Below are 70,397 nucleotides of genomic sequence, written 5' to 3' on the forward strand. Positions count from 1 at the left end.
GTACATATCCCCATTAATGAAAGTAGCAGGGCCGTAATTAGGTGTGTGTGGTGTGTGTGCTCCGCACATAGCGATGCAGGGTAGAGGGCGCTGTTGGCAGCACTTGTCATTTACTTTCACTGGCAGCTTCCCCCCTTTTTGAAGCCCAGCATCTTCTATCCAGCATTCATGGACTTGACATGAGAGCTCTGTTTTTCAGTTGCACTGTGCTTTAACTACATTTTGGGCTGCTGATGTGCCCAGGATTTAAACCCATTGCCTATGACACTGCAGTCGGACACTCTATTCTTTGTGCTTGCATAGAATGCTAGAGAATTCCAAGCTGGAGAGTTGTAACTATTTGAAGCTTACCTTGTACTGTGTAAAGGGGTGATCAGCGTTGTGGTGGAGCAGATCTATGTAGTGTGTGGCGGCAAGGGATTGGATGTGTGGCTGCACACTACATAGATCTGCTCAATTATGGTGCTGGTTATTTTTTTTTACCGGGTACAGAGAGCTTCATATAATTAAAAATCTCACATTTTTTTGTGGGATCAAGTGGCTCTGTATTTGGTCTGTTTGGCTGGGATGCAGCAGGTTGTGGGTTTGAGTCCTGGGTATGGCAGTATATTGAAATGTGTTATTTAATGGCTGAATGGAGTACATGAATGTGGTATAAAGGGGATTTGTGTCCAAATCCATTTTCTTGCAACGTTCTATATGTGTGTGTGTGTGTGTGTGTGTGTGTGTGTGTGTGAGAGAAGGGGCATCATAGCATAGGCTTTCTCTGGGATTCACATTATACAGGAAGATAGGGAATTGGATTTAGATGGGTGCACTCCGTCCCTCTAATTTGTTACTGTTTAAAATACAATTTTAATGTTTTATTAAAAAATCAGGTATCAATATTCCACCCCATTTTGAGCACTGTAGGGCTTTTAATTATTTATTAATGACTGATTAGCCTACTAGTAGGCTAAATAAAGCGAAGTGTAAAAGAAAAATAGAAAACAAAAAAGTGATAGAAAAAATGTATATACTGTATTTGTGAATAAAGTATTAAAATTATTCTGTGTCTCCTCCTTTCTTTCAGTCATTAATAAATAATTAAAAGCCCTACATGGTTGCTGACGAAACATGGAGATGTCTTAAATGTGGGTATGTTTTGGGTATTTTGTTCCATAATATATGGGAGTGTGGGAAAATTCGCAAATTCTGGTACAAGGTTTTACCCTTTATCAACACCATTTTTTCCTTTACTGCTTCACCCTGACCCATTAGCTTTATTACGTGGTAATTTTGATCATTGGGACTTGGCACTTGGGCACGGAGAAAAGTACTATCATTCCATTATTAACCACAATTATCACTGTGGCACAAAAAGGTCATGATGCGGAATTGGTCTTTTAAAACCCCTCCATTCCTATCAGCAGTAAAACAGTCTTTGTTCCAATTATTGTACTTTGATAGACGATCCTCACTCCTGGATATTGAACAGGGTGTCATCAAATTTTATAAAAAATGGAACCCGTTTATTGAATCCTTGGAGCTACCCCAACGAAATCATGTATTTAGGGTTTTTGAATCGACAAAGTGGGCTCTGTATCGTAGGTTGGAGTTAGGTACTGCATAGTCCTGCTGAAATCTCTGAGTGGGAATTCTATAGTACTGCTGGACACCATATATGTGTGATGCCTTCATATGTCTTATAATACTGATGCCGTTAAGTTATGCTATGCCATGTCTATGTTTACAGACAGCCGCAGGGGAAACGAGTGGACACAAGTCAATTGTTTTGAAAGTTACAGTGATTAAGATACAAAGTACATACATGTAAAAAGTAAAAATAGCTGTGCACAGCAGTGACTCACGGAACTTTGTTTTAAAAAAAGTCTCTGCAGCAAGGACTGAGTTACATTGTATCGGATCTGACAAACAGGATGCAATAGGACTCTATATGCAAAAAGTACATGGTTCTAAGCTTTAGGATTATTAACTAGGGGTTTTAATGGTGCATATGTGACAATCTAGTCTTCTTTCCGGCAGAGAGTCAAGAGGTTCTCCCCAAACATGTTAATTGAAACAATATAAATTAAAATGTCTTTATTTAACAGGAACTCTGGACATTTGGTAATTCCTCTTTTACCCTTACCTAAATATATTTTGAATAGCGCTTTAAATATCACAACAAAATATTGCAACAGATATCTGGGAATAGGCGCTCCAAACTATATCACAACTATACTTTTGTTTCATTTTCCAGAGGAATGCAGCTGCACTTCAGCTCTTGTTACAAGCAAGGAATCCTTGTGATATACAGTATATTTACGTTTCTGGATAGGTTAGCAGATAAATGCATTACATAGCTCCATTTAGATAAATGCCTGGTTTAATATCAGAGGTAAAAAGCTATCATGCTGTTTCTTTCATTTTAGGACAATTCCTCCAACTATCCACTGCGGTAACATGTGTAATAGGAAACTACCAATGTGCTAGTAGGTTTCCCTTGTAATTATACCTGGCAAAGTCCTTGTATTTCCTTATCTGGCTTAAAGTACAGTATAAGCAGTCTCTCCTTGCTCTCACTAGTTCTCAGTGTACAGTAGGTAAGAAGTCACTAGTCTCTATTTAGAACTTGGCATACTCAGGGTGCAATGTATTATGACAGTTCTCACCCTCAGCTGGATATCCTGCTAATCCCTGCTTTGCTGTTGCGCTGTTATGTGTAAGTGCAAACTGAAGGGTAATACTCTGCTGGGGAAATAGGGATTGCTAGGTGACACAGGGAGCAGGCTTTCTACTGTGCTCACTGTAGACACCCACTCTGCTTCCAGCACTGCAGCAGTCACAAATTAGAAGTAGCACTTTATAGATTTTTACTGAGCGGCTCTCACACACAGCCACTGCCTCTCAGCTGCTCTCAGTGGCACCTCCATTTTCTGACAGGAATTCTCCACTGCCAGAGATGTCCTCCTCTCTCACAGCTACCTCAGACCGTGTCCTGACCAACTATCATCCCTCCAACTGCCACTGGTCATGTGACCTGCCCCTGACCTCCAGAGCTGCTGCCGAGGCTGCTGATAATTATCTGCCTGTATAATCAAATGTACATACTCTGTAGCGTGCCGCACGTAATACCTCATATTGCAGTGTATTACATATAGAGTGCAAGTATATTTATGAAAAGCACAGATGTATTTTTAGATTTAAGACTAATTATGTCCTTTTAAGTTTAAATTGTGTATGAAGTATAGGTTATGTATGCATTTTTTCATGTTTCTTATGTTTTTATGAGAAAATAAATTTCATCCTTTTAAATTAAATCATATGACTGTCTAAGAGTACTAAACCCGTTTATATATATAGAGATATATGTACATCTACATCTTTTGCTTTTAATATTAAGCAAAATTAAATATTTGCTAGTGGTGTAGTGCATCCCCATCACAAAAATTTATTTCTTCTGTTTTTAAATAAACCATTAAAATTGTATTTTAAACAGTAACAAAATAAAGGAAGGGAGTGCACCCATCTAAACCCAATTCCTTATCTTCTCGTATAATGTCAATCTATTTGATAACTGGAGGGTAGCACCCAACATTGGTGCCATAACAAATCTAGAGTCATAATTGTACTGATAGAGAGACCACTATTCCCTGAGATAATACAGTATGTGTACTATACGGGGAGGGAAAAAAACTATTTTTCTCTCCTATTTCTCTGGGATTCATTTTGTCAGGACCCTTCCCTGCAAGGCATGCACCTTATGTCTCTGTTGGAAAAATGGGGGGGGGGGGGGGGATTATTTTTTTGGCACAGGGCACCAAAAAGTCTAGTTACAGCTCTGGTAAGTATCACGTTTATCCTACATGTTTCAGCTGAAGACGTGTTTGAGATACCAATAACCCTCTGTTTTTCCTAAGCGTTTTCAGGGAGGGTGTGTGAGGCCAGAAGTAAAGATGAAGGTACAGCGCTTGTGGTCAAACAAGAGTGAAGCTCAACGCGTTTCACTGGTCCAATAACTGCCACCTTCTGATGAAACCGTGGTTTGATTTTCACAGAGAAACATGTTAAGGACATCTCACGCTGCTGTTTTTCCCTGAGATCTACACAAGCACAGCACCACAGTCCGGACTCCAGCACACAGCAAACCGCCTGAATTCTGCAGCTACGAACGGCGCCCTCCCTCCCCGGTGAACTGAATAGAACACCGCCGCTCCCACCAACCACAACGGATTCCGCATGCTGACAGCCAGCCTCACATGAGACTCTAAGGAATAAGTGGTGAGCACAAAATTATTTGGCGGTCGGGGGAGGTAGTAGCATAGCGCCCATCGTTTATTCAGCTGAACATTCACCATCTAGTGAACACCATTCACATTCCCTAAAACAAATTGGGACTTTATCATTTGCTTTGGAGCGAACCAGCCACACTAGTCTTTTAGATGTGGACTTCTGTGCAATATACAATTGGGATACAGTATATGGCAGCGTGTAAATAATATCAGCAGTGGGAATAATTCTTTTATGAAAATATGCATCGCATTTTTTATGCTTTTATTTTATGTGATTGAATAAAATGTGTATATAGTAATGATCGGTATCTAGTACTCTCTTGTGATATTGCCTGTTTCACAATTATTTAGCTTCCTCAGGACCCTTCATCTTTACTTCTGGCATCAGTTTGGACTCTTTGCATCAACCGGACATTAATAGCACAAGCACATGAGGACTAGGACCCATCCCCATTTGCAATTTGGATCTCCACTTGAACTGAGATACCTAGGGGATCACATCTGAACGGTCTGGTAATACTCTACATTCCAATGAACTGCTGAGTTATTGTGGAGCTGAGCCCTTGCCAGATATTGTGGTTAAAATAACCACTGAAGGGAATATAAGTGGTCTACTCATATATTTTCTTACATGTTTTTATGATTTACCCTCTTTTTATTGTTTGAGGCGATTGAGATCTAATTTTATGAATGTGAAATAAATTGTATTTTATTACATTGTGATAGTGGTACATCCGTCCATTGATTATTTGGAAAAACAGCCGGCGACAGTATTTCTTTTTTCTTATTGTATCCACATATTCAGGGGTTTTGACCACCCCCATACAGGCTGCCGTTGACAGTGCACTCTTTAACGGATTTTCACTATGTCTGGACGGCGACTATCTGATCGCAAACCTCTGCAAATTCCCAGACGAGCGATCAAGTCTGAATTAGGCCCCAAATCACTAGTTTCATTATATATTTTCTTTGTGAGGTTAGTGATTAATTGTGAAACTAGTTGAAACTACAAGATTCTGACAATGCAACTGTGACAATTTACAGAAGGTGAATGACAACTTTTATGATCCAAGTTATGTATCACAAGGTCATCTATGTCTTTATAACATCACATAGGAAGTTATAACTAAATGACAAAAACAAACCCAAGATGGACAGTTAAAGATTCCCAAATCCACCAGTCTGCACCCATACAGCTCAGATACGTTTCAGCGAGTTGCAGATCATTTCAGCAAATACAGATCTGACAATCTTGAAAGACTCATCAGTTTAGTAGAATGGTCTGCAGATCTGCTGATTGTTACCATACACTGACAATCCACATGTTGGACAACCTGATTTACCAATCCCAATCGATGTTTGGTCTGAATCCATGATCTGTGAAGCCCATACATTGCAGATTTATAAGCACAATCGTCTACAAAACAGCAAATTGCCCCAATTAATTGCTGATGTGTGTGTGTGCATTTTTATCTTTTATTGGTTATTTTGCATAAAATGCCTCATCCATAAAACAGAATGACACAGAGTGTCACCAACCCTTCACCCCTCACCCCCCTCTCTGAAATTTTATTTCCTCTGTATTCTCCCTCCATCAGAGTCTACTGAATGTGAGCAGGACTGAATCAGGGAGTAAGAAGGAGCTGATTAGGTAACCCCAATAAGACTCCGTCAGCACAAACTACGGCTGTAAACACATACCTTATAACTGAACTGAAAATTAACTAGACTTTTTCTGTCATCTCTTTCTAAACGGGGGTTTAGTAATTGTGAGCCCACAGACAAGGGTGTGTATGGCTTGCTAACAGACAATGACAATTGCAACAAATTAGGTAAAGCTGTAAGTTAAGACTAAAAACTAAAAGAAATGTGAGCAGTCTCCACCAGTTATCAGCAACCAACGTCTTGGATTGTGATTTTATGTGAAAATGGGGGAAAAATGGTGGTGGGGGGTTTCCCCTTTATTCCTATGGCCAGCACCGAGCTGAAGCAGCCAGAGGGTTGGCACTATAGCAGGGGGACACATAGGGGTAAATTTACTAAGGTGGGAGATTTTTTAGAACTGGTGATGTTGCCCATAGCAACCAATCAGATTATATCTATTATCTGCTAGAAGCAGCTAGATAAATGGTAAGTAGAATCTGATTGGTTGCCATGGGCAACATCACTAGTTCTAAAAATCTCCCACCTTAGTAAATTTACCCCATAGTATGGGGTCCCCTTGCAATATCAGGAAACAGCTCCAAACTGATGAGCTCAGGGATAGAATTCCTCCGAAAGTCAGGACCCACCCAAAAAAGTGTGTTCTCCGTCCTGAGGATAAACCAGTCTTGGGCGCGGGCAGTACAGAATGTGTAATGGTTAGCATTACTGCCTCACAGCACTGAGGTCTTGGGTTCCTTTCCCACCACAGCCCTAACTGAGTGCAATTTCTATATACCAGTTATCTTGTTTGGGTTTCCTCTGGGTGCTCAGGCTTCCTCCCACAGACCACAAATATATTGGTGCTGTAGGTTAATTGGCTTATGAAAAACTGAACTCTAGTGTGTGTGTGTGTGTGTGTGTGTGTGTGTGTGTGTGTGTGTGTGTGTGTGTGTGTGTGTGTGTGTGTACATGTTGTAGGAAGTACACAGGAAAGTGTTGATGCTTTTAGTGCTTTAACTGTCAGGAAAACACATTATAACAATGATAGCAGTTTATTGATTTGCATTCTCTCTGGAGACTACAATCACGTTACAGCAAGTAGCAAAAGATAGATAAGCTGTGCACTGCAATTGAAATAGGTAATTATGTATAGTGTTAAAACACACACTGAGCCAAATGTAACAGCGATCCTGGTGAGAGAGTCATTAGATGTAACAGTCTGGTTTTGCCTTCAAACTAATTGTCGCTTGCAATCTAATGACGTTCTTCTCGCCTGACTTGTGCCGTCTGCTGCAAATTGTGTTCCTATTACATTTATTGGATCAACTGCAACATAAGTGTTTCAAGAGAATGCATCGCAGCAGAAGACGCTGTGGAACCGTCATGAGACTCTTAAGGCGGTATTCAATTCTATTCACCCCCTTCCACACCCATCCTGTTTTTGATGATGGGTGTGGTATAATCATTTCAGCTCGTTATCCCTGGGATAACGAGGGTGCCCAACCCTTTACGCAGTAAAACCTGATTACTAGGGGTGCGATATGCACAATAACGGGGATCACTTTAGATAGCAGATTGGGCGTGATATATCATTTACAATGTTAGAAATACTTCTTTTTTCCTGAAGATTGTTTTTTCCAACAAATGAATAGACAAGTGAATCTATTCTTACCCACATGGTCATAGGGGATGCATTCAATATCCCGGTTGTCGGGATCCCAGTGTTCAGCATACCGGCGCCGGGATCCTGACCACTGGGATACCGACACCTATTCTCCCTCTTGGGGTGTCCATGACACATCTGGAGGGAGAATAAATAGCGTGGCGCATGTAGCGAGCCCACATGGGGCTCTTTCGCGCTCGCCCCGCTGCCGGCATTCCACTGTCGGGATTCTGACCACTGGGATGACGGGCGCCGGTATATAGATACCAACCCGGTCATAGGGTTTCAGGATCTACCAGATGGCATGATTATTTTATTATGTTGGATCACAAGAGGGTATTCATCTTTCCACAAACCCCTACTACTCCCATCTCCACCTCCTCCAGAGCCCGGACATTGCAGCCACTGCACAGCTAATGGCGATAATTGGGTTGGATACTATAGGCTGGATTTACCAAGCAGCGGGTTTTGTAAGCGGCCAATTCAAAGCAGTTATAGCCCCAAAATGTAAAATGCCCCAAAATGTAAAACGCCCATAACAGTCATTGCAGAGCCAATGTGTTTTGCATTTAATGTTTTTTGCTATTTTAAATTACAGGGTCAAACTTGCTGCGAACCCAAAGCTGCCGCTTAGTAAATCTAGCCTTAGGACTCCATAAATGCATTCTCAATTTTATATGGAGCGTTTACTGCACAGCACATTATAGGGTAGGGGTGTGCAAAATGTGTCTGCCAGGCAATTGTGTACGGCCCGTGCTTTGTAGCTGGCACCTGCCACAGTGCACTGAAGTGGCGACTATGATGCCCATTTGCAGACATGAAGAAAAGATTCTTTTGCGCCGGATGCCCTCAGCTGATGGCATGATTTTCAGCATCCTATCAGAGAGCTGGAACTCACATATTACCCCCATAAGGGGCTGTGGCTCAGCCAAACCACATTTTTTAATTTGGTTGCACTGGTATGTAGTAAGAGGCTGAGACTGCCTCCTATTTCGGCTATGGTGGCAGTGAGCATTTCAGAGTTAGAGACTTATTGGGTCTCATTCAACATGTGTCCTTCATAAAGCTCATTCCCTCGCCCTATAAGTGGGTAACCGATCACCATCCCTGCTTCAGTTGCCTGCTGTACTTGTTGCACTTTGACCTTTTCTCAGTTGCACCAGCGTTTGTGGTCAGTCCTCTGGGGGTGTCACACTGGCTCTGAAGAGCTCTTTCTAAAATGGGCCATTATACAGGGTGAGGCAAAACTGGCAGTTGCCTGTGGAAGTTGCAGAGGTGGGGCCGCTTTGCAGTCCAAAATTCAAATAGGGGATACACACCAACTGCCAGTGAATCCCGGCTGGCGATGTTTGCCAGTGTTTGTGGTGGCAGTTGGTGCGGCTCCCATATTTGAATTTTAGATTTCTCTGCAGCCCCCACCTCTGCAACTGCCATGGGCAAGGAATTCCAGGAACAGAGCATTTTGTCCCTCCTGGAATGGGTCATGTTGGGAGGTACGCTGTTGGACTTCTGGTAGCCCTCCATTGCCCTTTCCTTTAGAGCTATCAGTCGGCTCTTAGAATCCTTTCTGCTGTACCCGGTGTTCCTTGAAAATGCCCTCTGCCTTATTTCACCGTCATTTTGCCCCCTGTAAACCACCTCTGATTTTGCCACAACTATATTTTCTATAGTCTACTTTTCACTGCAATAGTTACTGTGTGCACTTTTTAACCTGCCGTCCACCAATTATCTTGCTGTAGTGTGGTACAGTATGATGGAGAGAAAGGGGGGTTTTGCCCCAAGACTGGACTCAATGCTTTAATTATTCTCTCTCTCTCTCTCTCTCTCTCTCTCTCTCTCCCTATTATCAGTAGGTCACTATATAAACATGTTGTTTTGCTCTGAGACCTTTTAAGATCCATTTTCCCTCTCTGCTAATCCATCTATTGTAATATTTGTCACTGACTTCTCATTGTATTTGCAAGTGTGTGTGGTGAGAAGACTCATGTATACCACATTCACTGAAGTCTGTTGTTGAACAAGACGCCTATTATCAGTGAGTCTTACAGTACAATTATTTATTTCATTTATTTATTCATTCTATAATACAATGTATATTAAATGTGTTCTAACATCCATGGTAGATGAGTTGTAATAACAATGTTTATGTGATTGTAATTGTATTGTATTTATGTACTGAATAAGTTTGTGATGGTTCCATAGCTGCCTGGTTGTGAAGGACAGTGGTAATACTTATATAAATGGGAGCAGTATCACACTGCCTTTAAGGGAATAAACAGACTCATGTCAACATGAGGATATCATTTACCTAGGCCCCACACGCCAGGAGAGAAGTAGCAGCTGGTGTGAGCGAGCCTATATATAGTGGAGAGACAGAACTGTGTTTTCTCTACCTGGAGAGCTGAGTGTCAGAGAGGTGCTGTCCAAGTGTGTCTAAGATGTGATGTGAGCGAAGTAGTCAATTGTCCGGCTGGGATACTAGTGAAGGGGGAGAGAACTGACAGAGCTCAGTTTGCTCCTCTCTGCAGGGAGAGATTCTTCTATAAGTGTCCACTTTTGATTGACAGACACTGGCGGCTGGAGCAGAAAGCGGTACACATCACCATATCACCCGGTCTGAGACCCTGAAAACGGGACCCTGCAAGAGGGACAGATCCACAATGCCACTTAGAGAAGCAGGTTGGTAAACCACGTATCACAGCGCACCCATTCATAACTCGTCAGGACTGGGATACCTTTGCTGTACACATTATGCCTAAATTGGCAGAAGCCATTTGCCGTGAAATACAATACAGGCTAACTTCATAAATATAGATATGAGCCATGTATTGGCTATGACTTTTACAGTATTCGGTTATGTGTAGCTGATAAATCGGACTCAGGCTATTATAGACTACCTACGGGTAGTTGTTCTACATTTTATTCAGAGAGAGAAAGAGAAAGCTAGCTGGGTTACTTGATAAACAAGCAGGGCCGGATTAAGCCTTGGGAGTGCCCGGGGCACTTAAGACGGGGGGCCCTGATGGAAGGTGGAGGATGTATATTAAATTGTGCATACCCCCCAACATGTCCCATTCCAGGAGGGACAAGATGCTTTCTACCTGGACTTCCCATTTAATATATGATTGACGTCACCTGTGTTGAACTATTTAATTGACAAGAAAGGTGTTTCAACACAGGTGATTACAATCATACATAAAGAAGAAAGTTCAGGTAGAGAGCATGTTGTCTCTCCTGGAATGGGTCATGGTGGGGGGTATGGATTGTGTATATTAAATTTAAACCAATGGTATATATTAGTTTTAACTAATAGTTTAATAATGCCTGGGCACTGTTTATAACTCCACCTAATTGAAAGACAACTATTTTATAATTGTTTCTTGTTGTGGAACAAAGTCCACTTAACCTTAAAATACACTTAGAAAAATTAAATGATTTATCTTGTCACATGCAAGAATAGCAGCAGCATCTGTACTACTTACACACCGGGACAGGACTCAGGAGGACTCTCTGTGAGTGTCTCTATCTCTAGACCCAAATGGTTTAGTTGCATAACAGTTTACACAGGACTCAGACACCGAGGTGGGGAGGAGAAGCTGGGATCCCTGTGTCACTTACAGCTCTCTCCACCCTCACATCTCTCCTCTGGTTAGAAAGCTCTATCGGTAGCTCATGAATCATGATATTCCTGTGTCTCTACCTGCACTGCAAACTATCCTGCTTGCATTCTGCCTACTGGTTCTGCTGCTGCTTAAGAGGGAAAGCCAGTGATGTCAGTGTGCTCTGGCCAGGGAGGGGGGGGGGGGGCATGACAAAGGGGGGCCCAGGGTACAGTATGCCCCCCCCTTAATCTAGCTATGTATACAATGAAAGATCTTTTAAAGAAACAACTAAGGGCCTAATTCAGACTTGGTCGCTGCAATGGTAGCAATCGCAGTCTGAAGCGCCCTGGGGAGTGCGCACGTTTTCCCCCGTAAAGCGTTCACTTCTCCATGACTGAAAGGCAGAGGTGGTCACGGGGCGGGAGGGGGCATGTTGGTCTGGAGCGGTCCGGACAACGCAGGCATGTCGGGACCGTTGTGGGGGCGGGCCGCAGCGGCTACGTGATGTCACAGCCGCTGTGACCCAGAATATGGCGGGAAGCCGCCTGCCAGCGCAGCTAGACTGTGCAGGCAGGGAGCTAGTTAGCAGGTAAAAAGCCTTGCCGCCGTGCGAAGCTTTTGCACCTGTGCGGAGGTGGGGGGCCTGACAAGCGTTGTGGACTAGCCCAGTGCTGGGTGTGTCCCCCCGCATGTCAGAGAAACTGATCGTAGATGTGCTAAATTTAGCACATCTACGATCAGACTGAATCACCCCCCAAGTGTAGAGAAACATAGAACTACTACAACAACTAGAATTAGCAAAGTTGGAGCAGTTAAGTTACTACTTTTGCAGGTAGCAATAAAGGGTCACCATTTATCTCTGTAAGGATGGATGAATGACAACCTAAAAACTTGGGAGAATGAAGTATTGCAACGACAACAGAGATTCACATTCTGTATTTCAAATACAGGCCCCAAAGTGCACTATTATACTGCAGCAATGAGTGAGACTGATAATACTTGGGGATTATTGCACTGACTCATATGTAGTACCAGAGTCATAATGGGGATCAACCCCCGGTGCCCCCCAGCACACAAAACTGTATTGGTAACATGGCTTGAAAAACTGTATAATAGAAATCCAAAGGTCTGAGTTACATATATTTGCAATTAAATGGCAAAGCCACCAGGCCTTGACAAGGTTCCTCTGATGCTGGGGGTACCTACAATATCTGAGCCTAGGGTACAGAACCCCACGAGCTGGCACAGGCCAGCCATCCCAGGGTAACACACATGTGAGACGGTAAAGTGTTAGTATGTCTTTATAAAAGGAAAGCAAAATGTATATACAAAAAAGTGATACACAAGTGAGGGTGTACAACAGGGGTGGCCAACCCGCGGCTCTCAAGCCGCATGCGGCTCTTTCATCCGCCGAATGCGGCTCAGCCCACTGCTGCTCACCGCGCCGCTGCTGCTGCCGGACCGCGAGCTTTGATTGGCTCACGGGGCGGCGCCTAATTAAAGAGAGACACAGCCGCCGCCGGAGAGTGAGGGGCAGGAGAGGCGCACGCTGCGCTCTCCTCCCTTCACAGACAGCAGCAGCGGCGCGGTGAGCAGCACGGGGGTGGGGGGGGGCAGTGCAGCGGTGTATATCTGGCACTGGGGGCATTTCTGGCACTGTGGGGGCATGTATACTTGGCAAGGGGGTCATAGCTGGCCCTGGGGAGACATGTATATCTGGCACTGGGGGGCATATCTGGCACTGTGGGGTACACTGGCATCGGGGCATAGCTGGCACTGTGGGGACATATATATCTGGCACTTGGGGGACATGTATATCTGGCACTGTGGGGACATATATATCTGGCACTTGGGGGGCATATCTGGCACTGTGGGGACACTGGCATTGGGGGCATATCTGGCACTGGGGACATATATATATATATCTGGCACTAGGGGCATAGCTGGCACTGTGAGGACATATATATCTGGCACTGGGGGCATAGCTGGCACTGGGGGGACATGCATATCTGGCACTGGGGGCAGAGCTGGCACTGTGTGGGGACATGTATATCTGGCACTGGGGGCATATCTGGCACTGTGGGGACCCTGCATTGGGGGCATGGCTGGCACTTTGGGGACATATATATCTGGCACCAGGGGCATAGCTGGCACTTTGGGGACTAATATATCTAGCACTGGGGGGAAATGTATATCTGGCACTGGGGGGACATGTATATCTGGCACTCGGGGGTCATGTGTATCTGGCACTGTGAGGCATATATATATATATCTGGCACTTTGGGGCATATATGTATCTGGCATTGTGGGGACATATGTGTATGTGGCACTGTGGGGCATATATGTATCTGGCACTGTGGGGGCATATATGTATCTGGCACTGTGGGGACATATGTGTATCTGGCACTGTGGGGCATATAAGTATCTGGCACTGTGGGGACATATGTTTCTGGCAGTGTGGAGGCACCCATTTTTTTATATTTTTATATGTATGTGGCACTGTACTGGGGCATTATATGTATGTGGCACTATACTGGGGCATTATATGTATGTGGCACTGCACTGGGGCATTATATGTATGTGGCACTATACTGGGGCATTATATGTATGTGGCACTGCACTGGGGCATTATATGTATGTGGCACTGTACTGGGGCATTATATGTATGTGGCACTGTACTGGGGCATTATATGTATGTGGCACTATACTGGGGCATTATATGTATGTGGCACTGCACTGGGGCATTATATGTATGTGGCACTGTACTGGGGCATTATATGTATGTGGCACTGTACAACATGACTAAAAACGGAGTTATGACACAAGGTCATTCTCCTACAAATGTCATAACGAAAGGTGTGTGCACAAAATGGGGTGTGGCTTTGTGAAAACTAGGCCACACCCCCATTTTTGCGCACACGCCTTCGGCGCGCGCATGATACAAGCTCTTGCCCTTGACTACAGATCTTTTCTGGCTCTTTGCCTCTGACTGGTTGGCCACCCCTGGTGTACAACCTAAATGATTAATTAAAGTGTTAAAGGGGGTGCTAAATAAATATTATAGTGTGCTACCCCACAGCAGCCCGGCCACTCCAATCCATGGGGTGCTACACCCCAGACCCATCCTCAGTACTTATACTGCTACTACTACTACTACTACTACTAATAATAATAATAATAACAGTCCTTTCGGATCATATAATATAATGCCACATGATAATGGCACCAAAATATTTTTTTTTTTTCGTATTGCATTTATTTAATCTTTATAGGATAAAATTATTTGTGTAAGTTAGACTTTTAAAAAAGGACGGGATAACCTTTGTGTTTTATGAATCTGTATACTGTATTTCTGTAACAAGATTAAAATTGATGTACTTACCTGTTAATAAGTGTTTACTGTGCAATCGCGAAGAAAAGAGTAAAAGAAGACAGGTACTGTACATTGGTATATTCATCTAATATAATGTATCCTGTCTGCATAGGTAAAGCAGTATACTAGCAGTGGCAAACGCAGGATTTGCATGGGGGGGTTTCCAGAACTGGGCGGAGCCAATCAGGGGGGTGGTGACTGAGGTGACCCAGTATAGGCTGGGTCCATAAAACTAGTGTGTTTGTGTGTGTGTGTGTGTGTGTGTGTATATATATATATATATCTACACACATATATATATATATATATATACATATATCTACACACACACATATATACATACATACATACATACATACACATACACACACACACATACATATACATGGGTGGTCTTCAGTATGCCGGTGGTCGGGCTCCCGGCGACCAGCATACCGTCGCCGGGAGCCTGACCGCCGGCATACCGACACTTATTCTCCCTCGTGGGGGTCCACGACCCCCTGGAGGGAGAATACAATAGTGTGGCGCACGTAGCGTGGCGAGCGCAGCGAGCCCGCAAGGGGCTCATTTGTGCTCGCCACACTGTTGGTAAGCAGGCGGCCGGCCTCCCGGCGCCGGTATGCTGGTCGCCGGGAGGGCAGCCGCCGGGAGATCGTAGTGAACCCATATACACATATACATAGCATATTAAACATGCATACATATATATATATATATATATATATATATATATACACACACACTACAGTACACATATATATATACACATGTATATATATATATATATATCATGTGTGTGATATATATATCATGTGTGTGTGTGTGTGTGTGTGTGTGTGTGTGTGTGTGTGTTTATATGTATGTATGTATGTATATACATGTGTATATATGTAGGCACATGGATATATATGTACTATAATTAAAATAAAGTAAACTTTTATTGCACTTGCAAGTGCCACCAGGAAGACAGCAGGCTGCAGAGGACACTAGACAGTCATTAATAATACTCATGCAGCTAAAAAAAAGTAAAAATTTTTTTTTTTTTTTTTTTTTTTTTAGTGGAGGGGGGTTTCTGGGTACTCGGAAACCCCCCTGGGTGCGCCACTGACTAGGGTAACAAATCTTATGCTATATCTTATAATAACCCTATATATACACCAAGATTTCCCAAGCAGGCCTGGGGTGCTGTTAAAGCTTGGGTGGAGGCGCTGTATTACAGATATTTAACCCTTTAGAGTAAAAAGGGGGCTACTTATAATTGAGATTAATTCTGCATATGCATCTAAGGTTTTACCTAGAACTAAAGAGGTAAAGTCATATCTGTATTGGTCACAGATTTTAATACATATAGGGGTAAATTTACTAAGGTGGGAGATTTTTAGAACTGGTGATGTTGCCCATGGCAACCAATCAGATTATATCTATTATCTGCTAGAAGCAGCTAGATAAATGGTAAGTAGAATCTGATTGGTTGCCATGGGCAACATCAGCAGTTCTAAAAATCTCCCACCTTAGTAAATTTACCCCATAGTTTACTTGTTCTTACTGGGCAGTGTCAATGCACACCAAAATCTTAAGTGCATATATCTGTACTGAGGGCACTGTGGGTAGCCCTGGTGTGTAGTAAGGCTTTCTTATGGTAATGGATGAATGGGTCAAATATGGTTGACATAACAAAGATTGACTGGGTCAAAAAAGTCTACAGGGCCCTGTGATTATCAGGTAAAAGGTTGTAAAACGATGACGTTACCCCATAAGGTTATACTGTACAGTGAACCGTGAATTACAGTGGAACACTGAGCACGCTAGACATTGAATGAGGTGACTCTGTATTATCCAAATAATTACAGTGCAACACAAACGAATATAAACTCTAATTGATATAGAAGTGTGGATAGGGGATTGAGAACTTTAGTATCCCCATACCGGTCACAGAGCATCAGTAGCACTCGCTAATACACATTAACTCATGGGGAAGCTCTAAGCCCTACCACACTATGGCCCTCATTCCGAGTCGTTCGCTCGGTATTTTTCATCGCATCGCAGTGAAAATCCGCTTAGTACGCATGCGCAATATTCGCACTGCGACTGCGCCAAGTAATTTTACAATGAAGATAGTTTTTTTACTCACGGCTTTTTCGTCGCTCCGGCGATCGTAGTGTGATTGACAGGAAATGGGTGTTACTGGGCGGAAACACGGCGTTTTAGGGGCGTGTGGATCAAAACGCTACCGTTTCCGGAAAAAACGCGGGAGTGGCCGGAGAAACGGGGGAGTGTCTGGGCGAACGCTGGGTGTGTTTGTGACGTCAAACCAGGAACGACAAGCACTGAACTGATCGCAGATGCCGAGTAAGTCTGAAGCTACTCTGAAACTGCTAAGAAGTTTGTAATCGCAATATTGCGAATACATCGTTCGCAATTTTAAGAAGCTAAGATACACTCCCAGTAGGCGGCGGCTTAGCGTGAGCAACTCTGCTAAAATCGCCTTGCGAGCGATCAACTCGGAATGAGGGCCTATATCATAGAGCAGAAGGGGACCATTCTATACCACAGCACAGAATCAATGCTCACTGTTGGAATGATCTTTGGCTCTACAAGATATCGTTAATTTACACAATTTGGTATTATTGAACCTAATATTATACTGCATGAGAGATATCTGTAGCTACCTAGTATTTCTATAATATAATTTCTGGTTCATGAGAGACTTTGAATCTGTAAAGAACCACAGTGCAAAGAACAATTACTGTGCACTTCCCTCTCGGTCAGATATAACCAGCAGTGATATTATTTACTGTGCCAAACACTCATAACACAAAATATAAGCTGACTGCCAAGAATCATAGCTGAGCTTAAATAGCAACATTTGTTTCGAATCTCTATATACAGAGTAACACAGATTGAATTGATATTTAACAGTTGCTAATAAATACTATATTTATATACATATTAAGTAGACAAACAAGACACTAAGGCTTTTTTAAAAACACTCTCTTTATTAATCTTTCTCTTTAAGTTTCCCATTGTCTTTATCTTCTCACGATCATATATGTTTTTTTACCAATATTTCGCATAAACGTTGTTTTATCCACTTTTAAGGATATCAATAAATGTTATATTTTACATTTAAAGTGCACCCTAACAGATCCCTTTTTCTCTTCGTTTGTGCTTGTATCCAGTGGCGGTACTTGCCACGGGCAAGCGGTACTTTTGCCCGGGGCGCCGCCTTCCGGAGGGCGCCGCACCAGGGCAAGATCCGCCACTGTGCCCCCCGCCCGCAGTGCCCTGCTGTGCCCCCCTCCCCCCCCGCTTTGAAGGGAACCAGACGCGTAGCGTCTAGTTTCCCTTCATTGAGAAGACCTTAGTTGTGCGGTGCGCGATGACGTCATCGCGCACCGCACAGCAAAGGTCCTCTCCATAAAGGGAAACTAGATGATACGGTCTAGTTTCCCTTCATGTAGAGGACCTTTGCTGTGCGATGCGCGATGACGTCATCGCGCACCGCACAGCATAGTGGCACAGACACTAGGGGTCATAATTGACCTCTAGTGTCTATGCTGTTCTATGGGAGAGACGTAATAACGAGAGGAGAGGAGAGGAGAGGAGAAGAGCAGCGCCGCCGGCGGAGGAGGTCTGCAGCGGTCTGGATCAGGAACGGGGATGGTAAGTATACTTTCTTTTTATTTAATTTTTTCTTTCAGCGTCGTGACCACGCCCCCATTTGAAGCCACGCCCCTATAATTTGCCCGGAGCGCCACAAAGCTAAGAACCGGCCCTGCTTGTATCATACCTGATCTGTGGTCGCACCCCCATTGTTGAATTCAGCAATTTTGTACCAATTAATAATAGGGGTCTTCTAATACCACCTTTCTAGGTAAGGTGTCACTCTCATTCCTGTGCAACAGAATTCCTTTCCCCCACCCCCATTTTTGAATGCTTCTCTTAAATTGGTTAGTGCTGTGTGTGTGTGTGTGTGTGTGTGTGTGTGTGTGTGTGTGTGTGTGTGTGTGTGTGTGTGTGTGTTTCTGTAGATATGCTGTTTGTTTGTAGGTGAGTAGTGTGTGTGTACTGTGTGTGTAGTGTGTGTGTGTGTGTGTATATATATGTACGTACGTACGTACGTACGTACGTACGTACGTACGTACGTACGCTGTGTGTGTTGTTTGTATGTATGTATGTATGCTGTGTGTTTGTAGGTGTGTGTGTGTTTGTATGCATGTTGTGTATGCATGCTGTGTGTGTGTGTGTGTGTGTGTGTGTGTGTGTGTGTGTGTGTGTATGTATGTATGTATGTATGTACTGTATGTATGCTATGTGTGTTTATGTAGGTATGGTGTGTGTGTGTGTGTGTATATGTATGTACTGTATGTGTGTGTTTTGTGTGGATATATGCTGTTTGGATGTAGGTATGCTGTGTGTTTGTAGGTGTGTAGTGTGTGTGTATGTATGCATGCTGTGTGTGTGTGTGTGTGTATGTATGTATGTACTGTATGTATGCTATGTGTATTTATGTAGGTATGGTGTGTGTGTGTGTGTGTGTGTGTGTGTGTGTGTGTGTGTGTGTGTGTGTGTGTGTGTGTGTGTACTGTATGTGTGTGTTTTGTGTGGATATATGCTGTTTGGATGTAGGTATGCTGTGTGTTTGTAGGTGTTGTTGTGTTTGTTTGTGTGTGTATGTATGCATGGTGTGTGTGTGTGTGTGTGTGTGTGTGTGTGTGTGTGTGTGTGTGTGTGTGTGTGTATGTACTGCATGTGTGTGTTTTGTGTGGCTATATGCTGTTTGGATGTAGGTATGCTGTGTGTGTATGATAACAGTTTTCTCCTTGTAGTACTGTAGGGTTTAGGACTAGTTGATATACTTTATTTTGTGACAGGCATATTATACAAACCTGTACTGTTGTAACCAGCAGCTTGCATACCCCTAGACCAGGCTATGGGGGTAATTCCAAGTTGATCGCAGCAGGATTTTTGATAGCAATTGGGCAAAACCATGTGCACTGCAGGGGAAGCAGATATATCATGTGCAGAGAGAGTTAGATTTGGGTGGGTTATTTTGTTTCTGTGCAGGGTAAATACTGGCTGCTTTATTTTTACACTGCAAATTAGATTGCAGATTGAACACACCCCACCCAAATCTAACTCTCTCTACACATGTTATATCTACCCCTCCTGCAGTGCACATGGTTTTGCCCAATTGCTAACTTTCTTGCTGCTGCGATCAACTCAGAATGAGGGCCTATGGCCCTCATTCCGAGTTGATCGCTCGCAAGGCGAATGTAGCAGAGTTACACACGCTAAGCCTACGCCTACTGGGAGTGTATCTTAGCTTCTTAAAAGTGCGACCGATGTATTCGCAATATTGCGATCACAAACCTCGTAGCAGTTTTAGAGTAGCTTCAGACTTACTCTGCCTGTGCGATCAGTTCCGTGCTTGTCGTTCCTGGTTGACGTCACAAACACACCCAGCGTTCGCCCAGGCACTCCCACCGTTTCTCCGGCCACTCCTGCGTTTTTTCCGGAAACGGTAGCGTTTTCAGTCACACGCCCCTAAAACGCCGTGTTTCCGCCCAGTAACACCCATTTCCTGTCAATCACATTACGATCGCCGGAGCGATGAAAAAGCCGTGAGTAAAAATACTTTCTTCATAGTAAAGTTACTTGGCGCAGTCGCAGTGCGAACTTTGCGCATGCGTACTAAGCGGATTTTCACTGCGATGCGATGAAAAAGAACGAGCGAACAACTCGGAATGAGGGCCTATGTTTTAGTGATATCCAGGCTGCAGCACAGATGGTTAAATCAAAATAACTGAGCTACCAATTATGTCACCTGTGCTGCAGCCTGGATATCACTAAAACCTGCACTGTTATAGGCCCTACACACTGGCCGATTTTTTGAAAGATATGAACGATCTCGTTCATAAATGAACGAGAACTCGTTCATATCTTTCAGTGTGGAGGCTCCAACAATGAATGATGTGCGGTCCCGCGCTCGTTCATCGCTGGTCCCCCGTCGGCTGTGCATGCAGGCCAATATGGACGATCTCGTCCATATTTGCCTGCACTTCAATGCAGCCGGGTGACGGGGAGAGTGAAGAAACTTTCCTCCCCCCGTCACTGCCCCCCCCCCCCCGCCGCCGGGTCGCTCGTCGGCCGTATCCGCCATCGGGCAGTTCGGCGGCGGGTCGGCCAGTGTGTAGGGCCCATACGTGTGCCTTGAGGACCGAGGTTGGGAATGCCTGCACTAGACGCTAGCAGATCATGCCCCCACATCATACTATCACCACCTACTGTGTGACAGGTGTGCGGTGACCCTGTGCCTCGCACACTAGCCACAACCTCCAATTCTCTGAGTCCAGCTGAGCACTACAGTGTGATATTGGGGGTAATTCCAAGTTAATCGCAGCAGGATTTTTGATAGCAATTGGGCAAAACCATGTGCACTGCAGGGGAGGCAGATATAACATGTGCAGAGAGAGTTAGATTTGGGTGTGGTGTGTTCAATCTGCAATCTAATTTGCAGTGTAAAAATAAAGCAGCCAGTATTTACCCTGCACAGAAATAAAATAACCCACCCAAATCTAACTCTCTCTGCACATGTTATATCTGCCTCCCCTGTAGTGCACATGGTTTTGCCCAATTGCTATCAAAAATCCTGCTGCGATCAACTTGGAATTACCCCCATTGTTTTTCTACAGTGTATACATACGCTCATTTTCTATTGAATAATATATTTGTTACTGCCCTAACAACTTTCTGCTTATACTTTTATCTATCCTAGATATATATATATATATATATATATATATATATATATATATATATAAGCAAATAATCAAGTTGCGCTATATATCCCGCCTTAGACCCAATAGTCCTTGGGGAGAAAACGGCTGCTAATCTCCAATACAGGTCCTCTTGCCAGTCGAGAACCGGTAATTAAATGGAAAGGTAGTTGTACGGAGAGCGCTCAAAAGTATGTTAGTGTCTCTTTAGTTCTTTCAATGAGAATTCAACTATTTAGATTTGACCACGGGGTGATTAGACATTTGTGGGAGGACAGGCTGTCATTTGAGCTCCTCCCCGGCTGGGGTGGACAGCAAGTCCTAATAAGATCATGTCCCACAAATGTTAAGAGCAATGTAAGAGTCTTTTATTATAATACAAAAAAAAGATTTTAATAAAAAGATTTTTTATGGAAGCCTTGGATTAATGAGTGTTATCCTGTCTGGGTGAATCTGGTGAGAGGGTCTTTTTCAGAATCATCTAACTCTCCGTGGTCAAATCTAAATAGTTGAATTCTCATTGAAAGAACTAAAGAGACACTAACATACTTTTGAGCGCTCTCCGTACAACTACCTTTCCATATATATATATATATGTATATACATACATACATATGTGTAAGAAACCTCCCCTTCTTATATACACTATATTTAGTCCTTTGGGGCCCCCCTTGTCTGAAGCGTCCCGGGGCCCCTGCAGCCTTAATCCGGCCCTGCTTAAGTAGTGGTGAATAGATTCGCGGAGACAGATTTTTTCAGATCAGCTGCCTCCGTGCTGCAGCAATGATGGCCGTGGATAGAAAACGTAATTATTGGTGACTGGCTGGCCCCTGGTAATTAGTGTAATCGATAGGCCCCTTAGTGATTGTAACACAGAACAGATACAGCTGCTGCCTCTGACCAGGAGGGTTTAGCAGCACATAAATAAACTGCAACAATGAAACTACAAGCCGTTATATACCTTCCCATGTCACACACAGCAGCAGCGGCAGCAGCACACATCTCTATGCAGGGAGCTACAGATTGCTACAGTACTTCCTGCATACAAGGAGTTAATCAGGAGTCAGGGATGAATGCAGGCTGCGTGTGTCACTGCATCAGGCACAGGATGACACTCTGCACATTGCATCATGTCTGCACTTTTGAATTTGCCGCCTTTAGCTCTTGCTGCTGAGAATTCTCTGACAGGCGCCTCAGACAATGGCTCGTACTGACCGATTACACTTTTTACAAAGATTGGTGCCAGTGCTAGTTTTCTGCGCAGGGACACTGGGGGTCATTCCGAGATGATCGTAGCTGTGCTACATTTAGCACAGCTATGATCATTCACACTGACATGCGGGGGGACGCTCAGCACAGGGCTATACCACCCCGCATGTCAGTGCCCCCCTCCCCCGCAGAAGTGCAAAGGCACTGCATCCCTGCATTACTTGTCCTATACTGTCATCAACTGTAAGTTGCTGTTTTCCTGTTTGATTATTTATGTACTCTGTAATTGGGTGCTGCGGAACCCTTGTGGCGCCATATAAATAAAGGATAATAATCATAATAATAATAATAATAATCCCCATAGGATAGGTGGCGCAATCCTCAATCATAGGGTACAAACAGGGATCTCTGCTGCTGCAATTCCCATGTCAAAACAGGGTCTCAATGGCTGTCGCTCATCACTGCTCAATAAGGAGAGCAGTCTTCCCTATGGGTGGTCTACTGAACACCTGGACTACCGCACAGATTCGCCTAGCGTGCGGCAGGGCATGCGCAGCAGCTCCCTTGGCTATCTGTATTCAGTGCAGAGAGATCTGCTGATCAGAGAGCTGCCATGCTCTGTAGCCCTCCCCTTCCACTGGCAGCAAAATCTGACAGCCGGCTCCTGCTCTTACCCCTCACTCTATCCCCCCCACCCCCTTCAATGTATACAGTAGCAGAACATTATATTTTATGTATGTAATCAACCAAAATCCGGCACTCCTGGAGTAATAAATAGTTACTTCGCTGGGTGTCTTCCGATAACAGCCACTCCGGGCTGTCAACATGTGACTAACCACTGCGGCGGCACTCTGTATCATAATGAAGACGCTCGGTCGGTAGCTTCAATCAGCAATGTTTCAGCTCATATATTGAGCTTTTGGCAAGCCAGAGAACAAAGACAATGGGCCTAAATCAGACCTAATCACTCGCTAGCGTTTTTTGCACCGCTGTGATCAGGTCAGAACTGCGCATGCTTATGCACCACATTACGCGGGCGTGTTGCACAAGTACAAAGCGGTTCGTTGCTCTGTGATGGATTTGTGCAAAGAATCCATTCACACGGGCGTTCACTAGGAGATTGACAGGAAGAAGGCGTTTGTGCGTGGCATCCGACCATTTTCAGGGAGTGGTTGGAGAAACGCAGGCGTGTCCAAGCGTTTGCAGGGCAGGTATCTGGCGACAATTCCAGTCCCGGACACGCTGATTTGATCGCAGTGGCTGAGTAAGTCCTGGGCTGTGCAGATACTGCACAAAATCTGTTTCTACAGCTCTGCTACACAGGCGATCACACACTTGCACAGCTAACATACACTCCCCTATGGGCGGCGACTATGCGAACGCAGGACTGCAAAAAAAGCCTAGCAAACTATCAGATCTGAATTAGGCCCAATGTGCAAACATATACCCTGCCAGGAGTGTTCAGCTGGCCAGGATCACTTCCAGTCAAGAACACTCACTATCTGGGATGTGACGTCTTAAAGGGAACACCCCTTTGGCAAAGTGTATGATATAAATCACATTTTTCAATTACTTAAATGTTACAGCACAAAAACAATCAATTATACAAAAACCACATAAAAGACAGTAAACGTAATGCCGACTCCTAGTACATTACGCAGAAGTATTCAAAAACTATTTTTTTTGTTTGATAACTTGTGACGCTTCATAATACTTGCAACATTTCACAGGCTCATAACTTCTATGAGACCATTGTAATACTGGTAACACTTTACTAAACACTGTATCTACTCAACTTCTTTCTAGCAATAAAAATTGTAACAAAACGACACCACATTGCAGGAAACACTTAGAGCAGGCTGTTTCCCCTGGTCACAAGAAGCATTGCATGCCTAATGTTTCATATAACCCCTAGGGGATAAGGGGATAAAGCATCCAATTTAATTATCCACTGTGTCTCTAATCATAATAATCTACGACCCCTATCCCCTCCTTTCGTAAAAGGGGGTACATGTTCTATAATTCTGTACCGTAAAGATGACAAGCTGTGTTCAGTCAATGAGACAGCTGCAGTGTGAGGAGTGCAGCAGAGTCCTAAGGAATTACATGTAACTTAACATGGACATACTGTGTACATCAGAACAGATCAGTAATAGCAATATAATAACATTTGTATCACCAATATCATTACTGGCTACTAAGTAAGTCCATTTACATACATGGTCAAAAAGTTGCTCAAAAGTTACAAGTACATAAATAGATACTGAACATATAATAAAACCGAACATACACATCAGGGTTGGACTGGCCCACAGGGGAAATACCAGGTGGCCCCACTGCCCGAGGGTCCCGCCCCTTCCTCTTATGTCATATTCCAGACAGTGCACTGAAATTATACATTGATAGTCTATTAGAGGGTCATTACATGGTCTCTAAAAGCTGTCCAAGCCTCTGTGGGGGGCTGGTCTCACCCCATGGTAACTGGCCACACCCACTAAGCAGGGGCCCCTACCACTGCATTCCCCCAGTGGGCCCTTCATACCCCAGTCCAACACTGATACACATAATTTAACTGAGGTGCTAAAATAGATCATCAGCAGCCAAAATCATTAAGTTATTTCTATTATATAAAGTACACAACATAGATAGTATAGTGAGCGATAATTACATCTGCACAGATAAATACAGTATATACAGAACCATATTCGAGCATCATATCAATGGCAAATATATCCTAATTAAATCCATAACTATAAATCAGCAATTTTGTTAAATACACGATGGTACCGAAAATAAAACACAAAAACCATTAATGGTAAATCAAAAACAAAGGAGTCAGAATAAGACCGGCTACTGATATGGGTGTATCAATAAGCGATACATAGGTCATTATGTTTATAGGGCCAATAATAACTGATAAAATCACAGTACCTTCTCTTCTCTTAAAGCACCCTGTATACACCAACACGGCTGTACTGTACAACAGTAAGTATACACTATGATATCTCTGTCTTTACATTTTATAACCACATTGCTTGGAGGAAGTTATTTATACTCATCAACAAGACCAAGGAACAGGGACAGGATGGAAAATGTTACTCTGGTGGGCAGGCCAAAGCACTGGTCCATGAGAAGCCCATCCTGAAAAGATGGTTTAAGGTTTTGAACATGGATGATTTATCAAACATGAAAAGCCATTTTGCTGGAGAAAACTGATGATTTCACTGGCACAAGCTTTCCCTATACATTAATGTGGTTACAACTCACAACAACCATGCTTGGGAAACCTAGTTAAGTCTTAACGTTGACCTCCTACTTCTGGAAACATCATTCTCACAAATATGAGTGCACCAAAGGGGTGTGGCTTCACTACAAGGGGCATGGCCTCAGAACTTATGCCTTCCCCATGAGCCACACCTCTCATTTTTGTCATGCTGGGAGCATGGGGGACATACAAAATAAAAAGCCACCACCCTTACCTGCTAGCCATGCCGTGGGTCTTGTCTCCCAGTTGATGACAGCGTCCTCCGGGGGAACCATTCCAAGCGACGGCGACCGGCTGGCTCTTCTCCACAGTCTGTGCACCATGGCTGAAACCAATGAGTTATACTATCAGTCATTAATATAAAGTGGAGACCATGCAGATAAAAAGTGATGTACAGAGGGAGCCGCATTCATCTAGTGTGGCTCCATTGCATTACGAGTGCTCCCAGCATGACTAGGTGATCCGTCCGCCTAGTCACGCCGGGAGCGCACGGTGTCACTCCTATTCTAGTGAATGGGAGTTAGAGGCACACATGGAGCCACGATTAGTGTGTCTCCATCTGTACACCTCATAGCACTCCACCCTCCAATGTCCACCCCCCAGCACTCTCTTTTCCCTTGGCCCCTTCAATGTCTACACTGGAGCAGAACACCACTCCTTCTTTAATGTTGACAGCACTCTTCTTCCCCCTGTTCCTTAACCCCTTCTCTCAGCCCCTTCAATGTCCACAGCACACTTCCCTGCCAAATGTTCACAGAACAACTCAACCACAATAGGTTGAACTCGATGGACAATTGTCTTTTTTCAACCTCAGATACTATGTTTACCCATTCCGCAAAGCCCAATACTCAACTGGTGCTCACAGTAAGGGGCGTAACTAGAACTTTATTTGCCCATGGAAAAATTTTGAAAGGGCCCCAAATGTGTCTGGAGGGACACTCCCTTCCGCAGTGCTCCACCATAGCTTTTATAACATTGCTAATATCCCTTTTCCACTAGCTCCTTAAAATATGGGTAAATGCGCGGGGGCACGCATTTACCTGTATTTTTCCCTAGTGGAAACGGGTCCCCCGGCAAATTCCCGGATCAAGTGATCCGGGAAAAACCTACCCTGGTAGGTAGCTGGGTTGAACACGTGTTCAACCCGGCTAGCTGTCTAATGTGAACGGGAGCCGTGTCGAGGCGTTCACAGAAGGCGGCGCTGGGAGATCATGTGATCTCCTAGTGCCGCCCCTGCCACGTCACTAGCGTGCCACCAACCCGGCATTTGCCGGGTTGTTGAGTGCTGTCTGCAGGGGGCTGTAGCACGGGTCGCAGCCGTGTCAGGCGACATGGCTGCGACCCGTGCTACTCTATTGGAAAAGAGGTATTATAGTATATCAATACAGGGTCTATTTATGAAACATTGAAAAGTGTGGAGAAGTGAGCCAGTGGAGAAGTTGCCCATGGCAACCAGTATTGAGGACACATTTATAAAGTGCATTCTGTAAAATTATACGTAGCAGATGATTGGTTGCCATGGGCAACTTCTCCACTGGCTTACTTCTCCACACTTTTCACTGCTACATGAATAGACCCCTGCATATTTTAAGAAATTGTGTGGTACAAGCAACCAGACTGCCTTCTGCGGGGTAAGATCTGATTATGGTGCTCTGATTCCACGGCAGGTTCTAGTGTCCGCTGACTCTAATTAATCCAACGGAGACTGCAGCAGATGATGATGTCTCTTTGAGAGAAAAAAAAATTCCAGAATGACAGCGGGAGGTGGGGGGTACAGGCCCAAGTGCCCACCCACCATTACCCCCCCCCCCCCTCCTGGATCCACCACTGGAACAGCCAGAACAGAAGCATGAAGAAATGCTAAGCTCTAGTGTAATTTAGTACTGGTTAAATTATGTTTTACATAAAAAAGGTTCTGTACTTAATGATACGCAGCTGCAGCTCCCCAGCGCTGTGCGGCGCTCTCCTTCTGTAGCAGTGCCTGGCTCACAGCACCCAAGTAGCAAACAGCATCACATCACTGGTGAGCTGCAGTGGTGTCCATGTAAGTAATAAGGAGAAAAAAAACTTTCATTTAAGTTTTAACTTTTTATATTAAAATTTTACAGAATGTTATGTACTGTGTCTATACATGGGGGAGAGGAGCAATAAATTATCAACCACACAGACAATGATATGCACAAATACCAAAGTGTAGCAAAGGCATATATAAGAAGGGACAGGAGGACACATGGGTAGGGGAAGAGGCACCCATGTGTATGGGCAGAGGCAAACATGGTCATGGATAGACAGTGGGTGACAGCTACAGACACACTGGTGGTGAGGTAGCAGACACAGACTGGTTGTTAAGACAGACAAGCATGTTGGGGTAGTAAGAGTCAGGTGCGGGCAGGGAGGGATGCAGCGCAGTTGGTAGTAAGAGTCAGGTGCGGGCTGGGAGGGATGCAGCGCAGTTGGTAGTAAGAGTCAGGTGTGGGCTGGGAGGGATGCAACGCAGTTGGTAGTAAGAGTCAGGTGTGGGCTGGGAGGGATGCAGCGCAGGTGGTAGTAAGAGTCAGGTGCGGGCTGGGAGGGATGCAGTGTAGTTGGGACCATGTGTGGCTTAGGCTGGGGACAGGTGTGGAGAATGAGATGTCTAGCTACTTACCAAGCTCTTCAGTTGCTGGTAACTTATCCTCCTGCTGTACTACGACAGTCCCCACCAGACTGCAGGGCACGCAGAGAAGTGAAAGTGAAAGATACATTGACAATGTGACTTTCACTTTCTTGCATGTGTTATGCAGTTTATTCAAAGAGAATGCAGAGGTGGAGTCACGGAGGAACTTTCCCATAATGCACTGGGTCAACGTCATCAACTATTTGGAATAGTAACCTGTGGTGAAGGGGAGATGATCAAGACACTGGGCCGGACGTGTGGCGAGCTATGTAATATGGCCGTGCACTACCTAATTACAGCAGTAGATAGCGCACGGCCAATGCTATAACATTGTGCACTGCAGTGGCTGGCGGCCGGCCCAAGGAGCTGAAAATGAAACTGGCTCAGGGAGCACTTGCCACCTTGCCCGCCGGCCCTGCCCGCCACTGCCACGGAAGGAATAAACTACCTATACATAGACCACAACCCCTGGAACTGAAGTTGAACAGTTCTAATGTTCCAGGCTGCATGTCCCTGGTCTTCATGATTTTCAGACACTTCTAGTGCAAGTCATCTACAATATTACTGCAAAAGCTACATTATTATATAGCGCTGTTCCTGTCCTTCAGTATAATTATGGTTCTGTCTGGGAGTACCGCTGCACCTCTTTGGACCAGCAATTTTTTGTAATTCCTATGTAGATTATCATTTGCTATTTTTACTCCAAGTAAAAGAAACACTCTGAGCAGCATCTAGTGCCCGGCTACATTTTCCCCTGTGACTCCCCACTGCCCTCTGACTCTAGCTGATCTGTAGACCTACCATTCCCCCTGCACTTGTCACTCCCTGTCTGTGGTTTTAATTGTGCGCCATACTCCCTGTTGTGCACTGTATCTACTCGTCTATAGCGCTGTATACACCTTGTGGCGCTAACATAAACAAAAATAAACCCTGTTATGTTAAGGTGGGAACACACTAGTAGATATATCTGCAGATCAATTGATCTGCAGATATATCTATGTACGGATCGGGCAGTGTGTTGTGCATACACACTGCCCGATCCGTCGGGGGACTGACGTCATGAACTGGGCGGGCGTGTACACACGCCCGCCCAGTTCACCTGTCAATCACCGCAGCATGTGTACGGTTGGTCGGACGACCGCCCCGTACACACACAGCGACGCGCCAATATATCGTTAGATATATTAGCTGTCGGCTGTGCTGCACGGCCGACGCGATACGTCTGTGAACGACGGAGTTCACAGACGTATTGCCCGTACACACTGGCCGACGGTCCCGCGATATATCGGCCGTTCAAGAGAACGGCCAATATATCAACCAGTGTGTACGGGCCTTTACCCTCACTATTGTGTTAGTTGTGAAAGAGGAATGGCAGACCCCCCCCCCCCCCCTTTCCCCCCAATAAATAAACAAACTAAATAAAAATAAATAAATAATTAATAATTTTCAGATTCATTTATTCTATAACTCATAGGACACAAAGTTCTCCTTAAATTGTAAATGACACACAACATATTTCTGGTGTGTCCAAGCCTGTACTGCTACTGTCCTGTCACACGGTAACAGTGTGGAATTTTTTTTCCAAGTTATACTAGTTGGTTTAAATAGACAGAAACTGGCAGATGATGTAAGACCTACAGTATAAAAGGGCTGGCTCTGCTTCCAGCAGGGAACCTTGCACTTCCCTTCCCTGTGATCACACCACAGTCATTTATTGCTCAGAGCCTGAAGAGTGAGGACACTCCGGCTGCAGACATCTGAAAGTCTTATCCAGTAAGTAGCTATAGCCTGACATGTTGATATGTCTGAATAAGGTTCATATATGTTACATACATGTCACTCGTTTCTGCTGATGGGATGAATACCATTACACAAATTGTAGAGGAATATATATACAGTATGTCTTTGTATTACATGGAGATGGCAGGATTTGAGCAGCATTGTCTGTACTTTATCTGTGTGTTGGAACTCAGCGGCACGCAGTCCCTGCACTGTGTCATGGTGTAACTTCTAATTATTTTATCTAGTCCCAGAAAGAGGGGGAAAAGTAGCAAAATCTTTTTAGAAATGAATAAAATAAGCATCTGCGCACTTATCTGGAGTGTGGAAGCTGCTGTAAACCTTGTATCAACGTGTAACTTTAAGTGAGTACCGGCACCTATTGTCCCTGATGAGTGCTTTTAGCTCTTCTCTAAGGACCAGCACCCGTTCACTGAGTGCCAACTGTCACTTTTTTCATAGAAAGAAAAAAGCACTGGCAACGGGTGGTATTCATGTGACCGGCGGTCTGCTGGCCGACAGTCACATGACCTCCTCCACCATCCCACCGGCTCAGTATCCCGATGGTCGGCATGCCGACCAACAGGGACTATTTCCACTCGTGGGTGTCCACGACACCCATAGAGTGGGAATAGAACCTGTGGCGACCGCAGGTCGCCACCGATCCCGCTGCGCAGCGAGCCCACAAGGGGCTTGCTGCACTCGCCCCTCCCCGCCGGGATCCCGGCGTCGGTATGCTGCCAGGACCCCGGCGTCGGTAAGCTGACCGGCGGGGTCAGCCATACTACACCCCTGAGCACAATCAGTTAAAACAATCTGTGCTCCATTATAGGCCCTCATTCCGAGTTAATCACTTGCTACAGATTTTCGCAGCGCAGCTATTATGGCAGGACAGGGATAATCTGCGCATGCATATGCACCGCAATGCGCACGCGCGTCGTATGGGTACAATGAGCATCGTGGTTTTGCACAGGTTCTAGCAACGCTTTCAGCTGCACTGGCGGTCGCAAGGAGATTGACAGGAAGTGGCAGTTTCTGGGTGTCAACTGACCATTTTCTGGAAGTGTCTGAAAAAACGCAGACGTGGCCGGGCATTTGCTGGGCGGGTATCTGATGTCATTACCGTGTCATTCGTTGCAGCAATCATCGCACAGAATAAGTAACTACAGGGCTGGTCTTGTTCTGCACAAAATGTGTTTGTCAGCCGCTCTGCTGCACAGGCGTTCGCACTCCTGTTATGCTAAAATACACTCCCCCATGGGCGGTGACTATGCGTTTGCACGGCTGCTAAAAGTAGCTAGCGAGCGATCAACTCGGAATGAGGGCCATAGTCTCTTTATTTGCCTGTGTAATAATCATGTGTCCGTCCTGTAGCAGAACTAGCAGCACTCCTACGCTGCTGTCTGATATAGGTGCCAGTATCATCCTGTACACACACAGTATCAGGCTGTACAGGGGAGTATCTACCTATTGGCCAGTGGTGCCAGATGAGGAAACTCTGTGGAGAGAGAAATGCATTAAGGTCTGATCACCGCACTGATCTACATTTGGCAGCTGACTTCACACTGTGCACCAGCCACATAGCACCTAGATACAGGAGCGCCTATTGTCTGTTTGAGCGCTGCTGCTTCGTGACTCGGTATAAGAAAGGTCTGAGCAATTACATGTATGACATCATGTGTGTATTCCCTGTTACAACAACTGCTGAGCAGTGGCCGCTGTGTGCCTGGGCTGCTGCTGACCTTATACTGCTAACTGGTGCCCTACAGAAGTAAGTGTGGGGGCAAGACGCAGTTCCATCCACCTCCCTCCTGCATTCTGGGGACTGGATCTCCAGACATTTATAGTGCAGTGAGCAGTGCCTGCAGGGCCGGCAACAGAAATCTTGGGGCCCGGTACAGTAATATCTCTGCGGGCCCCCCCACCCAGCCCTAAAAACATTGTCTGCACTGTGTTCTTCCCCACGACTGTCACATGCACCTCCCTGGGATGTAGTTATGAGCCCGGCAGCCGGGATCCTGGTGGTCAGCATACCGACGCCGGGATCCCGGACGCTAGAATGCTGGCAGGGGGCCCAGCCATATTCCCACTTGTGGGTATCCCGGCGTCAGTATGCTGACCACCAGGATCCCGACCGCCGGTCACCCGATCCCAACCCCACCTGCCTAATACAATACTGATATATTGGGATCATCTCTTTCCAAAATAAAGATTCCCAGACACACAATGGCCAGGCATTTTATACTGTCTGTGCTGAGCAGCAGCTGAGCCTGAAAGACCAGTCACCACCACACAGACATTCTGCTCTGATCTCATCTGACATGCATGCATGCAGATGCATATGTGCAGAATGCTGCATGCATAATGTGCCTGCCTGCCCGCAGCCCAACCCAAACCAATCCCAAAGCCCCAAACCAAACCCAAATCCCTAAACATTCTGGAGTTGAAGAGCCTTACAAGCAGCAACACACAGCCGCCGGTGCCGCTAATTGACCAGGCTCAGAATCCCGCAGTACTGTCCTGGGCCACTACTTCTTGGCGCTCCAGCTCCTTACAGCTCACACAGCAGAGACAGGGAGGCGTGCGGTGAGTACTCGAAGAGGAGGGGCGGTCCGGACGGGCGTCATCGTGTGTGACTGGTGCAACGTCAGTGTACTGCACAGCGTACAGCACGGCCGGGGACTGGCTGGCTCAGGCTGACAGCTGACCTGGCTGGGGCTGTGCACTGAGGGGGTGACCACACGGCTTGGGGGAGATGGGGGGGTGCTGCCGCAAAAAACAACTCAACCACACAGCGGGCCGCACGCGGCTGGTGCGGTGCCGCGTGTTATAGAATTATGTACATTTATTATGATATGCTGCCACCGCTGGACCTTGGGGCCCCTCACAATGACGGGGCCCGGGACGGGTGTCCCCTTTGACCCTCCCCTGTCGCCGGGCCTGAGTGCCTGTAATGGCTAGTTCCCGTCTCCTGATTATCTGTCACAGTGTTCTGCAGAAGCAAGTGTATGGGGTGAATTCACAGCCCAATATGCTGCTATTTATCATCCAATAAGTATTTCAGAGACACTTGGGGGTATATTTACTAAAGGTCGATTTTTTTCTTCTTCTGTTTTTGTTCTATTTTAGATCAATATTAAATCGATTTCATATCGATGTTGGGCTTCCAGGGTTAAAACACACATTTACTAACGTTTAAAAATGAATATTAAAAAAATCATCTGCTAGTTACTGTGTGTTTTAACTCTGGAAGCCCAACATCGAACAAAAAAAACAAAATCGTCCCTTAGTAAATATAGCCCTTGGAGAAACTCAAACAAATACTACCATTACTCAGCCTTTGGATTGATTTATGACATGTAATAAACTTCTGTTTAATAAGCAATTTACCTCTGTGATATATATCTGTTGGCGTGACAGTCGACTGCTATTGGAACTCTATGATCATTAATTTATTGATTACACGCATAGGGGGTAATTCCAAGTTGCTCGCAGCAGGATTTTTTTTAGCAATTGGGCAAAACCATGTGCACTGCAGGGGAGGCAGATATAACACGTGCAGAGAGTGATAGATTTGGGTGTGGTGAGTTCAATCTGCAATCTAAATTGCAGTGTCAAAATAAAGCAGCCAGTATTTACCCTGCACAGAAACAAAATAACACACCCAAATCTAACTCTCTCTGCAAATGTTATATCTGCCCTCCCCCCTGCAGTTCACATGGTTTTGTCCAACTGCTAAAATATATCCTGCTGCGATCAACTTGGAATTACCCCCATAGGACCCATTGTGACTTTACCTAGTGATATGTAACACTGTACCCTTATGCAAGGGAGACTACTGCATGTGAATCAAATCACACTGCTATTTTGTTACCAATGTCTTCGATCATTATTTATTTATTTATTTATTTTATTTACACGCTACAATATCAGTAACTGTCAATACTAGACTAAAAGAATCATCTTTCACTTGAAAACACTTTTTTCAGTTGTAAATACTCTGCCTCTATGTGTTTTGTTTTCTCTTTTAAAAACTCTTGCCCAGATTTATCAAGCCTTGGAGAGTGATAAATAACACGGTGATAAACTACCAACTAATCAGCTCCTAACGGTCATTTTTCAAACACAGCCTGTAACATGACAGCTAGGAGCTGACTGGCTGGTAGTTTATCATCGTGCAATTTATCATTCTCCAAGGCTTGATAAATGGGACCCTCTCTTTGAAAATGTTATGTTGATTTGTTGATTTCTGTCCTATATGGTGTTGTACTAAGCAATGAGCATTACTCTGATTTTATTATTGTTAAAAAAAAAGTTAACTGACGCCCCCACCACCAAAAAAATGAGAGTACCTTTTCTCCCAACCACCCCCCTCTAACTTGATATACAATTACTCTTTGGGGTGCACCTCTATACGAGAGACCTCTGTCTAATAAGAGTGACTTTCTATATTTGACTGAAATTGTGGATATCTCCTATATAATAGCCCAGATCTGTGCCTGTGTGGATAACGCTGGGCGTGGCTAGGAGCTCTCATTGGGTCAGCAGCAAATCTTTCACACCCAGTCCACAGCTGATTGGGCGAGAAACATCCTCCCACACAGGTTACATCCAATGGGAGGCTCTGTCCTTTGCATGCTGTGTGTTCCCAGAACAGGATGAACAATGGGTCTGATGGAGCTACAGCTCCAGGCCCACACCCCAAAATAGTCCCACTGCATCTGCAACATCACACCCTCCAACAATTTACACATAAACATTGATACACATTCAAAAAGGGGCGTGGCCACGGGTACAGTGGTGTGGCCACGCCCCTTTGCCTATACTTTCAATGGGAGTTTGGAGAGCCAGAAATCAGTACAGACCATAAAAAAAGGGACTGTACCTGCCAAAAAGGTGCAGCTGGAGGGTGTGTCACTGCATCTGCAGCAAGTCTGTACATAGGGGGAAAAACACAATCCTTTTACTGCAGCGTCCTATGGGGTCATTCTAACCCGTTCGAATGCTGCACAATTTCACAGCCGTGCGAACGGGTGAGAACTGCGCATGCACGCGGGTGGAAATGCACAGACACGTCGCAGCCTGTTCACACTGGCGAATGCAAGAAGATTGACAGGAAGAGGCCGGCCGGAGGCGTCAACTGACCAGTTTCAGGGAACGTCCATCGCAGGCGTGCCCAGCCATTTCCAGGGAGGATTCCTGACGTCAGCTCTGTCCTGGATGATCACAGCCGGTGAGTAGGTCCTGGGCTGTGCAGAGACTAAAAAAACCTTTGTGTGTGCAGCTCTCTGTACAAGCGTTTGCAGCCCTGCACAGCGATTCCCCCCTCCCCTGTAGGCGACGACTACCTGACTGCAGCAGTGCTAAAAGTGGTCGACCCTGTGATCCACAGAGGATACTTACCTTGACAGCCACCAGGAGACCCACTGGTGCGTTATAGGATATTCATCTGCTGCTACGTAGTATTGTATACATTAATAACTGTCTGATTTTAGACGTTTGTGAATATTATTCATTGACTCTAGCTTAAATCCACAAAGCATCAGGTGTCACTGCGCTAAGTGCCGGGGAGAGTCCGCAGTGACTACAAGGGGCTGACAGACAGCAAGTTACAGGTATGAATGGATTATACTAGAGATGAGCGGGTTCGGTTCTCCGAGATCCGAACCCCCCACCCCCCGAACTTCACCTACTTTACACGGGTCCGAGGCAGCCTCGGATCATCCCGCCTTGCTCGGTTAACCCGAGCACCCCCGAACGTCATCATCCCGCTGTCGGATTCTCGCGAGATTCGTATTCTATATAAAGAGATGCGCGTCACCAACATTTTCACTCGTGTATTGGAGATTGAACGGAGAGGACGTGGCTGCGTTCTCTCCCTGGAAAGCTCCATATCTGTGCTCAGTGTGCTGCAAATATCTGTGCTCAGTGTGCTGCAAATATCTGTGCTCAGTGTGCTGCAAATATCTGTACTCAGTGTGCTGCAAATATCTGTGCTCAGTGTGCTGCAAATATCTGTGCTCAGTGTGCTGCATTGTGGGGACCACCAGTATATAATTATAGTAGTACAGTACAGTAGGCCATTGCTGTATCTTGCAGCTCTGTGTCAAGTATACTATCTCTGTGCTGCATTATTGTGAGCAGTATATAGTAGGACAGTGCAGAATTTTGGTGACCAGCAGTATACATATATAGTACACTACAGTAGGCCATTGCTGTATCTTGCAGCTCTGTGTAAAGTATACTATCTCTGTGCTGCATTATTGTGAGCAGTATATAGTAGGACAGTGTAGCATTTTGGTGACCAGCAGTATACATATATAGTACAGTACAGTAGGCCATTGCTGTATCTTGCAGCTCTGTGTCAAGTATACTATCTCTGTGCTGCATTATTGTGAGCAGTATATAGTAGGACAGTGCAGCATTTTAGTGACCAGCAGTATACATATATAGTACAGTACAGTAGGCCATTGCTGTATCTTGCAGCTCTGTGTCAAGTATACTATCTCTGTGCTGCATTATTGTGAGCAGTATATAGTAAGACAGTGCAGCATTTTAGTGACCAGCAGTATACATATATAGTACACTACAGTAGGCCATTGCTGTATCTTGCAGCTCTGTGTAAAGTATACTATCTCTGTGCTGCATTATTGTGAGCAGTATATAGTAGGACAGTGCAGCATTTTAGTGACCAGCAGTATACATATATAGTACAGTACAGTAGGCCATTGCTGTATCTTGCAGCTATGTGTCAAGTATACTATCTCTGTGCTGCATTATTGTGAGCAGTATATAGTAGGACAGTGCAGCATTTTGGTGACCAGCAGTATACATATAGTACAGTACAGTAGGCCATTGCTGTATCTTGCAGCTCTGTGTCACTTCTAGTATCCTGATCAGTGCTCAATATCTGCTGCATTGTTGTGACCAGTATGTATACTGTACTGTGCGACGTGTGTTATATACCTGGTGATTTTATACATCCTGTAATCTGTACTGAGCGATGTGTGAGATACACCTGGGGATTATACACCCTGTATACTGTACTGTGCAACGTTTGGGATACACATGATGATTATACACCCTGTATACTGTACTGAGCGATGTGTGAGATACACCTTGGGATTATACACCCTATATACTGTACTGTGTGATGTGTGTTATACACCTGGTGATTATACATCCTGTAATCTGTACTGAGCAATGTGTGAGATACACCTGGGGATTATACACCCTATATACTGTACTGTGCGATGTGTGAGATACACCTGGGGATTATACACCCTATATTATTATTATTATTATTATTATTATCCTTTATTTATATGACGCCACAAGGATTCCACAGCACCCAATTACAGAGTACATAAATAATCAAACAGGAAAACAGCGACTTACAGTTGATGACAGTATAGGACAAGTACAGGGTAAATAAACATAGTTACATCAGCAGATGACACTGGAATAAGTATCAGGTGTCAGAAGACTGCTGGATGTGGTACAGTTGAAGATTATTAAAGTAAGACAAAGAATAAGCACATGAGGGAAGAGGGCCCTGCTCGTGAGAGCTTACAATCTAAAGGGGAGGGGTAAACAGATATGGGTGACACAGATGGGGTACATAGAGAACGTGGAACAGATGCTTAGGATGAGATTTGGCAGGGTTTGGTGAAGAAGTGGACCCCCAGAAGGCACAAGTCAATACTTAACATTGCAACATTTTACTGGGCTATGCAGGAGAAAATTAAAAAGGGGAAAAAAATAATAATAATAAAGAATCTATAACTTCTACCGCTTTCAAAAAGGTCAATGGAAGCTGAAATAATGGACAATTACCTCATGGAAGCCAGATACAGTATACCAAACAGTACTTAGCAGAGTTAGGAATGAGTGCTTATGAAATACAGTAACATTTTGTCAGAATATTTCAGAAACTGCATGGCTGGTCTCTTGCACTCTTTTGCTCTAATACACCACCTGCTTTAGGATTTATATTCAAAAACTTTATGTCTCTATAATACCAAAAATGTCAGTCTTCTTAGAAAGTGGTTTATTCCTTTGTAATAGGGAAGGGATTGTGGATTCGCAGGAATATCTGAGCATTTCTGAAATCAGAAAGCAGCGACTTTCTACAAATGTTTATGAATAATTCCAGTGATTTTGTCATTTTCTTCCAGTGATTTGGACCAATAATACCATTGATTAGAACGAATAATTCCAGTGATTTTGTCATTTTCTTTTAGTGATTTGGACCAATAATACCATTGATTAGAACGAATAATTCCAGTGATTTTGTCATTTTCTTCCAGTGATTTGGACCAATAATACCATTGATTAGAACAAATAATTCCAGTGATATTGAGGTGTTTGTGTCGCTTAGCTTAGCCGTCCAGCGACCACAGTGCACCTCTTTTTCTCTTTTCTTTGCGTCATGTGCTGTTTGGGGCCATCCTGTCTGACACTGCAGTGCCACTCCTAGATGGGCCAGGTGTTTGTGTCGGCCACTTGGGTCGCTTAGCTTAGTCATCCAGCAACCTTGGTGCAAATTTTAGGACTAATAATAATATTGTGAGGTGTGAGGTGTTCAGAATAGACTGGAAATGCGTGGAAATTGTGGTTATTGAGGTTAATAATACTATAGGATCAAAATTATCCTCAAATTCTATGATTTAAGCTGTTTTTGAGGAATTTTTGGAAAAAAAACACCGAATCCAAAACACACCCGAATCTGACAAAAAAAATTCAGGGAGGTTTTGCCAAAACGCGTCCGAATCCAAAACACGGCCGCGGAACCAAATCCAAAACACAAAACCTAAAAAATTTCCGGTGCACATCTCTAATTATACAGGAAGCTGCCAGGTGGTGTCACATGTCTGGTGTAGCTGGGATAGCTGTGGGAAGAATCTAATAGAGGGCACACAGAGAATATAGGAAGATTCATTTATTATAGCTAAAAGATGTTTATCTGTAAGGTTGAAAAAACACAAAAAATAAGATAAATGGAAAGGAATATTTTGGAGGAAATAACTAATGCAATGTCCTACCTAACTACTTTTCCTTTCCATACAGAGGGACACACGCGCAGCGAAACCGTGTGCGCTCCCGAAAAGGGGCGTGACCTAAGAAAAGGGGGTGTGGCTTTGCGGAGGACACGCGATCGCGAGCCATGCCCCCATTTTTGTCACTGAGGGGGCACGCACAGCATCTATTCACCGCTGCTCTGCTAAACAGGGCAGTGAGTGCAGGAGCCCCCCAACTGCCCCCCCCCCCCTACCGCGGGACACTGCAGCCCGCGGGTGGGACAGCGGGACAGTCCCCAAAAAACGGACTGTCCCGTGAAAAGTATCACTACATTTAGCTTAAGCAAGTTATCTCTGGCACTCTATAGTTACAACAGGGCACAAACAATAGCCTATAGCCAGGCACAATTCTAGTGTAATGCTTGTGGGTGTGACAGTTTAGTGTGTATTATCATGACTTTGGGCCTAATTCAGACCTGATCGCAACAGCAAACTTTTTCTCTAACGGGCAAAACCATGTGCACTGCTGGGGGGGGGGGGGGGGGTGTGTGTGCGGGCGGGGGACAGGTGTAACATGTGCAGAGAGAGTTAGATTTGAGTGGGGTATGTTTAAACTGAAATCTAAATTGCAGTGTAAAAATAAAGCAGCCAGTATTTACCCTGCACAGAAACAATATAACCCACCCAAATCTAACTCTCTCTGCACATGTTACATCTGCTCCACCTGCAGTGCACATGGTTTTGCCCATTAGAGAAAGATTTTGCTTTTGCGATCAGATCTGAATTAGTCCCTGTGTGACTGTGCGTGTATTTGTATCAATAAACTTTTCGGGATATTGAACGGTTTACATACTGTACAAACTCTGTAGGGACCTGTGAACAGGAGATGGCTGACAACATTTACTCTGCTTCCTCACCGAGAACGGACATGCTCCGAAGGGAGTGTTTGTCGGTGGGCAGTCACAGCAAACACGGGAGTACAAATTATCTCATACACCATTGGAAAACATGATTCTTAGTAAATCTGACAATTTGTTTGAAACAAACTCTCCTGTGTCCATGCTATGTGAGGCGTGTTTAATACGGGGCCAAATACGATTGTTAGTAAATTTACCCCTTTGAGTCATTTACACCGGGTGTTATCTTTTTTGTTTGCTATACCCCTTTCAGAACTAAGGGGGTCATTCCGCGTTGATCGCACGTAGCAACTTTTTGCTGCCCGTTAGCATAGCAAGTCTGCGATCACTTGTGCAGCCCTGCTATGCAAAAAAAGTTTCCTGTAAAAGAAGACCAAGTTACTTACCTTGTGTGATCGTTCCAGGAATTGACGTCAGACATCCAGGAGCGGATCTTGCCACGGGCAAGCAGGACTTTTGCCCGGGGCGCCGCCTTCCGGAGGGCGCCGGCGCCATCCGGAGGGCGCCGCACCACGGCAAGATCCGCTGCTGATGTGCCGTGCGCCCCCCGCTGCCCGCCGCCGCTGTCCCCCGCTGTCCCCCGTGTCCCCCGCTGTCCCCCGCCGCGAAGGTAACTAGACGCGTAGCATCTAGTTTCCCTTCGTCGAGAGGACGTTTACTGTGCAGTGCGCGATGACGTCATCGCGCACTGCACAGCAAAGGTCCTCTCCACGAAGGGAACTAGACACGAAGCGTCTAGTTCCCCTTCGTGGAGAGGACCTTTGATGTGCGGTGCGCGATGACGTCATCGCGCACCGCACATCTTTCATCGGCGCTACTACTGTACAGGGGGCGTAAGTGACAACGCCCCCTGTATGAAGCCACGCCCCCATCGCCTGCCCGGGGCGCTCAAAACCCCGGAGCCGGCCCTGCAGACATCCACCCTCCAAACTCCTGGGTATGCCTGTGTTTGCAGAACCACTCCCAGAAATCGGTCAGTTGACACCCAGGAACGCCTTCCTCCTGTAAATTTTCTTGCAGTCGCCGCTACGACTGCTTTTGTTGTTGCGCTTGCGCAATGCGGCCGCCGCGCATGCGCAACACCGACCCGTTCACACTGCTGCCACAAACAGCAGTGTGCGAACGGGTCTGAATGACCCCCTAAGTGTACAGAATATCTCATTGTGTGGGGGGAAAAAAACTAGTTAGACAAATCTGTATTAAAAAGCAATGGAAGAAGCATAGCAGAATGAATTAATCAAAGAGGACTACAATTTAGAATATTATTTAGTTTAGTATTTCAGCTCTCCTTTCCCACAAGTAAGGTGAATAGTCACACTTTTATAACTTTAAAGCCCTTTTTAATTTGTTGTTTAATATTTCAAACCCTTAGGGTTCCTTGAAACCTTTATTTTAATAATATAAAATAAATATATGCTGATGTTTTAAACTGTTAATCCCTGTGTGAGCTGCATAACACAAATCTCTCCTTTCTCTTGTCCTGTATCAGACATTAATGTAACGATCCCCTGTATTCAGTGTGTAAGAGAATGTGGATTACTAGAACTGATGTTCCTTCTGTTACCAGGACGTTCAATATGGATGTAATGACCCTGGTGATTCCGGTGCAAGAGACCAGTAGCAGGCCCAGGTAAGTGTTCGGGGACGTGGCCAAGGGATGATTTTAAATCATCGAGGGTCTATGACCAATGGTAACTACTTTTACCATTGATGGGGGAGAACCAGATGGTTTCCTGCCATCGATGTGATGGAGCTACCAATTTTTTTTTTCTTACTCCAAGGTGTCGGAAAACGGAGCCTAGCTTCACCTCCCGAAACCCATAAAGCCCCACCCCATATCTATGATTGGCCTGCAGCTCATTGCACACTACAGCAGGATGATCATCAGTGAGTGAACCTTGCAGATGAAACCATCAATGTTACCTTGCAGATGGTTTCTCACCATTGAGTTTATCCATAGCAGCACATAGCCTATAATAATATTAATCTAGGAGGGCTAATTACACTGCTATATAATAACGGGGACACATGCATCAATGACAGATTTTAATTATAAATATAAGTGGAAATAACCATATAATTATCTCTTTAATAAATTAAATCTCCACCCCATGAGAGATAAGGAATCACCAGATAATACTCTTTAAGATATAGAACTGATTCCATACTGTCTCAAATAAGAGGAGAATACCCTAACAACAGAATTGGAGACAGAGGATACATAGTATATGGATTTGATGTGTAGCAATTAACTTATGTTGCAATCTGGACATTGGGGGTCATTCTGAGTTGATCATAGCTGTGCTAAATTTAGCACAGCTACGATCATTCACACTGACATGTGGGGGGATGCCCAGCACAGGGCTAGCCCGCCCCGCATGTCAGTGCCGCCCCCCCCCCCCACAGAAGTGCAAAGGTATCACACAGCGGCGATGCCTTTTCACTTCAAGAGTAGCTCCCGGCCAACGCAGCTTTAGCGTGCTGGGCGGGAGCTACTCATCGATCCCCGGCCCACAGCGGCTGCATGTGACGTCAGGAAGCCACCGCGGCCCACCCCCCCAATGGTCCAGCCACGCCTGCTTTGGCCAGTCCGTGCCCCCTAAATGGTGGCTTAACGCCACCGTCCAGCTCCCTCCCGCCCAGCGACCGCCTCTGCCTCAGAGGCGATCGCTAGGCAAAGATGGCTGGCTGCGGCGCATGCGCAGTTCCGACCCGATTGCTGCGTGGCGAGATACTGCAGCGAGCGATCGGGTCGGAATGACCCCCAAAGTATAAATAGAAAATACTTAATTTTTGCAACACTAGATGAGATCTGTGGTGAACACGGGTGCGGTTTGTTAGATAGACTAGACTTAGGAGGACAGTGTCTAGGTCAACCACTATTGGTCGACAGTAATATAGGTCGACATGGTTTCTAGGTCGACAGGGACAACATGTACTAGGTCGACTGATAAAAGGTCGTCATGTTTTTTTATTTATTTTTTTATTTGGTGTCGTTTTCTTTGTAGAGTGACTGGGAACCCCAATAAGTGCACCGTGTCCCCTCGCATGGCTCGCTTTGCTCGCCATGCTTCGGCCAAGGTGCCTCATTTCATTACCGCTGCACTCAGCACATGTTACTGTTCCCAATTGTAGTCCACGTGGGTCAAAAAGTATGAAAAAGTTAACAAAATGAAAACAAAAAAGGGGAAAAACTCATGTCGACCTTTTGTCATGTCAACCTAGTACATGTCAACCTAGAGTCTCTGACGACATTGAAACCATGTGGACCTACTTACTGTCGACCAATAGCGGTCGACCTAGACATTGTCGACTGAAGTCTTGTCGACCTAGAGAACAGATCCCGGTGAACTCCAACAGTATAATATGTGTCTGGTTTATGAAAAATCAAATTTAATATACAGATAATCAATTACAACCCTAAAGGGGTTAGAGTAGAGGATGACACACAATAAATCTAGACTTACACAGATATGATTGGCAAATTAGCCATTAATGCAGATTAAATAAATTCACAGAGACACATTGACCTGAGTCTTTGTAGATCTAATATCACACTTTATTTTCTTATCACACTATATTTTAATATTTCACCAGTCCTAAACATTTCAATGTATATCTAATAAAGATTTGTCATTGTAACATTTATTGTGGTTCCAGTGCATCCTAGAAAAATGCTTCTCCTGCTTCTCTATCTTTGACCCCAATGACATCACTGATGTGTGTCACCTTACGCTCCCTCCCTCCATCTAAGCAGCATCATCTACTTATGTTTTTACCTATAATAGTTGGTTAATGAGAGAGGATACGGGTGGAAGAGAAAGAAACAACAGTGAGGGGAGGTGGTAACTCTACATTATTTTATCTTTTAGATATGTTGGACTTAGTGTGGAGGAAAGTCACCCAGAAGAGTCCAAGCCATCTTCAGTGGATCCTGTGCATTATGTGACTAGTACTGGTTCCTCTGAGGATCACAACAATCCTCCTTCACAAGTCAGCAAGGAGACCCAGACCGACTTTGTGCCTGAGGAAAGTAATCCAGGACCAGAGTTCAAGTTCAAGGTATTAGAGGACATAACCCTTCCGGGGTCCTCAGATATGCTAGATCAGCAGAAAACTCCCCCTGGAGATGAAAGAAGAGTTGAGAAGAAACGAAAAAGGAAAAGGAAGAAGCGTCCAGTGATAGAGAGAAGAGAGATGGTGTCAGCCCCAGATATTTACTCCAAAACCCAAAGTCAATCCCCTTCCCTCGTGTTATCAGCAATGGCTTCCGGTAGGTGAATCTTCTTGCATAGCAGATAAGATTATTATTTGAGGGTAATATTTAAGGCCTGATGTTTTGTTTTTTGCACCACGCGGCCTGATTTTGTACGTACACAGGCGCAGTACAGTTACAGAATTGTTCCGGGGCGGTGACTGGGATTGGCGGTTTAATTTCACAAAGATGTTGCATCCTACGGCAGTGTTGCTGAAGATGGTTGCGTACAGAGATGTTGAACCACTTACATGGGAGGCCATACATGGATGGAGAACCTGCAGCTGCCATAGGACTTGTGCATCTCAGTCGTTGCACTTTCAGGATCATGGATGATCATGATCCCAAATGTATGTTCATGATCCCAAATGGATATACATGATCCCGAAAATATGCAGCTGTATCTGCTTCTGACTCAGAATCAGCCCTTAGTTTTATAATGTTAACATATGTTTTAGCCTTTACTTAGGGGACACTTTATCATATGCTGAATTATAAATGCAATGTGGGTATTATAATAACAACTAAACTCTGGATCACTCTGTTTCCGGGTTTGGGTCCACTGTGTGTACTATGGTAGTAGGGGCAGACGGAGAAGGATCTGGAGAATACTTCTCTGAAAAAGTCAGCAATGTGCTAGTGACATTTTGGTTGGTGTTTGCGGCTGGAGCCAGAGACCTTTATAAAACCAACATCCTGGCAGACTCCTTAGAAACATATAGAAACCCTGTGTTTACAGTCATAAATGGAGAAAGTCGGACAGATATTAGAGATTCGGGGGGATCTTTGTTATTGGATGTTTTGTAGGAAAATCCTGCAAATATTGTCTAACAAGTAAGCCCCATAATAAGAACATAATAAGAACATGGGATGAGCTTGTCAATTGCTAACTATTATTGTTTATAAATTATTTATAGATTACAAAACTGACTCTTTGATGATATTGTACCGATAATATTTTTGTTTATTATATTGGTGGTCATTCCGAGTTGTTCGCTCTGTATTTTTCTTTGCATCGCAGCGATTTTCCGCTTATTGTGCATGCGCAATGTTCGCACTGCGCCAAGTAAATTTGCTATGCAGTTAGGTATTTTACTCACGGCTTTTTCATCGTTCTGGTGATCGGAGTGTGATTGACAGGAAATGGGTGTTACTGGGCGGAAACTGGCAGTTTTATGGGTGTGTGTGAAAAAACGCTACAGTTTCTGGGAAAAACGCGGGAGTGGCTGGAGAAATGGTGGAGTGTCTGGGCGAACGCTGGGAGTGTTTGTGACGTCAAACCAGGAACGACATGCACTGAACTGATCGCAGATGCCGAGTAAGTCTGGAGCCACTCAGAAACTGCTAAGAGAGGTCTAATCGTAATATTGCGAATCCGTCGGTCGTAATTTTAAGAAGCTAAGATTCACTCCCAGTAGCGTGTGCAAAGCTGCTAAAAGCAGCTTGCGAGCGAACAACTCGGAATGACCACCATTGTTTCTCAAATCACGACATAATGTTTTCAGGATAGGATGACCATGAATATGATATGACTTGTTTAATATTTTTCTTTTTATTAACTCTCTGATTTGGTCTGTTTTCTACAGATATTTTTTCCAAATTGGCCGTGAGAGTGATCTTCTTTATTTACCTGTTTGGTTTCATACACGGTAAGTTCATCTCACAATCGCATCCAAAATCTACATTTGTCGTTTCCATAAAATTTTGTATAAAGCCCATTTTTCTGCTAGATTTAATTTAACCCCTTGAGTGCATACGACAAGTGAGAATCATCAAAATAACACGCCTTGTTGGGCTACCATTTTATTCCTATTGTCTGCTTTAGTATAAAACAGTGGAGACTGCGTAGGGCCTCCTATGAAAGCGGCTGTCCATCTTTGTATATACATGCCTGCGACACTCCAATAAGCCTGTTTTGCTACCCCCCAGTGGCCTCCCAGTCACTGCTCATTAATGCCCAACACACTGCTGTCTTCTTTGTACATGCACCGGAATCTGTACACACACGCAGCCATTAGCATCAATATCACTTAAAAGGCCTTATTCAGGAAACCCAAAAAAAATAGCAGTTGGGCAAAACCATGTGCACTGCAGGTGGGGCAGATGTAACATGTGCAGAGAGCGTTAGATTTGGGTGGGGTGTGTTCAAACTGAAATCTAAATTGCAGTGTAAAAATATAGCAGCCAGTATTTACCCTGCACAGACACAATATACCCAACCAAAATCTTACTCTCTCTGCACATGTTACATCTTCCCTACTTGCAGTGCACGTGGTTGTGGCCAATTGTTAACTGTTTTTGGTTTGCTAACAACTCCCCCAAAGTCAGGACCAAAGTATCTCTTTGTGGTGCATGGAAAAAAAAACCCACATTTTGCTTTTCGTTCACTCGGTTGCAAAAGGCATAAATGAATAAAAAAAAGAAATACGTTTCTTTTAGTAGACTTTATTTACCATGTGATGAAACAGGTTATACTTTGTGTGGGTATTGCATTAATAACTATGGAAGTTAATATTGGAATTTGTCCAGCACAAGAGTCGCAAAAGTAAAAGGGTGGGACATCTCATAGCAATGAAAAGGATGAATAACAATGGAAAAATACAATAAGTGCATTATATGAAGGCGTGAGTCTAGAGGCAAATTGTGAAATTGCAACCTACAACCCTAATACACCATAACTATTAGTAATGTAAATACCCTAAAGCATAGGTTCTCAAACTCAGTCCTCAGGACCCCATACAGTGCATGTTTTACAGGTAACCCAGCAGGTGCACAGGTGTATTAATTACTCACAGACACATTTTAAAAGGTCCGCAGGTGGAGCTAATTATTTTACTTGCGATTATGTGAGGAAACCTGGAAAACATGCACCGTGTAGGGTCCTGAGGACCGAGTTTGAGAACCTGTGCCCTATACGTTAACAACGCTTGCTGAATAATTATTATTACCGGCCAGTAAGAAAAACAGAACATATATAATGCAGAGAGATACAAGAGGGATAAAAAAGTAAATTATGTAGACAAGATTAACAAAGGTTGGGATGGACCTGCTCATCAGAGAGCTTACATTCTAAATGGAAAAAGATACAGCGGATAAAGGAGGAGTGAGTGATGGTCAGAGCATACCGTACTACTCTGTCTACTCTGCCGGAACTTCCCAGCAGACTCCTGAATATGGGAGTCTCCCGACACACTAGTATGTGAGCAACTCTGCTGCATCTCTCCAGCCAACCAGTGAAGTAGGCAGGGCGGGTCATGATGATGCAATAAGACAGGACACGGGTCATTATGACACATTAGGGCAAACCTGCATTTTTGCTTATGTCCATTTTAAGTCAGACAGAACTTGGAGAGATCTGCCTTAACTGAGCGGTGACAATTCAAGCGCATGCAACCGCCCTGACTTGTGGAAGGATCATGTATCAGAAGCTCCATGTGATTCGTTGTGCGTACACGGAAGGGAAGCTGGGCTCTGGTGGATCTCTTGCATCTTGCGTGGGGTCTAGACTAATCATGATGGTTGTGGCGGCTGGTGTAACATCAGTGGGCGGCGTTAGTTTCCTCTTGCAGATGCACAAAACTCTGCATTAGCCACTAACCTCTGCGTCTGTATCTGCAGCCAGTGTGCATGCAACTCAGCGCCAGCCTCTAAATCTGCAGCCAACTTCACCAGAATCCTGCTTCTTCTGAAAACTCAGATCCGATCACACAACTCTGTGTTTAATATATGGTGGTCATGTAATGTAAATATATGTAAACTTGAACTTTGTTTGCAGCCGCTAGTTCCCCCTCCATGATGGGACAATGGCATGTCTACACGTTTGCTACAGAAACCAGTCTCTTTAATACTCGCCTCACTATAAAGATCGACCAGGAACCTCTCTGTGAGATCCCACCGACAAATCTTACACACTACTCCAACTGCACGCACAAGGAATCTTCCGTCTATTGGATTAATAGCACCTCGCTGCTTCTGCTCACGACACTTCAGTCTGACCAATACTTCCTGGAACATGGTCCAAAGATACCAGCGACACCAGAATTAGCAGGTAGGTACAGGATAACTTACACCTTATTCTGATGTTGGGGCATAGCCTGAACTTTATGGCCACAATAGCAACATTTTGAAAGGGCCCCCCTCTCTAGTTTTGTTGTTCATTTTATGCCCCATTGTAATGCCCTAGCTAATATTATGCTCTATAGTAGTATCCTAATTTATATAATTCCTCATAGGAGTTCTCTATTTAATTGTATGCCACATAGTAGTGCCTTAGTTTATTGTATGCCACATAGTAGTGCCTTAGTTTATTGTATGCCACATAGTAGTGCCTTAGTTATTGTATGCCACATAGTAGTGCCCTAGTTTATGGGTGGTCTTCAGTATGCCATCGGTCGGGCTCCCAGCGACCAGCTTACCGGCGCCGGGAGCCCGACAGCCGGCATACCGACACTTATTCTCCCTCGTTGGGGGTCCACGACCCCCCTGGAGGGAGAATAAAATAGTGTGGCGCGTGTAGTGCGCCACCGTGCCCATAGCATGGCGAGCGCAGCGAGCCCACAAGGGGCTCATTTGTCGGTAAGCCGGCGGTCGGGCTCCCGGTGCCGGTATGCTGGTCACCGGGAGCCCGACCGCCGGCATATCATAGTGAACCCCTAGTTTATTGTATGCCACAAAGTAGTGCCCTAGTTTATTGCATGCCACATAGTAGTGCCTTAGTTTATTGTATGGCATATAGTAGTGCCTTAGTTTATTGTATGCCACATAGTAGTGCCTTAGTTTATTGTATGGCACATAGTAGTGCCTTAGTTTATTGTATGGCACATAGTAGTGCCTTAGTTTATTGTATGCCACATAGTAGTGCCTTAGTTTATTGTATGGCACATAGTAGTGCCCTAGTTTATTGTATGCCACATAGTAGTGCCTTAGTTTATTGTATGGCACATAGTAGTGCCCTAGTTTATTGTATGGCACATAGTAGTGCCTTAGTTTATTGTATGGCACATAGTAGTGCCTTAGTTTATTGTATGGCACATAGTAGTGCCTTAGTTTATTGTATGGCACATAGTAGTGCCCTAGTTTATTGTATGGCACATAGTAGTGCCTTAGTTTATTGTATGGCACATAGTAGTGCCCTAGTTTATTGTATGGCACATAGTAGTGCCCTAGTTTATTGTATGCCACATAGTAGTGCCTTAGTTTATTGTATGGCACATAGTAGTGCCTTAGTTTATTGTATGGCACATAGTAGTGCCTTAGTTTATTGTATGGCACATAGTAGTGCCTTAGTTTATTGTATGGCACATAGTAGTGCCCTAGTTTATTGTATGGCACATAGTAGTGCCTTAGTTTATTGTATGGCACATAGTAGTGCCCTAGTTTATTGTATGCCACATAGTAGTGCCTTAGTTTATTGTATGGCACATAGTAGTGCCCTAGTTTATTGTATGGCACATAGTAGTGCCTTAGTTTATTGTATGGCACATAGTAGTGCCTTAGTTTATATTATGGCACATAGTAGTGCCCTAGTTTATTGTATGGCACATAGTAGTGCCTTAGTTTATTGTATGCCACATAGTAGTGCCTTAGTTTATTGTATGCCACATAGTAGTGCCTTAGTTTATTGTATGGCACATAGTAGTGCCCTAGTTTATTGTATGCCACACAGTAGTGCCCTAGTTTATTGTATGGCACATAGTAGTGCCTTAGTTTATTGTATGGCACATAGTAGTGCCCTAGTTTATTGTATGGCACATAGTAGTGCCTTAGTTTATTGTATGGCACATAGTAGTGCCCTAGTTTATTGTATGGCACATAGTAGTGCCTTAGTTTATTGTATGGCACATAGTAGTGCCTTAGTTTATATTATGGCACATAGTAGTGCCCTAGTTTATTGTATGGCACATAGTAGTGCCTTAGTTTATTGTATGCCACATAGTAGTTCCTTAGTTTATTGTATGCCACATAGTAGTGCCTTAGTTTATTGTATGGCACATAGTAGTGCCCTAGTTTATTGTATGCCACATAGTAGGGCCCTAGTACACAATATGACAAATTTTAGTGCTGTACGGATTATGCCTTGCAGTGCCCCCACCTCTGCCCCCCATATCCATGCCTTCGCAAGATGTGAGGCACATCACTACCATAGAGGGAGCTCATTGCTTGTGCTTGCTCACACCTCTGCATCCACCAGGCCTTTGGGGGAGGGGCTTGCCCTTTCCTTCGTAGAGGACACCATGACTTATGATGGCAGTCCTGACTGCCAATACAGAGATGAACACATATTAAGATAGGTAAGGGGCCATAAGCCAGCTCTTCTTCCCAGGGATGTAATTAGGGGTGTGTGAGTAGTGCCGTAACACAGGGTGCCTGGGATGTAACCATCGCGGCCCCATGACACCTGCATGTGGCTTGGAATGGCAGCCAGGAGCGCGACTGCAAAGCTGCATGGAATTGCAAGGGATGCTGCAGGCAGCCAGCTATTGGAGCATCCTTCTTCCCAGAGCCAGTGGCCCTGCCCCCTAGGCATTTCATCACAGATGTAAGGGGCAGGGGCGGCACACGGAGCACCGCAGTCCGGTTGTGTCGCTGCTTTTTCCTTTACTTTGATTAATTTCTGCCTATTTTGCCAATAACAATGTATTAGCACTAAAATGCACAATTGTCATGATTAATCCAAACATTCAGTCTTCCGATGTCTCTTGTTTCAAATTGTAACATTAGGTGAGTATTGGCCCTATTTTCACAGAATAAAAGCACAATACTGACAGCTACATCCTGCCCCCCCCCCCCCCCCCCCCCCAAAAAAAAAGGCATGCCGACCAGCAGGGACTATTCACTATTTACCACCGGGATCACCAGCACCGGTAATACATACCCAACCCGTTTAGAGACAGTGGTAGAACTGCTAATAGAAATTAAGGAAACATGGAAACAGTCATCTCCGGATGCCAGGCCAGAATAGGCTGCCTGAGCTCCTCTTCTGCCTCTGGTTTTGATTTATGTGCCCAGATCAGGATTCAGCAGGGAGCATAGAACCCCCAAACATCAGTGTCTGTCTGGTTGTTGGTAGTGAATGCATTGGGCTAGTGAATGGGGAAGCAGTTAGCATCCCGAAGGATGCCACAATCCTGGCGTCTAGATACCGATGCCCCACGGGATACCAGCATCACAATACTGACAGCTGACATCCCAATTGTGCTGACAGTTGGACGTGCTGGTGCCCTTCTGTGGGGGGGGGGGTTTAGCCTGGAGAAGGGGTGGGGGGTTAGGGTGCAGGGATGGGAAGGTTAAGATTAGGAACCAGGGCAGTAGATTTAGGGTAATGCACATAGAAGGGGAGGTTAGGGTTAGGCACCAAACGGGGAGGGTAAGGTTAAGGCAGCAGAGAAGGGAGGGTTAGGGTTATGCAGCAGCCAGGAGGGTTAGGTTTAGGCACCCACGAGGGAGGGTTAGGGTTAGGGTAGGCGGCAGAGGATGGTAAGGGCACTTTAGAGGGGACTGTCAGGATTGTGATGGGCAGGATGACACTGTCGGTATTCTGAATGCCGGCATCCCGTCCCTCGGGAAATCATACAGAACCCAGTGAATGTTGTGAGTGTCTGGGTATTGCTGGGATGCTGCAGGAGAATATAGGGATGTTTGGGAGTTGCTGAGGTGTTGAGAGTGAATGTTGGGGTGGGGAGCTAATGGAGATGTGGGGTGTTTAGGAGCTGCGGGGGTGTTGGTAGTAAACGTAGGTAATGTCTGGATGATACTGAGGTTTTAGTACTAAATGTGGGGGGTGATGTGGGTGCTTCTGGGGTGTTGTCAGTGAATGTAGCGGATGGCTGGGTGCTGCTGGGCAGTTGGCAGTGAATGTAGGTGTGCTCTGGCTTGGTTTCCTAGCCGTCACTATTAGTAACATGGTGCACCTGCAGCAGTACTGTCCAGTGTCGGACTGGGACATGAAGGGCCCACCGGAGAATTGCAATGTTAGGGGCCCATGCTTAGAGGCTTGGCTAACCAGTAGTGCATGTTCTGGGCCCCTTGATAAATACTGCTAGTGCATACATGATACTGTACCAGATTAACAACAGTAATAGACAGTAAAAAATAACATATAAATAATGTATAATTCAACTGCAAAATCTGTTCCCTAGAGGAGGGGGTGGGTCTCCAGGCAGTGGGGCCCACCGGGGGTTTCTCTTACACCCCTGTGGGCCAGTCCGATCCTGGCCCTGTCCCTGATGAAAAGTATACACCTGACAACAGACATAATTACAAATATGCACAACTTTACAGTAGCTGCAATTCCCTCAACATGCCCTCCCTCAACTTTACTTACATGCAAATGTCCCGGCTCCTCCCAGTTACTCCCCTTTGGTCACAGGCAGTAGATGGGGCTGAACTGCGTATGATTCTGCATTGGCCACAGTTGTGTACGCTTGGTTCTGCAGTGTGAGTTCATTCAGTATACATCCGCAGAACCGACTCGCGTTACACTCAGTCCCGCAGGCTGCACGTGTGCAACCTTGTGCTGCAAACTGGGAATGATGGAAATCTGACCTTGGAAAATTATAACTTTGCACATTCATTCTCTAGGTTCATTCAACACTAGTGAAGAAGCTCTGCAAGACTTTCATCTAGAGAACAAAGCTTCTGCACCAAGTCAGACAGAGGAATCAGCACCTGGATGGGGAGTGCCTCTGACAGTTACGCTGATCCTGGTTGGGGTTGGAGCTGGAATTGGAATTATCGCGCTGCTGGTTAAATACAACAAATGTCCTGGAGAAAACTTCAGGTAAGTTTCTGGTGTCTGTGCAGCCGCCTCTTGCAGATGGACTATCACTGCTTGCACACTGAGGCACACGCTAGTGCACATAGGAAAGAGGGTCTGATAGTAGCATTAGCACATCACTGCTCCTACTCCGCATGCAGATGCAAGAGGCGACGTAGCAAATTCCTTTTCTGAATCCGACTCCTGGTATGTGTTTGAGTTGTAATTTGCTAATATTTTGTACATTGCAGTCTCGTTGTATTATAACATTTTGTTCTCTTCCTGCTGTTATTTAATTAATGTTTTTACTCATTAACAGGATGAAGAAAGGATACAGCAAGGGCGGATGCTCTGAGAAAGACAACAATTCTGAAACATTTTGATATAATATTTATATGTTTTTCCTCGGCAGGCATGTAATGCTCTGCTTTGTATGTCAGGGAACCGGTTGGCATGTACTTGTGTGTAATATGCAGTGGATGCATGTGAAACATTTGTAAAGCCAATTATTGCTATGGTTATTCATAATCCACAATATTAAATGCATACATAATTCTTTTTATATAGACACATATATAATGTAAGGCTTTATCAAAACTTTTGCAAGGCTTTTGCGTGCATATTACTAATAAACTGATATAAACAGACACAATTAATGACTATAAAAATGCTTCTATACATTAGCACAGTGGTTCTTAAAACTGTGTGCCATGGCTCCCTGGGGTGCCTCGGGACACTTGCAGGGGTGCCCTGGATTGGTGGTCCAGGACCAATTAAAATTATTTATGGTCAATGTAATAGGCAAAACCAGTGCTGGTGGCTGCCAGTCATACAATCTGTGGACAAACAGAAGCAAATCTTGTCCCTCACCACACAATTGAACTTAAGGATGACATATAAACGCCATCTACTTAATGTAATATTTCTTTCTAAATTACTCAATAAGAAAATTTGGCCTAGGGGTACCGTGAAAATAATTCTGATACTCTACGGCGCCGTGATTCAAAATAGTTTGAGAACCACTGCATTAGTATATTATATTGTATAATATTATTGTATTTTAATTAGAGATGTGTGGTTCAGTTCTACAGAAATCCAAATCCACCTGAATTTTGATCCAAGTGAACCAAATTCCAATCCGGATCCTCAGGGAAGATCCAATCCAAACCGAGCCCTGGTTGGAATTTTCCTCCTGGTCAGAATTTGGATTTCAAATCTGAATTTTGTGTTTTGGATTGCAAAAATTACGTGATTTTAGCTTTGATTTTAATCAATGCCTATCAAAAAATGTTTTAATCAATTTTAAACCAAACCGAAATCCCAATCTGAACCAAAACATTTGAGGGTAGCTTCGCCAAAACTGAAAACCCGGTGATGAACTAGACTAAAACACGTGGGTCTGTGCACTAACAATAATTAAACCTTACTAAATTTATGTAGAGCAAAATTTGTTTTGAGATGTCCTGAGCCCTAGAGCCGGGTAATCATCAGAGAAATCTTTATTATGTAGTGCTGCTTCCAACTGCCGCTCTATGCCATGCCCAGATATTATACTCTTATGTAGTGTGATCATATTGGCATCTGGTTAGGTATTAACAGTCTAACAGGTGCACTGGGTAGACTGAAACCCCTGTTTGGGGTTGTAACAGGCAAATGGTGGCGATAATTGTGCCTGGTTTAATTAACTTTGTTTTTTATTCTTTTGTGCTGAAAGGAGAAACAGGCTACAGATTAATATGACAACAGTCTATGGAGTCATACAGCCATTTGTCTGTGGGACGTGCTTTCATCACAGACATTAGAGCTCATTTACCAACATTACAATGATGTGGAATATTTGTACTAAACCATGACAGCCAATCAGATGTTGCCTTTATTATGCAGTATGTATACTGTATACATATGTGATACTGGGACACACAGCACAGCACACTATTGATACAAAACCATTGAGTGCTACTACTGATTTTGATTCTTTGAGTATCACATGCCAATTTTAAATATTGATCAGGTTATGAATTATATGAATCTCCAGTGGGTTTTTTATTCCATAATTTCCACACTTTTATCCCTCCTGATTGGCCAGGCATTTTTTGCTATGTACTCATAGTGGATGATCCCCTTTTTACTGATGTTAATATCCCAGAGCAAATGAATCCATTGATTGAGGCTAATTACTCGAATAAGATGTACCCCTGATGAATTCTCTGCGAGAGACGAAATGTGTTGAGTTATCAAATTTGTCGTGATCTGACCTCCAAACCTTGAAGAAGTTTGCAAAAGAAATATTTGTACATCTGCTCTGGACCACCACTGAATGTTAGTGGTGGTTGAAATGTTTTATGGACAGTTATATCAATACAGCATCAGATGATCTTCTATAAATTTTAATACATTTTGCATATTGGAACATATTATTTGTTTTCCTAAGCAAGATTTTATTTTGACTCAGACCACAACTTCTTATACTCTAAATTGCTTTTGTCTTTTTCATAGCATAGTTGTTTTTTGTTATTTAGTATATCTGTGTATTTTGTCTTGATATTTTTAATGTTGATGTATTGGACGGTCTGTGCTGTGATACTATGGGGTAAATTTACTAAGCTCCCGATTTTGACCGAGATGCCGTTTTTTCATCAAAGTGTCATCTCGGTAATTTACTAAACACTAATCACGGCAGAGATGAGGGCATTCGTAATTTTTTGCAAGTCCAAGTAAAAAATTACGAATGAATACACCATCGGTCAAAACGCGGCTGTTTAAGTATGAATCTCGGTCATTTACTAAGAAGTGCAAAGCAAAAAAAAACCAAACACTGCCGTGAAAAATTACAACTCGTAAAAAAGTGCTAAAAAAAAACAGACCTTTTTTTTCCCCCCGTGATTAGATAGGCATGCACGGATCCATGAGATCCGTGCATGTATATCAGTGGGAAGGGGTGGGAAAGTGCTTTTTTTTAAATAAAAAATTGCGTGGGGTCCCCCCTCCTAAGCATAACCAGCCTCGGGCTCTTTGAGCCGATCCTGGTTGCAAAAATATGGGGGGAAAAATGACAGGGGTTCCCCCATATTTAAGCAACCAGCATCGGGCTCTGCGCCTGGTCCTGGTCCCAAAAATACGGGGGACAAAAAGAGTAGGGGTCCCCCGTATTTTTAAAACCAGCACCGGACAGATAATGCCACAGCCGGGGGTCACTTTTATATAGTGCCCTGCGGCCGTGGCATCAAAAATCCAACTAGTCACCCCTGGCCGGGGTACCCTGGGGGAGTGGGGACCCCTTCAATCAAGGGGTCCCCCCCCAGCCACCCAAGGGCCAGGGGTGAAGCCCGAGGCTGTCCCCCCCATCCAATGGGCTGCGGATGGGGGGGCTGATAGCCTTTGTTGTAAAAGAAAAGATATTGTTTTTAGTTTTAGTTTTTAGTAGCAGTACTACAAGTCCCAGCAAGCCTCCCCCGCATGCTGGTACTTGGAGAACCACAAGTACCAGCATGCGGCGGAAAAACTGGCCCGCTGGTACCTGTAGTACCACTACTAAAAAAATACCCAAAAAAAGACAAGACACACACACCGTGAAAGTATAATTTTATTACATACATACACACATACATACATACTTACCTTAAGTTCCCACGCAGGTCGGTCCTCTTCTCCAGTAGAATCCAAGGGGTACCTGTTGAAGAAATTATACTCACGAGATCCAGGGGTCCAGGCTCCTCGGGGAATCCAGGGGTAATCCACGTACTTGAAAAAAATAACAAAACGGTGTCCCGACCACGAACTGAAAGGGGACCCATGTTTGCACATGGGTCACCTTTCCACGAATGCCAGAAACCCACTTTGACTTCTGTCTAAGTGGGTTTCTTCAGCCAATCAGGGAGCGCCACGTTGTAGCACTCTCCTGATCAGCTGTGTGCTGCTGTCCTCACTGACAGGCAGCACACGGCAGTGTTACAATGTAGCGCCTATGCGCTACATTGTAACCAATGATGGGAACTTTCTGCCCTGCGGTTGACCTAAAGTGACGTCACCGCTGAGCAGAAAGTTCCCAGCATTGGTTACAATGTAGCGCATAGGTGTCAGCGTGACCCCGCCCTTGCTCCGCCCCTGCCCCACCCTTGCTCCGCCTCCGTCCCGCCTCCTCCCCACGTCATATCCCTCCTCTGCCCCCTTGCTGAGCCGACCTGGCTGCTCTCTCCCGCAGAGAGCAGCCAGGATGTCGGCAAGTATGTAGTATACTGATAAGATGTGTGAGGTTAGATAAGAGGGAAATCATTCTTTGGTTTGTTTTCATCATGCTAATGAAAAGGATCTGGTAGGTTTCTGTGGTTTAGTCTTTAGTGTACAATATCAGTGAGAATTCCCTGCAGAGCACAGATGTAGATATCGCTAGTTGCTGTAGTCAGACTGTTCTCCGGATAATATGCAGAGAATAATCAATGTTCAAGCAATTATACATAGCTACTGTATCCCTGTCTACAGGCAGTGACTTTATTATTCATGCCTGGCAGACACTATTGTCACAAGACTGGTTCTTGCTGGATTGTAGCAAATATATGTAACACCAGCCCACATACATGAACACGTGTGTCTCCCCAACACGCCACAGAGCACTCAGTCATTGCACAACTTTGTTCCTGTACGGAACATTCGTGGTTATTGTGGTCATCGGCTGCTGTGCTGGTCTGTAGGAGGGGCCGTTCAAGTCAAAATTAAAGCTTTCTGGATATAACGTATAGCTAATTTTTGCTTTCTGGGCTATGGAGCAATGCAGTGACTGGAGTGTGGTTACAGCCCAAATTGAAAGTCATGACCATTTAGCCCAGGGGAGGGGACAGCCATGGAATCCAGTCATTTCTCACCCTCTTATGTCAGGATAAGGCATTCCCAACACCCAGCTCCTGACACACACCACCCATAAGAGAATACACAAAGCCAGATAAATGGTAAACATGCCACAACTTTATTTAGTAATTATTTTACCACAAAAACTTAAATTCATAACATAAAAATGTTCTACTGTAAATATTGGGTGTAATTGTTATGAATGCAGAAGATTTGGTAAAGGAGCTTTAAGTAAACACACAAAAAGAAGAAAAGATTGTCTCTTTGTTGGCGCACTAATGGAGAAAGAATGATTTGATCTAAAAAGTAACTTTTATTAGTGATTAATTAAAATAGATGTGAAATATTTGGAAAAATGTTTAAATAATAAAGATATTATATCAATTAAAAAAATTTTTTGTGTCACTTATTTCATTTATATTTATTAATTCTAAAGTTCCGGACCATTCGTGACTTGTACCCATTAATTGGTATGATTTTAAGTGATGTGTCACTTTACAGGGGACTGAGGAAAAAATTTCCGTATGGAATGGGTTCACGATATTCTTTCTTGAGCTTATATAAATTATACTGAAATCTCCTTTCCACAGTGTTAATTTGTTACAGGAATATCCCGTGAGGCATTACACTTTTTAGTTGTAATTGCCTTCTATGATGCCCCCCCGTTCTGTACTCAATTGTACAGTGGGTTATTTGCCTGTTCTTATTACTGAAACAGGATATAGAAACAATACACTAGCATGATTGAAATCATACAGTGTTGCGATCCCCTTTTGAGTTGACACAATACTGTCACATATATTGCTTGCCTATAATCAGGGGTTCCTATGTTAAGGGAATTTATAAGTGTGATGGGATAAATCAATACATGATATATTTATGTTCAGATGTTATATATCTTTCTTTTCTAATTTTATCCCATTATAATATGTCAAATGTATAGTGCAGTAATTTAATAATTTGATGTATTTCTCAACTATATTTCAAAGGGTATCAAGATATGTACGGGCAGAGGGTCACTGAAACCTATGCAATAAGTGTCTTTTTGTAGCAAATGAAGATGCACCTAATGTGTCTTTGCAATGATGGTTTGATGTTTAAATCTTTCATGTGTCTCTCACTGGATAAGGGAACAGCAACACTGAAACATCTATATTGTTTTGATTCCACACCTGTATAACAACCCACTCGCAGTTTTAGTTAACGTGTCACTGCGGTGGCTGTTTTTGTAAGAGGGTGAATGATTGATTACCACAGCAGCCGTTCCTAGACCTATACACACAGCCACACGCAATTTTGATTATCATAAGCGTGTCTCTGCAGTGGCTGTTTTTATATTGAGAGATTGTATGGTTGATTACCACAACACCTGTTCTTATGGCAATTACAGTCTATCTCATTTCCTCCAAATTTATTGCCAGTCAGATCTATGTTGTATCATTACGGATGTCCTAATCAGACCACCGTTAATATATTTATAACATCACCATCAATTTATTTTTCTATTTTCAGTATTACAATTTTAGTGCAGCTGCTTGTCTTAATTAGATGTGATCTATGTTGATTATCCCGATTTCAGGGAATATCTAAAACTTAATTGATGTATTTTTAAAAATTGCCGTCTGCACCTCCCTGTGACAGCTATAAGGAAGCGTGCAGTGTCCGTATATTAACAAAGGTTCAGTGCCCAAATATATTAATCCTGCCACGCAATAGTATCTTTGCACATTGAAACGTACCACACTGTTGCGGCTGCTGGTACGTATTGAGTACTTATTGTATTATTACACACAGGTCCATCACTGACATTGCTCGTACATAATTACTGCATATACATTGAATTCTCTTAATAGCTCCCTTAAATCACTCCTGATCTGGCTAGGTACTAGTGCGAATGGTCCTAATTCTATTCCATATATCCGTTAATTACATTTCCTTTATATACACGGTTGTGACATTTTTAGTAAGTGTAGCGAACAGATTTCATGCCGCTCTGAGACGCCACCTGTTAATTACATTTCATTTATATACATGGTTGTGACATTTTTTAGTAAGTATAGCGGACAGATTTTATGCCGCTCTGAAACGCCAGCTTTAGCGTGTTGACACTATCCCGTAATTCCATAAATAAAGGCATCCATTCTGGTGTCGACCCCCTAGGAGGTGACATCCCCATATTTGGCAATTGCTCCGCCTCCACACCAATATCGTCCTCATACATGTCGACACACACGTACCGACACACAGCAGACACACAGGGAATGCTCTAAACGAAGACAGGACCCACTAGCCCTTTGGGGAGACAGAGGGAGAGTCTGCCAGCACACACCAAAAAACGCTATATATGACAGGGATAGCCTTATAATAAGTGCTCCCTTATAGCTGCTTTATATATATCAAGATATTGCCATTAAATTTGCCCCCCCTCTCTGTTTTACCCTGTTTCTGTAGTGCAGTGCAGGGGAGAGACCTGGGAGCCGTCCTGACCAGCGGAGCTGTGAGAGGAAATGGCGCCGTGTGCTGAGGAGATAGGCCCCGCCCCTTTTTCGGCGGGCTCGTCTCCCGCTATTTTGTGAATACAGGCAGGGGTTAAATATCTCCATATAGCCTCTGGGGGCTATATGTGAGGTATTTTTAGCCTTTATATAGGTTTACATTTGCCTCCCAGGGCGCCCCCCCCCAGCGCCCTGCACCCTCAGTGACTGCGTGTGAAGTGTGCTGAGAGGAAAATGGCGCACAGCTGCAGTGCTGTGCGCTACCTTTAGAAGACTGCAGGAGTCTTCAGCCGCCGATTCTGGACCTCTTCTTACTTCAGCATCTGCAAGGGGGCCGGCGGCGCGGCTCCGGTGACCATCCAGGCTGTACCTGTGATCGTCCCTCTGGAGCTGATGTCCAGTAGCCAAGAAGCCAATCCATCCTGCACGCAGGTGAGTTCACTTCTTCTCCCCTCTGTCCCTCGTTGCAGTGATCCTGTTGCCAGCAGGAATCACTGTAAAATAAAAAACCTAAGCTAAACTTTCTCTAAGCAGCTCTTTATGAGAGCCACCTAGAATTGCACCCTTCTCGGCCGGGCACAAAAATCTAACTGGAGTCTGGAGGAGGGTCATAGGGGGAGGAGCCAGTGCACACCACCTGATCTGGAAAAGCTTTACTTTTTGTGCCCTGTCTCCTGCGGAGCCGCTATTCCCCATGGTCCTTTCAGGAACCCCAGCATCCACTAGGACGATAGAGAAATGTGGATTTTCCAGCAGTTGCCGTGGCTACCAGGTCTGATAGACCTACCCCAAATAACTCCTCCCCCTTATAAGGCAATACTTCCATGTGCCTTTTAGAATCCGCATCACCTGACCACTGCCGCGTCCATAAACCTCTTCTTGCAGAAATGGACAGCGCGCTAACTCTTGATGCCAGTCGGCAAATAATAAGAATTTACTTACCGATAATTCTATTTCTCGGAGTCCGTAGTGGATGCTGGGGTTCCTGAAAGGACCATGGGGAATAGCGGCTCCGCAGGAGACAGGGCACAAAAAAGTAAAGCTTTTACCAGATCAGGTGGTGTGCACTGGCTCCTCCCCCTATGACCCTCCTCCAGACTCCAGTTAGGTACTGTGCCCGGACGAGCGTACACAATAAGGGAGGCAATTTGAATCCCGGGTAAGACTCATACCAGCCACACCAATCACACCGTACAACTTGTGATCTAAACCCAGTTAACAGTATGATAACAGAAAGAGCCTCTTAAAGATGGCTCCTTAACAATATAACCCGAATTTGTTAACAATAACTATGTACAGTATTGCAGATAATCCGCACTTGGGATGGGCGCCCAGCATCCACTACGGACTCCGAGAAATAGAATTATCGGTAAGTAAATTCTTATTTTCTCTATCGTCCTAAGTGGATGCTGGGGTTCCTGAAAGGACCATGGGGATTATACCAAAGCTCCCAAACGGGCGGGAGAGTGCGGATGACTCTGCAGCACCGAATGAGAGAATTCCAAGTCCTCTTTTGCCAGGGTATCAAATTTGTAGAATTTTACAAACGTGTTTTCCCCCGACCACGTAGCTGCTCGGCAGAATTGTAATGCCGAGACCCCTCGGGCAGCCGCCCAAGATGAGCCCACCTTCCTTGTGGAATGGGCCTTAACAGATTTAGGCTGTGGCAGGCCTGCCACAGAATGAGCAAGTTGAATTGTGTTACAAATCCAACGAGCAATCGTCTGCTTAGAAGCAGGGGCACCCAACTTGTTGGGTGCATATAGTATCAACAGCGAGTCAGATTTTCTGACTTCAGCCGTCCTTGAAATGTATATTTTTAAGGCTCTGACAACGTCCAACAACTTGGAGTCCTCCAAGTCGCCAGTGGCCGCAGGCACCACAATAGGTTGGTTCAGGTGAAACGCTGATACCACCTTAGGGAGAAAATGCGGACGAGTCCTCAGTTCTGCCCTATCCGAATGGAAGATTAGATAAGGGCTTTTATAAGATAAAGCCGCCAATTCAGATACTCTCCTGGCGGAAGCCAGGGCCAGTAACATAGTCACTTTCCATGTGAGATATTTAAAATCCACCTTTTTCAATGGTTCAAACCAATGGGATTTGAGGAAATCTAAAACTACATTTAGATCCCACGGTGCCACCGGAGGCACCACAGGAGGCTGTATATGCAGTACTCCTTTAACAAAAGTCTGTACCTCAGGAACTGAGGCCAATTCTTTTTGGAAGAATATTGACAGGGCCGAAATTTGAACCTTAATAGATCTCAATTTGAGACCCCTAGACAATCCTGATTGTAGGAAATGTAGGAAACGACCCAGTTGAAATTCCTCCGTCGGAACACTCCGATCCTCGCACCACGCGACATATTTTCGCCAAATGCGGTGATAATGTTTCGCGGTGACTTCCTTCCTTGCCTTAATCAAGGTAGGAATGACTTCTTCTGGAATGCCTTTCCCTTTTAGGATCTGGCGTTCAACCGCCATGCCGTCAAACGCAGCCGCGGTAAGTCTTGAAAGAGACAGGGACCCTGTTGTAGCAGGTCCCTTCTCAGAAGTAGAGGGCACGGGTCGTCCGTGACCAACTCTTGAAGTTCCGGGTACCAAGTCCTTCTTGGCCAATCCGGAGCCACTAGTATTTCTTACTCCTCCTCACCGTATAATCTTCAATACCTTTGGTATGAGAGGCAGAGGAGGAAACACATATACTGATTTGTACACCCAAGGTGTTACCAGTGCGTCCACAGCTATTGCCTGTGGATCTCTTGACCTGGCGCAATACTTGTCCAGTTTCTTGTTGAGGCGAGACGCCATCATGTCTACCATTGGTCTTTCCCAACAGTTTATTAGCATGTGGAAGACTTCTGGATGAAGACCCCCCTCTCCCGGGTGTATATCGTGTCTGCTGAGGAAGTCTGCTTCCCAGTTGTCCACGCCCGGGAAGAACACTGCTGACAGTGCTATTACGTGATTCTCCGCCCAGCGAAGAATCTTGGCAGCTTCTGCCATTGCACTCCTGCTTCTTGTGCCGCCCTGTCTGTTTACATGGGCGACCGCCGTGATGTTGTCCGACTGAATCAACACCGGTTTTCCTTGCAGGAGTGGTTCCGCCTGGCTTAGAGCATTTTAGATTGCTCTTAGTACCAGAATGTTTATGTGAATAGACTTTTCCAGGTTCGTCCATACCCCCTGGAAGTTTCTTCCTTGTGTGACTGCTCCCCAACCTCTCAGGCTGGCGTCCGTGGTCACCAGGATCAAATCCTGTATGCCGAATCTGCGGCCCTCCAATAGATGAGCCTTTTGCAACCACCACAGAAGATATACCCTTGTCCTTGGCGACAGGGTTATTCGCAGGTGCATCTGAGGATGCGACCCTGACCATTTGTCCAACAGATCCCTTTGGAAAATTCTTGCATGGAATCTGCCGAATGGAATTGCTTCGTAAAAAGCCACCATTTTTCCCAGGACTCTTGTGCATTGATGTACAGACACCTTTCCTGGTTTTAGGAGGTTCCTGACAGGTCGGATAACTCCTTGGCTTTTTCCTCGGGAAGAAAAACCTTTTTCTGAACCGTGTCCAGAATCATCCCTAGGAGCAGCAGACGTATCGTCGGAAAACAGCTGCGATTCTTGGAATATTTAGAATCCAGTCGTGCCGTCGAAGAACTACTTTAGATAGTGCTCTTCCGACCTCCAACTGTTCTCTGGAACTTGCCCTTTTTAGGTCGTGCAAGTAAGGGATAATTTAGATGCCTTTTTTCTTTGAAGAAACATCTTTTCGGCCATTACCTTGGTAAAAAGGCCCGGGGTGCCGTGGATAATTCAAACGGCATCGTCTGAAACTGATATTGACAGTTCTGTACCACGAACCAGAGGTACCCTTGATGAGAAGGACAAATTTTGGACATGGAGGTAATCCTTGATGTCCAGGGACACCATATAGTCCCCTTTTTTCCGGTTCGCTATCACTGCTCTGAGTGACTTTATCTCGATTTGAACCTTTTATGTAAGTGTTCAAAACATTTTAGATTTAGACTATGTGTCACCAAGCCGTCTGGCTTCAGTACCACAATATAGTGTGGAAAAATAATACCCTTTTCCTTGTCGTAGGAGGGGTACTTTGATTATCACCTGCTGGATATACAGCTTGTGAATTGTTTCCAATGCTGCCTCCCTGTCGGAGGGAGCCGTTGGTAAAGCAGACTTCAGGAAGCTGCGAGGAGAAGATGTCTCGACTCTCCAATCTTTACCCCTGGGATAATACTTGTACGATCTAGGGGTCAACTTGCGAGTGATCCCACTGCGCCCTGAGACTCTTGAGACTACCCCCCCACCTTGAGTCCGCTTGCACGGCCCCAGCGTCATGCTGAGGACTTGGCAGACGCGGTGGAGGGCTTCTTTTCCTGGGAAAGGGCTGCCTGCTGCAGTCTACTTCCCTTACCTCTATGTCTGGGCAGATATGACTGGCCTTTTGCCTGCATGCCCTCATGGGAAAGGAAAGATTGAGGCTGAAAAGACGGTGTCTTTTTTAGCTGAGATGTAACTTGGGGTAAAAAAGGTTGGATTTCCCAGCTGTTGCTGTGGTCCCCAGGTCCGATGGACCGACCCCCAAATAACTCCTTCCCTTTATACAGCAATACTTCCATCTGCCGTATGGGATCTGTATCACCTGACCACTGTCGTGTCCCTGACATCTTCTGGGAGATATGGACAACGCACTTATCTTGATGCCAGAGAGCAAATATCCCTCTGTGCATCTCACATACATATATATAGAATGCATCCTATTAAATGCTCTACATGAATAAAATATTTTCAGTCAGGGAATCCGACCAAGCTAACCCAGCACTGCATCTCCAGGCTGATGGCGATCGCTGGTCGCAGTATAACCACCGTATGTGTGTATATACTTTTTAGGATATTTTTCCAGCTTCCTATCAGCTGGCTCCTTGAGGGCGGCCGTATCTGGAGACGGTAACGCCACTTGATAAGCGTGTGAGCGCCTTATCACCCTAAGGGGTGTTTCCCAACGTACCCTAATTTCTGGCGGGAAAGGGTATAACGCCAATATTTGCTATCGGGGTAACCCTACGCATCCTCACACACTTCATTTTATTTTATCTGATTCAGGAAAAACTACAGGTAGTTTTTTCACTCCCACATAATACCCTTTCTTGTGGTACTTGTAGTATCAGAAACACGTAACACCTCCTTCATGGCCCTAATGAGAAATACGTTTGTTTATTCACCGTCGACACTGTATTCAGTGTCCGTGTCTGTGTCTGTGTCGACCGACTGAGGTAAATGGGCGTTTTTTAAAACCCCTGACGGTGTTTCTGAGACGCCTGGACCGGTCCTAATAGATTGTCGGCCGTCTCATGTCGTCAACCGACCTTGCAGCGTGTTGACATTCTCACGTAATTCTCTAAATAAGCCATCCATTCCGGTGTCGACTCCCTAGAGAGTGACATCACCATTACAGGCAATTTCTCCGCCTCCTCACCAACATCGTCCTCATACATGTCGACACACACGTACCGACACACAGCACACACACCGGGAATGCTCTGACAGAGGACAGGACCCACTAGCCCTTTGGGGAGACAGAGGGAGAGTCTGCCAGCACACACCAAAAACGCTATAATTATATAGGGACAACCTTATATAAGTGTTTCTCCCTTATAGCATCTTTTATATATATACAATATCGCCAAAATCAGTGCCCCCCCTCTCTGTTTTAACCCTGTTTCTGTAGTGCAGTGCAGGGGAGAGCCTGGGAGCCTTCTCTCCAGCTTTTCTGTGAGAGAAAATGGCGCTGTGTGCTGAGGAGATAGGCCCCGCCCCTTTTTCGGCGGGCTCGTCTCCCGCTATTTTTGAAGTTAGGCAGGGGTTAAATATCTCCATATAGCCTCTGTGGGCTATATGTGAGGTATTTTTTGCCTCTAATAAGGTTTTTATTTGCCTCTCAGAGCGCCCCCCCCAGCGCTCTGCACCCTCAGTGACTGTTGTGTGAAGTGTGCTGAGAGGAAAATGGCGCACAGCTGCAGTGCTGTGCGCTACCTTTATGAAGACTCAGGAGTCTTCAGCCGCCGATTTTGGACCTCTTCTCTCTTCAGCGTCTGCAAGGGGGCCGGCGGCGCGGCTCCGGTGACCATCCAGGCTGTACCTGTGATCGTCCCTCTGGAGCTAGTGTCCAGTAGCCAAGCAGCAAATCCACTCTGCACGCAGGTGAGTTCACTACTTCTCCCCTAAGTCCCTCGTTGCAGTGATCCTGTTGCCAGCAGGACTCACTGTAAAGTAAAAAACCTAAGCTAAACTTTCTCTAAGCAGCTCTTTAGGAGAGCCACCTAGATTGCACCCTTCTCGTTCGGGCACAAAATCTAACTGGAGTCTGGAGGAGGGTCATAGGGGGAGGAGCCAGTGCACACCACCTGATCTGGTAAAAGCTTTACTTTTTTGTGCCCTGTCTCCTGCGGAGCCGCTATTCCCCCATGGTCCTTTCAGGAACCCCAGCATCCACTTAGGACGATAGAGAAATATAATTACGAGGCTAGTCCCACTTTCCTAGGAGTGCGCGCGCCTATTGCGCACATTGGGGGGAGAGGGGGTGCTTCAACAGATCTCGCTCAGAATGCCAGTAGTTTTGGACCCAGGCCTGGCTGCTCTCTGGGTACTTTGCGATCTGTCCTGTAATCACAGTACTGCATAGGTTCTCAAACTCGGTCCTCAGGAACCCACACAGTGCATGTTTTGCAGGTAACCCAGCAGGTGCACAGGTGTATTAATTACTCACTGACACATTTTAAAAGGTCCACATGTGGAGCTAATTATTTACTTGTGGTTCTGCGAGGAGACCTGCAAAACATGCACTGTGTGGAGTTCTGATTACCAAGTTTGAGAACCTGTGCAGTACTGTATATACACAATTGCTGCAGTACCATACACCCCCCCTCCCCGTGCACTCTAATGTATTTGTTTTCCCTAAAAAGTGAGCTGAGGTTTGTGTTTTTGTGCGACTGTGGATGTACTTGAGAAGCCAGTGCCTCCCCATCCATTGACTTCACCGCACGTCACTGGTCAATGGTGTGCTCAGTATACCTCTCCAGTTGCTTACAGCTGTAATTTGTCGCTTGCACCTTATATGCGAGTCCGACGCCACCTCATGGACCGCCTCTCTCTGTCTCTCTCTATGCTGGGGCTGTTGTGAGTGCTTCGCACGCGGCTTGCAATCTGCAGTGGACTGCTCCTCCAGAATGTCATCACCAGAACATGACTGCTTCACCGGCCCTGCACTGCTCCTTCCCTCACCGTCACCAGAGGCCCACAGAGGTTTTATAGAGAGAAGCAGATAATAACTTTACTTTACTGTCCAAGGCTTCACTGGATGGTAAAGTAGCCTGTCCACACTGCCAGGACACACAGACAGCGCAGCTCCTTCCTTCAGCACCATCACCACACAGCTCCCTCTGACAGTTGGTCACCCACTTGTAACTGTCTCACACACCATATCGCCTGACACTAGTCATGGGACCTGCTCCTGACCTGTTGACTAGTTGTTGGGGCTGCTTAGAAATTTGAGCATGGGGCAGTACATCTAAGACCCTATTTTAATACAAGTGTGATTCCCCTTTGGTGGGTATCACACTTCTGCCTGGAGAAAGCTCCTGCAGAAAGTTGGGAGGTATGCACCCTGCCTATGACATGCCCATACTATCTGCTTCTGGTCCTGGTCTCCTGTAGATTTGGCCAGATCTGTGACTCATTTGACTAACTCCGCCCAGTGTTGTGACTCCGCCCAGCGTTAGCAAATGAATCACAAGGTCACAGAATAGGGCTATTATATAGGAGATGTATGCATATTGATATGTACTGTAATTAAAATAAAGTTAACTTCTATTAAGCACTTACAAGTGCCACCAGGAAGACAGCAGGCTGCAGAGAACTCTAGACAGCCATTAATAATACTCATGCAGCTAAAAAAAATAAAAAAAAAATTTGGTGGAGGGGGGTTTCTGGGTGCTTAGAACCCCCCCCCCCCCCCCCCTCCACCCCTCTGGGTGCACCACTGGCAGGGTTTTCAGAGCGGAAAACCCTGCGGAGCGTAAAAAATAAAATAAAAAATTATCACCCGACCGGTGGTCTCCTGGATTCCCAGTGCTCTCCCCTCCATCTTCTAACAGGGGAGGGGGCCTCTGGGAGTCCTGGGGTCTGCTGGGAGGCTCTGGGGCTGCAGGTAAGCGCAAGGGCTGCTCTGAGATGTCATTTTCCCTGTAGTCTGCATCAGAGGGGGGAATTACACTGCAGTGGGGGGGTCCCACACATACCGGGTGACACTCACATACATACACACACACATAACACTCACACACACTTGCAAACACTCACACACTCTCCACACACCTCACATACTAACCGCTGCTTCCGAAGTTGGATGAAGAAGACCCCACTTCGGAAGGTGAGTAATTACTGACTAATTAAGCTAATTGGAAACTTCCAATTGCTTAATTAGTCATCAGATGGGGTGCCGCCGGGGTGCCAGAGCAAGTCCGACTGATTTTTCCTTTGCATGACAGGGTTTAAAAAAAAATCCCGCCTGCAACTGAATTCCCCCCATAAGATTGTGTTTTGTCACATACTGGTTTAAGGCATACGTGCCTACCTGACCCTCTCCATGAGGGAGAATATACTCTGTTCCTGGACTTTCCTGGTAATGTATGATTGCCATCACCTGTGGTGAAACACCTTTCTTATCAATTACCTAGCTCACCACAGGGGATGGCAATCATACATTACCAGGAAAGTCCAGGAACAGAGCATTTTCTCCCTCATGGAGAGGGTCAGGTAGGCAAATATGGTTATGGGGTAGGGGAGGTAGAGAATACCACCTAATCACCCCATTGGAATTTTAAACATTGGGATCCCGGCGTCAGTATTATAACCGCTGGGATCTCAAGCGCCGGCTTTTCATACTGAACCCTTGATTACCATCACTTAAAAAACTAAATATATCTAGATCCCTCAACAGATCAATCAATGTAAATTACCTACCATTATAATGCAGGTGCTTGCCAAAATCTATTACACAGTGCCTTAAGTAACAAAACAATTTGTATCTTCACTATAAATTTAATTAAATACCTGGCATACTGTCAGGGACGGATTGGGAAATGAAAGTGGCCCTGGAAAAATTTCTAGAAGTGGCCTCATGTGGGCGGCACCAAACCAACTGTAGGCGGAGCCAATAACAAAGTAGGCGGGATTACTTAAAAATGTAATATAGGCGTTGTTACACCAACAAAAGGCAGGGTAGGTCATATTAGCTGGACCTAACTCATTAAACCTATTAGATAGTATTGTGTTGTAGCGGAAGTATTTAAGCAATTGAAACTGGTTTGACATTTAATCCTCTTTACACTCACTAAATACATTTTAAAGCAATTACAGCTATACTCTATTACAGTGGTTCTCAAGCTCGGTCCTCAGGACCCCAAACAGCTCACGTTATCCAGGTCACCCGACATGTGCACAGGTATATTCATTACTCACTAAGGCTAGAGCCACACATTGCGTTTTAGAGGGTCCCGTTCAGTTGAACCCGTTTGGCAGCAAGGAGCCTGTACATTCAAATTATACCACACGGTATGAGCCGAAATTCACATTATAGCACTCCGAATGAGCCGAAATTCACATTATAGCACACGGTATGAGCCAAAATTCACATTATAGCACACAGTATGAGCCAAAATTCACAATATACCACTCAGAATGAGACGAAATTCACAGTATACCACATGGTATGAGCCAAAATTCACATTATAGCACACAGTATGAGCCACAATTCACATTATAGCACACGGTATGAGCCGAAAT

The 70,397-nt window shown here is 44.8% G+C and overlaps 1 protein-coding gene across 1 annotated transcript; it reads left to right on the top strand.

Annotated features, from left to right (window-relative positions):
• The first annotated feature begins 9,985 nt into the window (after window positions 1–9,985).
• LOC134965854 (uncharacterized) lies at window positions 9,986–58,376 on the top strand. The gene is made up of 7 exons (XM_063942236.1): window positions 9,986–10,260; window positions 41,749–41,811; window positions 44,054–44,454; window positions 46,023–46,085; window positions 48,212–48,484; window positions 53,017–53,215; window positions 53,511–58,376. The coding sequence occupies exons 2-7, from the start codon at window positions 41,759–41,761 to the stop codon at window positions 53,572–53,574; spliced, it is 1,053 nt and encodes a 350-aa protein (XP_063798306.1). The 5' UTR covers window positions 9,986–10,260; window positions 41,749–41,758; the 3' UTR covers window positions 53,575–58,376.
• Window positions 58,377–70,397: the final 12,021 nt, after the last annotated feature.

The sequence above is a fragment of the Pseudophryne corroboree genome, chromosome 10 (assembly GCF_028390025.1).
Source record: "Pseudophryne corroboree isolate aPseCor3 chromosome 10, aPseCor3.hap2, whole genome shotgun sequence".
Classification (NCBI taxonomy): Eukaryota; Metazoa; Chordata; class Amphibia; order Anura; family Myobatrachidae; genus Pseudophryne; species Pseudophryne corroboree.

Excerpts from the sequence above, each read along its gene's own strand:
- LOC134965854 (XM_063942236.1), top strand. The coding sequence starts at position 41,759 with ATGGATGTAATGACCCTGGTGATTCCGGTGCAAGAGACCAGTAGCAGG. Across the intron at positions 44,455-46,022 it reads GTTATCAGCAATGGCTTCCG|ATATTTTTTCCAAATTGGCC; the intron begins GTAGGTGAATCT and ends TGTTTTCTACAG. Across the intron at positions 48,485-53,016 it reads AGCGACACCAGAATTAGCAG|GTTCATTCAACACTAGTGAA; the intron begins GTAGGTACAGGA and ends TTCATTCTCTAG.